General features: G+C 39.4%; 5 protein-coding genes and 1 long non-coding RNA gene across 9 annotated transcripts in view; 2 read left to right on the forward strand and 4 right to left on the reverse strand.

The window, feature by feature from the left end:
- LOC309384118 (uncharacterized protein) overlaps positions 1-13030 on the reverse strand; it is a gene marked incomplete at its 5' end in the record, with an annotated part of 15031 nt that extends 2001 nt beyond the window's left edge. The window contains 8 exons of the mRNA XM_081937305.1: positions 236-317; positions 895-959; positions 2172-2231; positions 3515-3571; positions 7661-7738; positions 11531-11581; positions 12700-12817; positions 12954-13030. Of these exons, the coding sequence (XP_081793431.1) occupies positions 236-317; positions 895-959; positions 2172-2231; positions 3515-3571; positions 7661-7738; positions 11531-11581; positions 12700-12817; positions 12954-13030 (588 nt within the window). The remainder of the gene's footprint in view (positions 1-235; positions 318-894; positions 960-2171; positions 2232-3514; positions 3572-7660; positions 7739-11530; positions 11582-12699; positions 12818-12953) is intronic.
- Positions 13031-19082: 6052 nt separating this feature from the next.
- Positions 19083-24768, reverse strand: KLF1 (KLF transcription factor 1). Its single transcript, XM_081951974.1, has 4 exons — positions 24656-24768; positions 24394-24502; positions 21033-21903; positions 19083-20710 (listed from the first exon to the last, which is right to left on the reverse strand). The coding sequence occupies exons 2-4, from the start codon at positions 24478-24480 to the stop codon at positions 20535-20537; spliced, it is 1134 nt and encodes a 377-aa protein (XP_081808100.1). The 5' UTR covers positions 24481-24502; positions 24656-24768; the 3' UTR covers positions 19083-20534.
- A 6635-nt stretch (positions 24769-31403) lies between these two features.
- On the forward strand, positions 31404-43483 carry GCDH (glutaryl-CoA dehydrogenase). 4 transcript variants are annotated; one of them, XM_081947248.1, is made up of 12 exons: positions 31404-31565; positions 32117-32231; positions 32386-32421; positions 33470-33613; positions 35103-35165; positions 35716-35886; positions 39434-39563; positions 39890-40106; positions 40679-40782; positions 41463-41588; positions 42515-42675; positions 42802-43483. In XM_081947248.1, exons 2-12 carry the CDS (start codon positions 32129-32131, stop codon positions 42873-42875), a joined length of 1329 nt encoding a protein of 442 aa, XP_081803374.1. In that variant the 5' UTR covers positions 31404-31565; positions 32117-32128; the 3' UTR covers positions 42876-43483. The 4 variants fall into 4 exon arrangements, with proteins under 4 accessions (XP_081803374.1, XP_081803376.1, XP_081803377.1 ...); XM_081947249.1 differs by lacking the exon at positions 31404-31565 and adding an exon at positions 31588-31634; XM_081947250.1 differs by lacking the exon at positions 32386-32421.
- Positions 43484-47744: 4261 nt separating this feature from the next.
- SYCE2 (synaptonemal complex central element protein 2) lies at positions 47745-53681 on the reverse strand (the record flags this gene model as incomplete). The annotated part of the gene is made up of 3 exons (XM_081957866.1): positions 47745-49417; positions 52574-52778; positions 53572-53681. 3 exons carry the CDS (start codon positions 53679-53681, stop codon positions 49223-49225), a joined length of 510 nt encoding a protein of 169 aa, XP_081813992.1. The 3' UTR covers positions 47745-49222.
- A 12062-nt stretch (positions 53682-65743) lies between these two features.
- On the forward strand, positions 65744-70767 carry LOC309385469. The gene is made up of 3 exons (XR_014174230.1): positions 65744-65905; positions 69110-69420; positions 70139-70767. It is a non-coding gene; the product is annotated as an uncharacterized lncRNA (long non-coding RNA).
- A 365-nt stretch (positions 70768-71132) lies between these two features.
- The window catches only part of FARSA (phenylalanyl-tRNA synthetase subunit alpha), a 12158-nt gene continuing 11716 nt past the window's right edge, over positions 71133-71574 (reverse strand). The window contains exon 13 of the mRNA XM_081939831.1: positions 71133-71574. This exon is cut by the window's right edge and continues 1680 nt beyond it. The gene's annotated coding sequence lies outside the window, so the exon portion shown is untranslated.

Here is a 71574-nt window from a genome sequence, read left to right on the forward strand (position 1 = left end):
GCTCTTCACTTTTGAAATCATGATCCTGTGCCATCATTTTAAAAAAAAGCACACACACACAAGGAAGATGACAGTGTTACAGCGCCTTTCATACTGATTGGTCAGAGGAAAATACCGAAGTATCTCAAGGCAGGGGACTATTTGGAGAGGGCACTGGCCAACTCATCCAGAGTTTTGTTTTTGGAAGAAGGTGGCATTTAGAACAATTGCAACCACCCAATCACATACTTCATACCATCTGGTCACACACTTGTTCCTCCCAAAGAAAGCCCCCTGCTGAAGTCACCATTTCTCCAGACAATGCATCTTTCTGCAAACTAAAACAGAACACAGTAGTAAAAAGGCAGGCTATGTTTTCCCTATGCATAACAAGCCTAGCAGAACTGTAGAGAATGTAACTTTGGACATAATATTTTGTGATTTGCAATTCTGTAACCTATTCTTGCTTTACCCAATAGGAAAATATGAACTTGATGTCTAAGATGCTGATTAAACTAAGTTTGAAGTCTCCAAAAATATCTCCTCTCTTATGCCCGTGCGCATGCACGCACATGTTTCTTGCAAATAAATGCAATTACATTGTCAAATATAGCAAACTCCAATACTAATTCCATCACAGGATGTTTTCAATGAGAACATGTGCCAAATCTAAAAAAAAATATGGGGATGTCTCTCTGTTTTTGTTTATTTCCAGCCTACATTCCCAAAGCCTATTTGTTGAGATACCCTCAAATGGATATTACTGCTATTCCTGTTTTACAGATGAGGAACTGAGTCCAAGAAATTGTGACCATACTATTTTTGGCCAAGATTTGGTCTAAGTCTTTTCTTTGATCCTCAGCTTATTAATTGATCATCATAGCCAACTAAGAGGATTGATTGGGTCATCCTTACAGTGCTATTTCCTGTTGAACTTCTACCACATTGTCTTCCAAGAAAGTGATGTGTCGGTGCAGCTCCTTCATTGATTTAGAAAGAAAACAACATTGCTTTAGGCTTTCATATATATATATATATATATATAATATAATATATAATTTTTACACTAGTTCAGCTGGACTTTATAATCTCTTGAAAGGCCTGAGATAGCAGGATATGGGGGGAGAGATTAATTTGAAGATCTCTAATCCTTGATCTTTTATCATGGATTTCATTATATGCCATCTAATTCTAATTGAAGATAATTAAACCTGAAATAGTGTAGGAGAGGATTTTTCTAGGAATTTGGCAGACACAATTTTCATCATAATCTTCAACTTTTATCTACAGTTTCAGCACTTAGATTGGTGTGGCAGCTACAGATAGTCCGAAACCTATGGTCTCACTTGGGACCACGATTGCTGCATTAATCACTGTGGTCATAAAGCAAGATGTCACGTGACCACACCAACATATGATGGCGATCCCAGCACTCCCCATTGCAGTCATTAAACAGGAATTGTGGGTATTTACGTGACTACCCACTCCAACTCAAACCACTCCAGGCTTGGTCCTACCCAGCCCCGAGCCTCAATAAGGCAAGGGACAGGCTCTAACTCCGAACACCACCCGTCGTCCTCCCCAACTTCTGTATTTTGGACATACTACACCTTGCCTTGGGGGATGGCAAGGTGACCCAAAACTGTGTGACTCTGGAGCTGCTAGCCATATCCTGAGAAGCCTCGGTCACCAGAGTCTGCCTTCTCTCCCAGTTCCTTGCACCAACCTTCTACCTTGCACCCAGCCATCACAGCTGAAGCAGAAGCATTTCACTTCCTTTGCTGTTTCCTTTTCATAACTTTGGCCACCATGTTACCCTGTGTGTCCCAGCTTCCCTGATTTCCTGCACATGGCTCCCAAGTCTGCCCCAGCAGCCCCAAGCCACAGTCTCTATGAAGCCCCAGCAAGCTTTTGTTCACCCAGTTGCCTTCTCTCCCTGTTCCCTGCACCAACCTTCTACCTTTTGCACCCAGCCAAAGCAGAAGCCTATCTTTGCTGTCTTTTTTTTTGGACCAAACGTCTCCAGGGTACATTTTCCATGTCTATATCTTTTAGAAGACGGTGCAGTGCCTCGTTTGTTTCAGTGCTGATTCCCTTTTACTTCATGTTTTCCTTTGATCCTGCACAGATTCTGTTAGCTTCATATATGTGACACCTCTGTTGCATCAAGTTTGGCCTAAAGGGAGCCTTACCTGGCTTTTCAGAGACAGCCCTTGGATTACCGTGCTCAGTTTCTCAATATGCTGCTGTTTCTGAAATGGCAAAAATCAGAAGACTTTTATTTCTACGTAGAAGAAAATGAGCCTTGCATACTTTGAGGGCATGGACTTGAAGGTGCTTCCATGCAAAAAACATAGTATTAATATATAATTACTCTTCTGGAAGCTGCAGGGAGAATTGCAATTGCTTTGTGAAGAGGCTTGTTGTATTATACTTCCTTAATGTTAATATACGGTATTATACAAAACACTAAAATATTTAGCTAACTGCTAAGCAGTTTGCTAAAATATGTAACTGAAAAGTGTAGGTTTTGAAATTATATTAACATGTATTTTTGTTCTATTATGCTTTCATCAAAGTGGCATTTTGCTTTGGGAATCGTAGAATCTTTGAGTTGGAAGAGACTTCATTATATTATATAGTCCACCCCTCTGCCCAGTCCAAGTTACCCTAGAAATGTCAGAGACACTGACTATCCAGGCTCTGCTTATCAACTTCTGGTAAAAAAGAACTCAACATCATGACAGCTTGTTTCATACAGTGAGGAGGTTGATCAGATATTAGGCAGACAAAGGCTCTTCGGCCAGTCTTTCTTGAGTTTGAAGGAGAGTGCATAATGAACAGTGAACAGCGGGGAGGAAGATACATATTGCTTATTTCATAATTCTAGAATTCAGAATGATCTAGTAAGCCAGAATGTTGAAGATGAAGAGGAAATAAGACAATAAGGCAGTGAGAGTAACAAACGTGGACCTCTTTGAATGAATTTGAGACAACTTCATAGGGGTTGGGCTGATACTAGCAATTAGTTGTAATGGCTGTATAGTGTATAAGTATGGGATGCAGTAGACCACCCACCTATTTCTGGAAAAAAGCAGTGGAAGAAACAATTATATTAATATTTAGGGACTTGCCAGAAGCATCCGGCTTAGCTTTGTGGGAAATTAATATTATGTACTATTAGAGCCTTTGTCTTTAATTCTTATATTTAATATTTCCACAGCACTAACTTTTATTATGAATAAATGGACCTTTTAGTCTTAGAAGCTGCTTCTAAGCAATGACATATCTCTCAAATTGAAGTATAACTTCCTGGAAGGATCCAGGAAGTAGCAGCTGAGATGACTATTGAACAATAACCCTGTCTGCTGAATAACATATATAGGTTGCGAACTTTGACAAAAGTCACTATTATAGAGACCTGGAAAAAAAATAGCCCTGCCTTGACTCACTTTTCTCAGCCAAAGACCCATGAGTACTTTAGTTTCCCATCAAAAGCAAAGGAGCTTTGAAACCAGAAATATAATTGATTTACCTGCCTGATCCTGTCATACTTTGTCTGCCACTGAGCTTCCCATTCAAACAAGTGCCTCTATGTTGGTGGAGAAAAATTATAATAATATAGTTGCAGCAACTTCCAGTCTTCAAATGCAAAGACACAGTCACAACTATGAGCTGTCTCTTAATATCTTGAGCATCCGAGATTATTTCTGTCCCAAACCTGGGACACAATTGTGGAGCTCTAGTTTCAATAAAGTAGTTCTCTTTTGTCTTCCACAAGTGAGTAAGCTGGTGAGAAATTATATTCTTAGAACAGAAAGAATGCATTCAATTTCTTCACACATCAACATTTGGACAGATTTTTTTTTCTTAGTAGCTCTAATTGCCCTACTAAACACTACTTTGCAAAGCAAAAATGTTCCACCTCAACAACACATTTTAAGCCATGCTGTAATGTATTCTGCTTCACCCTACTTCTCAAAGCACTGAGGTGCACATCTCTTCTTGATTGACAGCCCATACCAACAGAAATGCCCAGGGACTACATTCTTGGAGAGCAGCAAAACGGGGCAGCCTCTCCAATGCATAGAAGCAGAGGCTATGCAGTTTTGCTTCAAAGCTTAATCAGAAAGAGGTGTCCTTTGAACTATATATATTCCTAGTAGGGACATTTTTCATTATTATACTTTGGGTAACAGAAGGGAACCAACTATGGGCACAATATTGCTGCTCAGAGGACTCTTCAATGCTCAAGAAAGCTCATTCCTTTTTCCCTTCTCATGAGGAGGCATACAGAGATCTTCTGTCTCCGTTCAGATTTTTCCCACTTCCTGGAAAAGGACAGAAGAGGAATTAGCAGACTTCTTATTTCCCACGCTGTTCATTGCCCAACAGCTACAGCATCTAGTTGTAGGGAATGGGGCAGCAGTAGGGCACTATTAATTTAATAACCTGCTGCATATGAAATCTTAATAAATCTGATAGCTGTAGAGAGTGGCATAATAAATAAACACATAAGCACCCTGCTGCCTGTGCAAAGTGGATCTTCTCTTGTGAAACAGAAAGGAGAGTTACACAAAGAAGCAGAACTATGGGAGTCGACAAGAAGTTCTTCAGCTGGAAAGACAGGGGTGGGGGCTCTTAAGAGCCTCACATGAACCCTGACAAACCATCTCCGAGATCCTTTTTGGATCAGAATCCCTCCCCCTGGAGGGGGGGCAAAGAAGGGGCAGCGTCTCATCAGACCCAGGGGGAGGCAACAGATCTGTTTGTTTGTTTGTTTTATTGGATTTATATGCCCCCCCTTCTCCCAAAGGACTCAGGGCGGCGTACAACATTAAAAAACACACATCCCGAAAGTTAAAAAGAAATTAAATACATATCCCAAAAAACAAACCCAATTTATAGGACAATGCATTTAAAAAATAAGATAAAATTAACAGATCAGAGATTTGCCCTCTGAATCACAGTCGGGGCAGCAGTCCGCAAAATGGCTGACAAGATGCTGGCTTCTTGTCAAAGCAAATGAAGAGGAGGGTGACGAAGAGATGAAAGACGAGTAAGAAAATTGATCTAACCCACAACCATAAATCAAACCTGGAAAAAGCAAAGAAATCCTGAGAGCATAAATAATATTGATGGTCAGAGCAGGAGTTTTTCAACAAGAGAGAAAGAAAGAAAAGAAAAATGGAGGGTTGAAACACTACCCCCCCTCCCCAAGCCATTTTTTTAAACAATTCGGACAGAAAGGGAGAAAGCAGAGAAGTGACAAACCCACTCAAATATAAACTCTAAACTTGGATTTGAAATAGAAACCAAACATTCCAAAGGATTTACTTTGTTTGAATTTCTTCCAACTATTATATCTTAAGCAACTCCAAAAAAAAGCACTTCTTCTCACTGATAACTGATAACCTAACCTTGACTGTGCAGGAAGGTTTAATTAACCAACTGCCATAAATCAGAATTTGGAAAAGTAGGAGGCAAAGAGAAATATCCAAACTTGTTTGCAATTTGTTCCAAGTGATATATTTTGAGCCGCTATAATCGACCGGACCTGGAAGGTGGCAAGGGAAAGAATAATAACAGAATAAAAACAGAGTCAAGGGAAATACGAAGGTTTTTTTTTCTTTCTTCTTCCTCTAATCTCTCTGCAAAAGATTAAGATGGCCCCAGCTTCTCTTCCAGTTTCACAGTAGCTGAATTAAATTTAAGGTGGACCAGAATCTCAAAATAAGACTTGTATAACTAACTTCAATTTTGGAAATGGACATTAAGGAAGAACAAAAACCAAGATGGCTCCCATCGTTCTTCCCCACAGCAACTGAAGTAGATAAATTTAAGGTGGAACAGAAATCTGAAATAAGAATTGTATAACTAACTGTAACTTTGGAACTGGACATCATGGAGAACTGGGAATTTGAAGAACTATGTGAAATTATTTAAAAATATGCATAAATCATTAATATCAAGCCTAAATAGAATTTTGAATCCAGAGAAGCAGATATCTAAAGAAGAATTCAAAGAAGAAGGGTGGCAAGACAATGAAGGGATAGAAATGGAGGGAAATAAAAAGCAGACAAAAAAAACTCCATTGGTCCTGGCAGTAGTGTAGGGAAAATTGTAAAAAGGGGAGGTGTCCCAACAAAAGGGAATAAAAAGGAGACAAAAGTGGTTTTGGAGGTTTTTAGTGGCATAAGAAGCTTGTGCCCCAACAAAGAGAAATATAAAATATCCTTTTGATGGTGACTTGGAAGTTGAAGAGAGTGGATGTGTCAAAATAAAGAAAAGGGAGAAGACAGGAACAGAGAAGTGGGACAAAAGACTTACTAGGAAAAAAATCAGACAACTAGAAACTATTATATAGGAAAATATAAAGTTAAGATAAGGGCTTTATTCCTAAATATGACAATAAAATGGAGTTGCTAGCTGGTTGAGTATGATAATGGAAGGATAGCTAAATAAAGGTTAAAATGTATGGAATATGGATAAATATGAAACTGATATGGGGAGGTCGTAAAGCAGAGGTTTGTGATCCACTTTTATACATGATAATTAAATTGAGTTGCGAATTGATTGAATATGACAATAGGAGGACAACTAAGCATGGGTCAAAATATATGAAACATGAACATATATAGAACTTTTAAGATGATGAATAAAGTGAGATGTTTACCACTTGTTATTTTATATAATAGATTAAGGGAAGTGAACATTGAACAGCGAGGATTGCCATCTAGAGACAATTAAGGGTAATCTAATCCAAGATATGGAAAAATGGAGAGGGAACATGAAATATACCTACAATGGGAAACTATTGAGATTAAAACACATAATCACAAATTGGGGGCATGTAAGGATGTATAATTATATAAAGATAATGATGAAGATAGTGGGGAATTGTAACCAGGTCTACATCTCGGCCAAAATTAGGCGGGGGGAGGGGGGCGGTTAAAAGCACAATGACTATATATGTATACTTTTTTGTTATATATTTTTTAATTAAAAAGGAGGAGAATACAGGTTAAAATTAACTATGTATCTTGAAAAGGAATTATAAATACCATCAACATAAAATGGAGCTTGCTCAGAAGCTAAAATACACCAAGTAAATAAGATGAAGAGTGGGAAGTAGAGGAGAGAGTAAGGGAAGAAGAGAGGGATAGGAGAAAGGGCTAGGGGCGGGGGGAAGAGGAGGAGAGAAATGAGGAGTGGTAAGGGGAGGGAGGAGAAGGAGAGAGGAAGGAGAAGTAGAGAAGGGAAGGAGGACAGAGGGAAGAAAAGAGGTGGGGGAGGAGAGAGGGAGAAGAAAGTGATGGATAAGATACAAATATGGTGTATGGAGAGCAAAAGAGCCAATAATCGTTTTTGGGGGTTGATGGTAAAACGAATTGATATAAATATTTACTAATACAATATGATGTTGGTTATGTAATAGTATACATGTGGTTATATGTTATGAAAATGAAAAAAGCTTTATAAAAAAGAAGCAGAACTGCATTTACTACGTAAGCATGTGTGTATCTGTGTGTGCCTAAAATAAGTACACATGAGAGCAAATCAACTTAGAATTTCTACATTACCACCAAATTCTGTGATCATTTTTACATTAATTGTACTGATTTCCTAGTCTAGTAGGTCCTTATAACAAATATATAATTATAAAGTATGTGAAAGTTACCTTCAGTTCATTGCCTTCTGATCTTAGTTCTTTCAGAATATCTTTGTTGGACTGCTCATCCAGCTGTTGCTTGAAGACCTGTATGTAATTATTGCAAAAAATTATCCAAAGTTTTCATAGCTGGGAAGAAGGCAGTGCTGTTATGTGGGCTCACAGATAGATGGTTACTATTAGATGTTCATATGCCTGTTCCGCCATTTGTTTCAGAAAAGGATCCCTATGAACCAGAGGTGGCCAACCTGTGTCCAACTTAACATGGTTTGGAAGAATAAGAACAGCAGTGGGTGAAAAGAGATTTTCCAGATTTTTTTTGATATTTTCTTTTAGTATAATAATCCCATCTTCTATTAAATAGTGTGTCGTCTGGGTACAAATATCTTTGTGCAGTAATAATCAAAATTTACAACAGTATTCATTACATTAATATTAATTCTCTGTTTTTACACTACTAATATTGAACATCACAAAACATATTCACTTCTCCCTCTTAACTTATCTTTTAATAAGAATATAAAAGTAGTATTAAACATAATAATCATAATGGAAATAATAATAATAACAATAACAATAATATAGTTTATGCCTCTCTCTTAACATATTTTCGTTGATCTTCTTTTATTCCCCTATTTCTAACTTCTATGTTTATTCTATAACCATCAATAAAATAATTCCCACGTCATGTAATATTCAGTATGTATATATGTATATGTGTGTGTGTGTGTGTGTGTGTGTGCGTGTGTGTGTGTGTGCGCACACACACACACATATATATTGGTCTTGTTGTATACAGGTCTTTTCCCGTGTAAGATTGAGATTGTCTTGGCAACGTTTCGGCAAGGTCTCACTCGCCATCTTCAGGCTGGTGTTTTCGGCTTACAGCGTGGTCGGAGCTGCCGTCTTTCTATAAATCTTGGTAGGGTGTGTGGAGTGCTGGCTTGGTTTCAGTAAATGGATTGATTGGTTGTGTGGTTGTATTATGATTGGTAGATTGGTGCTGATTGGTGCTGGCTGTGTGTCCATTGTTGTTTTGTGTTGTAACGGCCTGGGTGGTGGGTGGGGCTAGTTTGTTGTCACATCTTGATTGGTTGATGGAATTGATGTTTGGTGAGAGTGATTGGTGATAGCATCCTGTGCTGTTCTGGTCCTGTGTCGGTTTTTGTGGCTGGGACTCGTTTATTGACTAGGGCTAGTTTCCAGATGTCTGGTAGGCGGGCGGTATCATCACGTTTATTCATGTTGTGGGGGGTGTTTCTCTATTTCAATGGCTTCCATAATTATTCTCTTGTTGAAGTGTTCAGTTTTGGAGAGTAATTTGGTTCCTTCAAAATCAATTTCATGTCCTATTGCTTTAAGGTGCTAGAAAAGGAAGGAAGATTTTTCTTCTTTTTTGACTGCGTTCTTGTGTTCTGGAGATGAGGGTCTTGGCTACGGAGTTGATCTGTGCAGGGTGGCAATAGGATTGTGCATTTAAGTAGTGATTGGTGTGGTTTTTTTTCCGGGAGATGGTGTGTCCTAGGGAGCCATTGGGATTTTTGTAGATTAACTCCACAGACTAGAAAAACACCAGGAGCACAAACCCCCTCCACAGCAACTCATGAAACAAACAGTACATAACATATCAGACACGACCCTCACCATAGCAGAAACCAATGTCCTTTCCAAAGGATTCAACTTTGCAGTCACCCCCAAATGCATGCCCACTGAAAACATCATATGCGAAGTTGAAGCTACCATAACCAATATCAACCCAGATGAAGCCAATAAAATCAGACTTGAAGTCACCAACGTCCTCTGCTCCAACAATCCACCCCGAAGCAACTTACATAAAGAAGAACAAAAAGCACTCACCAACTTGAGGAAAAACAACAACATAATCATTCTCCCAGCAGACAAAGGTAATGCCACTGTGGTGATGAACACATCTGACTTCCAAGCCAAACTATCCAACCTACTCCAAGACCCCGCTTACAAACCTCTAAACACAGACCCCACCACCTACCTGGAAAAAACCACCAAATCCAAAATAAAAGCCTCTCCTATCAGTGAAGAGATCCAGCAAAGAATCATCCCCAGAGAAAAATCATCCAGACGCCCCAAGCTCTATGGCCTCCCGAAGATACACAAAGAAGGAACAGCACTCAGGCCCATAGTCAGCTCCATAGGCTCACCTCTACAGAATCTTGCCAAATTCCATGCCAAACAACTTCAGCCCTACACAGAATCCATCACCTCACCCGTACAAAACTCACTCCACTTCATAGAAACAATAAACAAAACCTACAACCCAGCGACCTACTCGTGAGCTTCAATGTCATATCCCTCTTCACCCAAGTGCCTATTAAAGAAGCCTTGATAGCTATCCAAAACAAATACAATCCCCCCCAAGCACATCCTAGATCTGACCGACCTACTCGTGAGCTTCAATGTCATATCCCTCTTCACCCAAGTGCCTATTAAAGAAGCCTTGACAGCTATCCAAAACAAATACAATCCCCCCCAAGCACATCCTAGATCTGACCAACCACTGCCTATCCAACACATACTTCATCCACAATGGACAAAGATACAAACAGATAGGAGTACCTATGGGATCACCCCTCTCACCCATCATCACAAACCTATACACGGAACACTTTGAAACCAACATCTTAGATGAATCTGAACCAAACCCAAACTCTGGCTTAAATATGTAGATGACACTTTCGTAATTTGGCCACATGGGGAAGAAAAACTGGACAACTTCCTCACACATTTCAACAGCCTACACCCCAAAATACAATTTACTATGGAAATAGAAGCTAATAACCAACTTCCCTTCCTGGATGTCCTAATCTACAAAAACCCCAATGGCTCCCTAGGACACACCATCTACCAGAAAAAAACATACACCAACCGCTACTTAAACACACAATCCCATCACCACCCTGCACAGATCAACTCCATAGCCAAGACCCTCATCTCCAGAGCCAAACGCCTAGCCGACAAAGACCACCTGAAAACTGAATAACACACCCTCACAAACTTATTAATTTCCAACGGATTCAAAAAAACACAATTACCAACCTAATCCAAAGGGAGACACCCCCCCTAAGAACCAAGACACAGAACAGGACAACGGCATCACCCTCCTCCCTTACATCAAAGGCATCACAGATCAAATCAGCAAAATTCTCCACAAACACAATATCAAGACAGCCTTCGGCACTGACCAAAAAATAGCCAACATCTTAAGAAACCCCAAAGACAAGATCCAGCTAGAAAACCAAGGAGTCTGTGAAATACCATGCAAAATCTGCCCAGCCACATACATTGGACAAACTAATAGGAGAATAAATGCACGCATCGCAGAACACAAGAATGCAGTCAGAAAAGAAGAAAAAACTTCCTCCCTTTTCCAGCACCTTAAAGCAACAGGACATGAAATTGTTTTTGAAGGAACCAAATTACTCTCCAAAACTGAACACTTCAACAAGAGAATAATTATGGAAGCCATCGAAATAGAGAAACACCCCCCACAACATGAATAAACGTGATGATACCTCCTGCCTACCAGACATCTGGAAACTAGCCTAGTCAATAAACGAGTCCCAGCCACAAAAACTGACACAGGACCCAGAACAACACAGGACACTATCACCAATCACTCTCATCAAACATCAATTCCATCAACCAATCAAGATGTGACAACACAGCCAACCAATCTATTTAAAACAACGAAGTGAACATGTCACCCCCCACACCTATATTTACAGAAAAGCGGCAGCTCCGATCACACTCTGCTTGCACAAGCACGAAGCCAAAGGCACCAGCCTGAAGATGACAAGTGTAACCTCGTTGAAACGTCACCAAGATACTGTCTTAAGTACTCACCTTTTTTTCCAGTTCTTTAACTATCTCAGCCATTTTCTGATTTTCCCTTTCCTGCAATTTAGCAAAGAAATGCAATAATCTAAAACCCTGCTGCTCAGTTTTTTTTTTGTTGAAGAATTTTAGTTTTGCATTTTTTTTTATTATCAGCACTTCTCCATGGTGGCTCCCTCTCTCTGCAACATCATTCCCCCATAGATTAGACTGGCCCTGACTCTAACACTCTTCTGGAAGCCGCCTGCAGACCTGGTTTTGCTAGTTGGCCTGAGGAACCCAGAGTGGGATGGAGCCCATTAAATGACTTGGGTGATGTGTTATCGCCGGGTTGGGAGTGTGTGGGGACTATTATTTTATTAATTTATTATTTGATTATTTTCTTCTATTAGTTTTATTTTTTATATTTGATGTTTTTATATTCGTGTAAGCCACCTTGAGTCACCATGTGTGAATAGGCAGCAATATAAATTTTCTAAAATAAAAAATAAAATAAAATTAATAAATTCAAACTTTTAGTAAATTTAGCACTATTTTCTTGATCTGAATGGCCTTACTCTAAAATTCTCAAAAAGGGTAGAGTTTTTAAAAGAATCCAATTTCTATTGCATTCGCCATAACAAACATATACAAAAGGCAGGTTTGGGATTCTCATCAGGAAGATGGCACGGCCAATGAGAAAAGAATATCAAAACTCTTGTCCAAAACATTTAGAGAGCACCAGAATGCCTATCTTTAAAGACACTGTTTTTATTTCTTCAAAATGTTACATATCAGATAGAATAATGAGAAACCGCATACTAGCATGAATACTTCTCTAGATGTGATCAATTCACGCAAGGGTATTTTTAAAAAGTTGCTTTAGAATGCCTAAAAGGAGAAGGTCTTTGGCCATCAGAAATGAAGACTAAAAACAGAAAACTGAAATAGCAATTACAAAAATTACAAAAAAAACCCCACCCTTTCTAACTTTAACTTTAAGAGCCATTCTAACTTAACCAACTTCATTCTCCCAGAATACAAATTGGCCAAGGTTTCTAGAAAACCATGTCATATAACCAATCCTCTTATCTCCACCCTGAGGGGTAAACACAATAGGATAAAGGAGGAAGGAGGGAAAGCTGAGGACAGTGAGGAGAGAATGCAGAGCTCTTAAATTAGTCCCCTGAGGGGCTCACTTGCTTATGGATGTGCAGTTGGCGTTGACGGCTTCGGTTCTGATACTCCTGCAGAACTTCCTGGATTTCTTCCAGCTCCTCTTGCAATGCTCGGGTTTTCTTCTCCAGGGGCTTAAGACTGCAAAGGTCAAAAGGGAAGGTATCCTCACCATCTCCTATGCCAAAAATTTAATCCCAGAAGCAGTTTACCTTGCTTCAAATTTCTGTCCCCTCCATTTACACTTGTCAACATTGAGCTGAGCCTATCAGCTAACCTTTCCAAATCCTTGCTGTATTTTTTGGTTAGAAAATAAAGAAAAACCTCTACAAAAACTGCTTTAAATTTAGCCATAACAGATCTTCTAGTCCAACCGCTCTCAAGCTGGAGACTCTAGTCTATACTCTTCCAGATACATAAGTGGCTGTCTAGTGTCTTTTAGAAAGCCTCCAGTGATGGAGCACCCACAACCTCTGAAGGCAAACCATTCCATTGGTTAATTGTTCTGTTAGGAAATTTCTCCTTAGTTCTAGATTGTTCTCTCCTTGATTAATTTCCATCCTTGTTTTGACTTCTGGTGCTTTGGAAAATGGATTGACCCTCTTTTTTATGTTGCAGCCCTCACATATTGGAACACTGCAATTATGTCACTCCTAGTTTTTCTTTTCACAAGACTAGACATATCCAATTCCTGCAACCATTCTTCATATGTTTTAGCCTCTAACCCCCTAATCATCTTCTCTATTCTTTCCAGAGTTTTTATATCTTTTTTATAATACGGTGACCAAAATTTGATGCAGTACTCTAAGGCTTTATAAAGCAGAACTAATACCGTATTTATCGGCGTATAACACGCACTTTTCCCCCCGAAAAATAGGGGGCAAATGATGTATGCGTGTTATACGCCGATATAATGTTAAGAAGCCATGTTTTTACAGTTTAATACGGCCCTTTAACAGCCCTCCCTGCTCTATGTAAATGCGGCCCGCCCAGCAGAAGACCTTTCAAATTTCTCTCCCACCACCTCCTTTTCGCGCTTTTCCTTTCCCTTTTCCTCCTTCAAGCTCCGTGCTCGCTGGAGGAAAAAGGGGGGGGGGTATTTCCGAGTTCCAAAAGCAGAAGACCTTTCAAATTTCTCTCCCACCACCTCCTTTTCGCGCTTTTCCTTTCCCTTTTCCTCCTTCAAGCTCCGTGCTTGCTGGAGGAAAAGGGGAGTGGGGGGGGGGTATTTCCGAGTTCCAAAAGCAGAAGACCTTTCAAATTTCTCTCCTACCACCTCCTTTTCGCGCGCGCGCACACACAGGAAAAGCAGACAAGCAAGAGAGAGAAGAAAGAAGGCAGGAAGGCAGAAGGAAGGGAAGGATGGAACTGGAAGGGAGGCAGGAAGGAAGGGAAGGAGGGGAGGAGGGAGTAAGGATAGACAAGCAAGAGGGAAAGAGGAAAGAAAGCAGGAGGGCAGAAGGGAGGTGGAAGGAAGGAAAGAAAAGCAGACATGCTGGAGGGAAAGAGGAAAGAAGGCAAACAGGCAGGAAGGAGGCAGAAGGAAGGAGGGAAGGATGGAACTGGAAGGGAGGCAGGGAAGGAGGGAGGGAGAAAGGAAGGATAGGAGGATGGGGAAAGAGGAAAGAAGGCAGGCAGGCAGAAGGGAGGGAGGTGCAAGGAAGGAAGGAAGCATAGATAAGCAGGAGGGAAAGAAGGCAGGCAGGCAGGAGGAAAGAGGAAGGAGGGAACTGGAAGGGAGGCAGGCAGGAAGAAAGAGGAAGGAGGGAACTGGAAGGGAGGCAGGAAGGAAGGGAAGGAGGAAGGGAGGGTGGAAGGAAGGATAGACAAGTAAGAGGGAAAGAGGAAAGAAAGCATCTGAATGTACTAAACACGATTCTTCAGGGAAAAGATGCTTCAAAGTTCTTTATTTGAAATTTAAATTTTTTTCCTGAAATTTCCCTCTTAAAATGAAGGTGCGTGTTATATGCCTGTGCGTGTTATACGCCGATAAATACGGTACTTCATATGATCTTGACTCCTGTTAATACAATTTAGGATTGCATTGGTTTTTTGACTGCTGCTACACACTGTTGGCTCATATTTAAGTGATTGTCCACTAGGGCTCCAAGGTCCCTCTCACAGTTACTGCTATTGAGCCATGTTTCACCTAATCTATTTTTCTTGCCTAAATGTAAAACCTTACTTTTCTCTTTATTGAGCAAAGGTTTCCTGATCTTTGACTAAACAGAAAAATGGCAAGCTGAATTATGAATAATTTTCAAGGGTGCCCATTTTTTCTCCAGTTTTTTGAGAGATCAGCAATTGCCAGGAAAAATTGGGGGAAATCCCCATGACAGCCTCTCGCCTCTTGGTCTGTAGCAAGGTATAGAGCTGGGTCTGATGTCTTAACAGTGCCTCATAGTCCTTCTGCCAGACTTCACCGTGAGCAAGTTCTTCATGGATCCATTCCTGTAGCCAAGCATTCTCATCTTCAAAGTTCCTGAGTTTGCAGGGGAGAAAGTTGATGAGGAGTGAATGTGGGGCATTCTTGTAAATCTGAAAGGTTGCAGAAGTGATACTTCCTGTGCAACTGCTAAGTGTGAAAAGCGAGAACTATATTTCCAACAAAATTAATAAAAAACAGAAGAAAACAAGAATTTCTGCCAAGAGGCCTCCAGCAATATTAAAGGAGCTGTAAGAATGTTTGGCAAGTACTGGCTACATGCTACATGGGACAACAATCTCCCATATTTTTCATATGTCTGAGCTATGGAGTAGGTGACAAGATAAAAAACCTTTTCTTACAAAAAAAAAAAAAAAACCAAATATCCAAGCCTGGCTACATTTTGCAAAATCTACATCAGGTCTGACAAAAGCATGTGGGAAAATGTGTTATGGTCTGATGAGACCAAGGCTGAACTTTCTGACCATAATCCCAATAAGTATGTTTGGTGCAACAGGGAGCATCACCAAAAGTACACCGTACTCACAGGGAAGCATGGTGGCAGCCATTATGCTTTGGGGCTACTTTTCTTCAGTGGGAACTTGGGGGTTTAGTCAACGTAAAAGGAATTGAAGAGCTCCAAATATCAGCCAATTTTGGCACAAAACATTCAGACCTCTGTGAAAATTTTGAAAATGAAATATTTCTTCTTTCAAGATGACCATGAACCAAAGCATGCCTCCAAATCAACAAAAGAATGGCTTCACCAGAAGATCAAATTTTTGGAATGGCCCAGCTAAAGCCCAGACCTGAATCCAATTGAAAATCTATGGGGTGACCTGAAGAGGGCTGTGCACAGAAGATGCCCTCCCAAACTGACATATTTGGAGCACTTTTGCAACATGTCCCAAGGCAAGATGAGCCATGCCTTTAGGCTCCTACTGCAAAAGACTGGATGCTTTCATAAAGTACTACTTTTAAGTTTGCATTATTGTAATTTTTTTTTCATTCCCCACCCCTCACCCCAAATGCCCTGGAAATTCTGTGTACCTTTCTCCTGACTGATGCCTTCCAGCAATTAGATCCCTTTGATGCTTTGTAAGCTCTCAGCAGACCATGGCTTTTGCTGTAAGAGGCAACTGAGCAACTATCAGAAAAATTCTACAACAGCTGAACTTTATACAGCTTGATCAGTCATTTTAATTGATGGCAGGTGTGCATTACTATTTAACATCAGTTTGAATGTGATTAATTCACATTCCTATTTATAACAGGATGTGCACACTTATGCAACATTATTGTAAGATTTTTATTTTCCTCCTTTGCACAGTTTACAGTATATGTTAAAGGAGGAAAAAATCTGAAGTGATTTATCTTAGTTTGATTTTTACATCTCAAAAACCTTGCATTTTAATAGAGGTATGTTCTTTTTATATCCACTGTACTTCCTTAAAGCTGAATTTGTCTCTTCCTTTCTTATACACTAGGAGAATGTTCCTTCTCATACTCACTTAAACTTAGCGCCAATCTTTGCTGTTGGCTAAAAATTTCTAGATTCTGTTTATCTAAGCATTTGTCTGTAAGTTGTTAAATACATACTGTCTGCTCATTCAGGGAAACAGCTGATTATAATTAAAACTGACCATATTCACTCAATTACAGAGGTTTTAAAAATTGTGTGAAGATGAAGCCAACATATTTTGCCCATGCGTATTTAACATTTTCTTCAAGAGCCCTGGTGGTGCAGAGTTTAGAAGGCATTATTGCAAACTAACTCTGCCCACAGCCAGGAGTTTGATACTGACTGGCTCAAGGTTGACTCAGCCTTCCATCCTTCTGAGTAAAATGTAAAATGAGGCCCAGATTGTTGGGGCAATATGCTGACTTTGTAAAGGGCTTAAATGACCTCACTATGAGGTGATATCTAAATGCTATTGCTATTCTTTATAAAAGCAAAAGACAAGAGAGGGTGGGGTGATCCAAATCAAAAGTGAATAATGTGAACCAAGTCTCCTTCCCCATATTTCTAATATGATGTGTAGCGGGAGAAAAGCATCTTTGGCTAAACAGGGAGTATATGTGGAAACAAAGAGATTGTTTTAGTGTAATTTGTCCAGGAGTTGTAGGCAGTATACATGGAACATCTCCCATTTTGTCCTCAGTAAAGTGAGTTGAAAGGTAATGTTGGCTCATTTGGTCAGCAACTTCATGGTTGAACGGGAACCCGAGCCTGAACCTGGATCTCTCTGATCCCATTCTAAAATGGTAACCGTTATACAAAACCTGGACCCTTCTACCTGGGACCCTTCTACCTTCTACTAGCCCCATATAGTTCCATTGTACTGCTTGCAGTATGTTAAAGAGGAAAAAATTCTGAAGTGATTTATCTTGACTTTTACAGCTCAAAAGACTTGCGTTTTAATAGAGGTATGTTCTTTTTATAACCATTGTACTTTCTAAAAGCTGAATTTGTTTCTTCAACCTGTATGAAAAGCCCCAAATGGTTCCATTGTTGGCAATGGTATTGCTATTCCTGTACAGGGAAGAGACAAGTGTAAATAGTTTCAGCCGCACTGCTCCCTGTTCAGTATGCTAAAGATATCTGTTTTCTGTAACGCCTTTCCCATGGCCTGACCAGATCCCATATTCACAACTAGCTCTTTCTCACAATCAGGCTGCAAAGAAGAATTGTTAAAACACACCCAGGACTTCTTTGCTTGAGTTTGCTGCTTCGACTCAGTGCCATATTCATGTTTCACAATGCCTTAGTTGGGCAATTTCTTTCTTAAGAGAAAATCAATACATTTGCAAGTATGGATTGGAGACCCTGGAAAAGAAAAGAACAAGCTATTCAAGCATTTAGAAATATTGAACCACTCCATTAGGGGATACCCCAAAATTGCTGTGCATGTGATCCAATGCACACAAACACATTACAAAAATAACAAAAGCAGTCTGGAAGAATTGGCCAGATAGATGTCATATTTTTGTATGGCCGACTTTCATGTTTGTGTGTGTGTCGTGAAACTGAGGCCTTTACCTGGTACCTGCCATTCAGGGACAGATTCATCAGGACATCCGTTAGTGACCATCAAGCCAGCCAATCAAATATACCTTCTACCTAGGCCAGTTGCCATCACATAGGAATATGTTGCTTGGCAACCAACTGCCAACCATTATCATTCTACCCTCCAATGCATATCAAACGTAGGGCTAGTTTCTCACATGTCCTAATCCCAGAACCAATCCATCCTGGCCATAGAATTTTCATTGGCCCCCGGGGACATTTCCTCCATTTCACATCCAGCAGACCACAAGTTTTAAATCATTTTCATTGCTTCAGTGAACATTCCCCTTTTAGCCCAGCACTCTTAAGGCAGGCAAAATCCATTAGGCTTTTTCACCTATTATCTTGGAGGGACATCTGGAACGGCGGCAGCAGCAACAACAACTTTGTGGCATTTCTTCCTGAACTGTGGGATAAGCAATTTCACATTGAAGTGAACCCCAATGACATGCCAAGGAACTCCGGGAATTTATCCTCACCCCACCTCAAAACCCGGGCCCCCATTTGTGTTGACACCACCAGATCTCTCTTTAGGAGGGAAGATATAGATTAGTTGAGCCCCCTTATAGTATCCTGCATTCTCCCATTGCAAAAACAAATCCAGAGTGAAAAGAAGTCGCAGTGTGTTTGTTAAAATGTCTGCGCTCCTATCTCACTGACCAGGGGCATCATCCCTTCTTGGTCTTCCCAGGAGTAAGAATATTAATGCTCATAACCATTGTGGAGGGTAAGAGAGGCAAGAGGAGCCAGTATTTGGAAGTGTCCAAAAGTAATCTTTGATGATGATTGTTATTGAGGAAACCAGTGACTCTGAAGTATTGCCTCAGCTGCTTCTTCAAACTCATAGGAAAACCTGTTCCTTCTATTAAAAAAAAGACCACAGTTTTTCTTTTGATACGAAGAATAAGACTTCATACGAAAAATAAGAGTTTATTGATGTAGACCTGTGGCAGTTCAGAACAGCTAGTAAGTTTTGTTCCTTCTCAAAATGTCAGGTTTACAAATGACTATCAGTCATCTTGGAGCTTACACCTAAGCATTCAGATAACAGCTGAGACATTTTGCATAATAATTTCCCAAATGTCTCTTGATTCTCACACCATATCAGCTGAACAGGAGGAGCAATTATACATTGGCTGGATTCATGTAACACAACAGGCAATAGCAATAGCACTTAGATTTATATACCGCTTCACAGTACTTTACAATCCTTTTCAAGCGGTTTAGAGTGGCAGCATATTACCCCCAACAATCCAGGTCCTCATTTTACCAACCTCAAAAGGATGGAAGTCTGAATCAACCTTGAACCAATGAGAATGGTTTATTATGCATGGTTTATTGAATAAACTATACATCATATACTAAGCCATGGAAGTTACACCTATTGGGTAGCATGAATTATGCCAGAAATATGCAACTCATATTTTGACTTAGCATTGTGAACCCACAATTAAAGTAACAGGATAAACGCTCATTTGACATTGAGTGGTGGCAGGTGCGGGCCTTTCAGCTGGTCTAATTTGCATTATACTCTTCAGCACACAACTTTAAAAATTAGTTGTGTTCTCCTTTGCATCATAGTTGTTCACTTTGATAAGATACAAATACATAATAAAAAAGGAATAACAATTTGATACATGCAGATGTGCCCATTTTTCACCTATGAAACTATGCCAGATACAACAAAGGAACTCCTTTGTACCCTTATTTTTTTAGCCCAATGGAAATCAGCTCCTCCAACATTTGATCCTAATAGAAGACAAAGATAAAACTCATTTCCAGGATCTGACGATGATGGAAACTTCAATGCATTCATTGTAATACTGCTAGCTCTAGACCATAGCCCTTATCCCAATTTCATTTATTCAGAAAATATATCCAAGAACGCACCAGACTAGACCAATTGCTTTGGCTCCACTGCTGCCTTAGATTCCTTCCTCATATCTCTGGCATTAAACCGAAGTAGATCATGCCTACAGGAATGTTTTAGACTATGGATTTCTTTTTACTGCAAGGACAATGAAATACAAAATGTTCTTCTATATCATAGATGACAATAGCTTTGTGGTCTGGAATGCTATTTAGTAGGAAGAAAAAAAAAACATGTAAGTGCCCAATTTAGGTTTCAAACTATGGTTATCATATAAATGAGTTTTTAGTAGCAACAGAATAACTCAACTGAAATTCCAAAATCCTTCAGTCTGGGAGTCCAACCAGGTAGCTAGTCTCCATTATATTCTCTTGGCTAATACTACCAGGGGCAAAGGCAAGTGTGCCTTCTTTGTAGACAATGGATAATCACTATCCCACGATGAGGTTCCCTTGTGAGTAAGAACATCCATTGCAGTCCAAAATGTTTATATTTGTCACACGTGTCTCTTCAAATGCAGAGAGAGGTGATCCGAACGGGAGAAAGCACGCTGACAGAGGTGACACTTGAATGGACGCTGTCCAGTGTGTTTACGATAATGGCGAGTCAGCTCATCTGAACGGGCAAATTTCCAAGCACATCCTTCCCATGTGCAGTGATATGGTTTCTCTCCTGTAAAACAGATAGTACCACTATGTCCTTGTGCTACTACTTGACCCAAGGAGGGCCATTATTTTAAGTTACACAGTTAACATTTATGCACAGATTTTTGAGGAAATAAGCAGCCCAAAATTACAGGATTTCCCTCCCTCCCCAAGCTTCAGGGTAAAGGGGGGGGCATCACATAGTGCAACATCCAAACCTTAGATATTCAGCAGACACAGCAGAAGGTAGATTCAACAGATGAGCAATTTCTAAGGCCCCAGAGCAGAGGATAAAATGCCCCAAGATCCAACACTCAGCTGCACCCAGCCTCTATATCATTCTTTCTTACCTGTATGTGTGCGAAGATGAGCCTTGAGATGGGAGCTCTTGGTATATGTCTTCCCACAACCGGGATGACTGCAGATGTGACTAGCAGGTCGCTTGTGGGGCCATTGTTTGTGTCCCTTCCTTGGCTTGGCTATGGCTTCTCTAATAGGTGAAGGTGGTTTCCTCAAACCAAGGAGTGGCAGAGCATAGAGAACAGAATCTGCCTGGCACATTTGAGCTTGGGCTTGATATGGACTATGGGAGAAAGGATGGTAACCATTCAGCAGACTGCAGTGTGGCAGCTGGGAAGCCACTGCAGCTGGTGGAAGCTGATTGTAGGAAGCGTGTTTGCCAAGCAAGTCAGGACTTGGCTGTACATGGGCTTCACAGGCTAAATGATAATAGTGCCCAAGAGATCTTTGCCTGGGTTCCCTGGGCTGTTGCCCTGCTACAGCAAGACCCATAGAATCTCCCTGGGCAAAGTGTGGCAACTGATTGTTGGAAAATACTAGATCCTTATTGGGCTCTATTATATCCTGGAAATTACTAGATAGAACCGGGGTACAGTTCACAGAGTGCTCTTTTAGCAAGAACTGGGCTTCCGAGCTTGAGGGACCAGGAACTTCTGGAACCTTCAGGATTCCTGGGAGCTTTTCTCTGACTTCCTCCTCAATTGACACTGTCTGACAGACAGCAGACGTCGAGATCTGGTCCACTTGGTCAACTTGAGAAAGACTGGCATTTTGCCCAGAGGTAGAAAAATTTCTTAGGAGAAATTCAAGATCCCAATAGGCTTCCTCATGCTCCTGCTTGATGTGCTGGGTCCCCTCAGGTTGGTTCGCCTCCAAGAACTCCAGAGAGGGAGTTTCAGGGCAGTCTTCTGTCTTCCACCACTAGAAAGCAAGTAAATAGCTCATGAAATAAATTGTGTCCCAGGTATGAAATGCAGGTAGAAGCTGGGGGGAGAAACAAGCAGACACTTGTAATAAGTGCTTTTCACTAATTGAAAGAAAGAAGGAGATCACAAAAGTTGTGTTGGATGAGCTTCAGAAGCCAGGGCAGGCACAGGCTGGAGCCTGCCATTAAGGTGGAGATAAGAAGCCCACTATCACAAGGCTGCATACGTTTCTGCCTTACAGTTGGGAAGAGGCTGTAAGCTAGTTATCTCACTGGCCCTTAGAAACAGGCAACAGAAACATTCACTACTCAAAAGGCTTTTTCAGGCTTGGACAGCATCCTATGGTTATTCTACTCTAGACTTTCAAGAACTACAGATTAGAAGAGTAGAATACTTAACATTAGTTCTTTGAAGAGCATCACATGATTGTAAGAAGGATTGAGTAAATACTGTACAATAAAACTGTTTACCATCTGTGTATTATTATAGCAGGGTAATCAACACAGAAGCAGCAATTTATTTTATTTCTTCCCAAAATTGGATGTGATACCATAAATGCAGTATCTCCACTGCTTGTATTCAGATCTGACCTGCAACTACAATATGTATGGTAAATTATCACTTTAAATTTATGACCGCTGATCACCATTTTATGAAATTATGAGATGCTACAATGGAGAAATTAAAAGCATTAGACACTATGCTATAAATGCAGATAACATTAGGAAAACTTAGTATTAAAAACTAATCAACAAGATTATAAAACTATTTTGCAGACAAAAACTCTTTACATACTACATATAATGAAGTAATATGTACATGCATGTATATAACCTATAGGTTTAAGATTTAAACCTATAGGTTTAAACTTAAGAGTACGGTATATTATATATACATACATACATAATTAGTATTTAATATTAATAAATATTTAGTATTAATATTAATAGTATTAATATTAGTTTGCTGCCAAAAGAAAATTTGCAACTCCTCTAGGGATATTAGAATTCCTTTACAGTAAGAAGCAAATCAAATTCTTCAGAGACCCACCGATACTATTAATAAGTAGAATTACAGGAGTAGGGTGCAAGATGCTATAGGGGAAAAAAATCCAAGAAATGTGTTTAGGTTTATCCAGGTCAGAGGGACAGACTCCAATCCTATTTTTTGAATTCCTTGTTTTCCTATTTTTTTAAAAAATAAGATCTGCCTGAAGATGAATTCTGCACACCACATGCCACATTTTACTGTGCCTAAAATATATTTATCACTCAACTATTATTTTGTAACTGTGTAATATTTTTCTTTATGGATAAACTACATTTTAAAAAATAGGTTACTATACAAAAACATACAAAAATATACAAAAACATAATCATATGCGTGCACTTTACAATGTAGCATTTCAATTAAGGTATAACAACTGTAATACAATGGCTTCCGCTTGGAATTTGGCAGTTTTAAGCTGTTTTTTTCTTCTAACTTCTGCTTTCCTAGTGCAACAAGGTCCCTTTTCCTCCCTATTAGAACCTTAATCCCACCATAAGCATCAAAGGACAAGTCATAATTCCTTGCAGTTTAGGCAGTTTCCTTTTCTAAGCAAAAAACTTGGAGAAACTGACTTTAAAAATAAACTGATGCATAATCAATGTAAGACCAATAAAACTACATGAATTGCAAGCTAGCATGAAGTGTGAATTCAGCTCCTACAATTAGTTTGTGGTTCAGCTAGTGTGAGGCCACAGTATTTAATTTAGTTAAAACATAGCTTAATCATGAATAAATTTGTCTTACAAACAATAAATACGGGCAATGGGAGTAGGTCATTTTGTTCCTTTCACATTGATTACAGGATTATATCAAGAGTTCCAGAAGACTTCAGGAAAGTTCCTTCTGAGAAGCATTATATTCACTGATTCAACCCACTGATTAGACTTTAGCTCTACCTAGTTGTATGGGTCTTATCTACCAGGTCTGCACACAAAAACACACACACACACATCTCTTAATTTAAAGTGGAAAAACACCCTAAAACTAATGACATTATCTCTCCCAGACAGATTTACTATCAACATGAAATATGTCCCAAATAATGCAAACATTCTACACATTTTTGCACTTAAACAAGCACTCCAAAATCACCAACTTCTGCTTATCTATTTAATATAGACATTATACCCTGTCTTCCCTTCAGAAGGAAAACTTGGTGCCCCAAACTTTCTGTTCTACTACTTTCTTTATAACGGAGTAAAACCAATAATGCCTCCTATTCTTTCCACCATCTGGCTAGAGGAATTCCTAAACTGCAAAAGTTTACAATACCTTGTCACATCTGTTCTGGAAAGAAATCTTGATTTTGTAAGAAACAGACTGGGTCCAGCTGGGAGCCTATACTTATTAGCACCTTCAATCCCTTCAGACATTTTTAATTCTTACCAAAGGACACCAGCCAGCCAGCCAGCTAGTATCTCCTACTACTTCTCACCTGGAAACTTTCAGATTGTATATCCTGGAAATTGTTAAATGACCCCAGGATACCAGCTGGGGGTAACACAGCCTCCACAAAAGCCATGGCTTATTAAAAAGCTATATCCCTGAAAGAAAAGAAAAAAAAATGAATAAGGTAGCATCATACCTCTCAAATCTTTGCTTACTCCTAGCTACACACTTCTTAGGTGTAAAAGTTTACTGTTACTCTCTCACATAAACATCATCCCCACCCAAACATCACACCTTCCTTTCCAAACCTTTCTACTTAGGTGTCACCATCAATATTTTTCTTGCTTTAATTCTTTCCTTCCTTTGTCAGTTTGAACAAGACAGAAAACTAAATGAAGCTACCTAAACCAATCAAAAGAAGGGGGTGTGGCTAGTGAAGGAACAAGCTGCAGATGGATTAGGATTAATCATAATCAACTTGTTTGCAGCAGTAGTTACTTTCTTTAAATAACAGAGATAAGGATGAATTCTGTGCAGTCAGTGATCATCTTTTGTTTATTTATTTATTTATGTGTGTGTGTGTGTGCATTTATATGTGTGTTATTTATATGTATTTAGTTTATTTAGAAAATAGAATTATTACAAATAAATTACTCCCTGAAAGGAATAATGTGGACCAAGCAGTTCTAATTTGGACTGTTGAAGTAAGAAAAAGATCAAACAATATGTTATATTGTTATGCATGTTACAAATATAAGAACTAAAGGAAGGCATATAATTTGCAGTTTTCTAGATGCTTTCAGCATTTAAGATTATTAGTAAAAAAAAAATCATAGCCATTTTATTGGGGGGAGGGGGACATTGTTTAGTACCCAAAATCTGCAATTTAAAACCCATGGGGATTAGCTTGCAATCATATGCGTCTACTCAGAAGTAAATTGCACTAAATTTAGTTGGATTATAGTTCAATAAAGATTATATGATCGCCTCTGAAAGCCCTTTAAAACTTTGTGCAATACATAATGCAATTTTTAAAATATACACCTAGAATGCCTCACTAACTTCCAAGGGCTCTAGTTACAAAAAGGTCTTGGTAAATAAAGCGAGACCTTTGGAATGTCTCTAAGAAAACTATCTGCAGATCTTACAGGGAATGAGTGAATCACTAGTTTTACATATGCAAATTTGTAGTAGTCTGTCTTACTGAGCTTTGAAAGAATTTTTCTATACCCTCTAGCTCAAAATACCATCAGGCTAAGGTCATGAGTGAAAGGGAACCTTGGAGCAACATTCACAATATAGAAGGCAATACAGTAATGGTCAGTCCCAGAGAAGATAATTGTGTGACTGCTCTTGAGAAAGCCAGACCCTGAAGATGAAATTCAAATACTTTGGCCACCTAATGAGAAGAAAGGACTCACTGGAGAAGAGCCCAATGCTGGGAAAGACTGGGGGCAAAAAAAAGAAGGGGAGGACAGAGAATGAGGTGGCTGGATGGAGTCACCAAAGCAGTAGGCGTGAACTTAAATGGACTCCAGAGGATGGTAGAGGACAGGAATGCCTGGAAGAGCATTGTGATGAGTAGGACATGACTAACTAACAACAACAGTAATGTATAAGAAATAAAAATACATACTCCATTGATTATAAGGGAAATGAATCTTAATGGCTCATATTGTCCATGCTGTCAGAAAAAGACTACAGGCATGGGGGAAGGGTGTGGAGTTTTATTTGCAAAATCTCTACAATGGTATATATCATAATCACAAAACATCAATTTCCCTGAAGCTGACTAATGAGTTATTTTCCACTATTTATCTCTGAAGCCCCAAAGTTTAGTCATTTTTCTAGATAAATTGCAAGTCTCCTGCCATATTAAGTTTTCAAGAAAGCCCAGCATTTAGATAGTTAATAAAACTAGCTTTTGGATAAAAAGCCTACCCCCTCTCCCCAGCAATGAGGGTCATTGAATGTACCTGTGTGCTTTACTACTTTTCATATGTTAAAATCTTTTTAAAGGGTTTATTTCTTTTCACTTGTACATGGAGAGCAATTCTCAGGATAAGATATATGATCCTAATCCATGCTTGCATATGGGGAATGGAAACAGAGATAATGGCTTCATGACTAAGCATGCACTTGAAAGAAGCCCTCAGTTCTTCTGACAAGGCTGACTCTAATGATGCCAGAAGCAAATTGAGGAGTCCTCCAGAAGTGTGTGGAGGAGTTAGACTGTGGACTCGACCTTCATCTTGCCTCCCTCAGCCACACCAGCCTCCAGCTGATATTTTGGACTGCAATTCTGCTGTGCAAGGATAGGACAACCGAAAGAGTGGACAACTTTCATCTGGGGAAAAGCATAAATATAGATTAACAGCTTGCCTTGGGTTTGTATCAGGAGGTCTCAGAGGGGTCTGGCAGCAGGCTCGGTTCTGATACAGTACTGAGGGCTAACACTGTCTTGCCATTGAGAGGAGAGATACTTCGAAAAGAGGGTTGCATTGGCCCTTGCTAATGGGATTGAAAAGAAAATCAATCATGGACAGGAATAAAAGTCTTAAGGCAGGGCTGGCTTAGACTAGCAAACTAATGTGATTCATTTATGATTTAGTATGAATGCTGAAACATGCAGGAATTGAGTAAACTATGGTTAAGCAAGGGTAAGTAAACTCTGAACACAGCAATTATATGAGGATGGAGAAAAGTTCCTAACTTCAAACATGCACACTTGGGTTGGATTCTGTGACTTAAATTATTTTCAAGGGGTAAAATAAGTGAACAGGTGACATGCAGAATCCAACTGCTGTTCTTTAATAAAGAGAGCTGCAGCTGCTAAAATGTGGTCTGCCATGATATTAAAAGCTCAAATTGGGGATGAAGAGAAGAAGCATTTATTTTATACAAGGTGAACGTATAACCTGATACTTTTGCAGGGTCCAATCTGGATCAGTCACCGGAACCAGAAGGTTAGTCTTCCGAGCTTTCATGCTGGAGCCCATCCTCAGGAAACGTCTCTCTAGCAGAGTGTACTATTATCCTGGAACACATATATTTGCCTTCATTCATTGATACTTTCCCTCTTTGGATATGTTGACTTGCCAGACTGTGAGAAAGAAATTTAGATTTTAAAGATCATTACCTGAAAAATATGTCATTAAAAGGATGGATCAAATATAAGTCTGGATTTGGCCCAAAATGATCATTGCACAAAAAGCTTTCTACCCAAGAGAAAAATAAAGAATGAAATGTGCTTATAATCTTTAGCATAACCAGAGTTGGAATAGTGCATCCAATTTCAGTTACCATAGTAAAAAAAGATATTGAGACTCTAGAGCTGGGGGCGGTCAAACTGGCAGCCCTTGGGTAGGATGTGTCACGCGCAGGCCACACCCATCCCAGCTCCGCAAAGACAAAAAAGTCACAATTAATTGTGATACATGTGACACAATCGAGTCTGACACCTGTGCTCTAGAGATTAAAACGAAGAATGGTTCTGCAAACTGGGTGTGTCTACTCTAACTAAAAGAAGAACTAGGGGTGACATGATCGCAGTTTTCCAATATTTAAGGGGCTGCCACAAAGAAGAGGGTGGAAACCTATTCTCCAAAGCACCTGAAAGCAATACAAGAAGTAACATATGGAAACTTACCAAAGACAGATTTGACCTACAACTAAGAAGAAATTTCCTGACAGTGACAACAATTAATCAGCGGAACAGTTTTTTTCAGGTGTTGGTGGTGCACCAACACCAACATTTTTAAAGAAGAATTTGGACAGCCATTTGCCCAGAATGATATAAAGGCTCCTGCTTGACTAGGTGGTTGGACCAGAAGACCTCCAACTCTATTATTCTGAAGTGTTAGCAATGGTTAACATTTGAAGATATATTAATATCCAATAAAGAAGAAATTAAGATGAAGACAAAGGAACAATTAGCAACAGATGGACACTCTTTTCAATGATTTTCTAATAATCAAACAAAAAAGTCTTAACATGGATAGAAAATTTGGGAAAAATAAATTTGAAATAGAAAGATGTAGAAATTATGATCTTAGCTAAAATGTACAAATTGTGACTAAGATTTGAAATGGGAAGAACAGGTTAAAGATTGGTAAAATGCGTTACACATTTTGGTTAGAATATAAATACGGATGCAGGAAAAAAATGTGGGGCACTGGTGTTAAATTTACAATGTGTTATGGTTTAAGAGAAAGCTTAAATAAAATAACGTATTGATGTTATATGAAACCAGCTGTCTAAAACGTATAAAACAATATAAAATCAGTGTTAGAAGTGTGTAAAGGAGGAGGGGACTTTTTATCATGCATGGTGAATTTATGAAAAAGCAAAAAAAAAGGTGCAAATTCATACTTTGATGCAAAAAAATTACAGATATTAATTCTGGAAATTAGAATGATTATTTGAATTTCATGACAAGGAATTAGAAAAAAATACAAGTAATTAACATTGTATACAATAACAGCAAGATTATTATATGTAGAAAGTTGGAAAAGCAATGAAATGCCTACAGTGGAATACTGAATCACAGAATTAACTGAACTGGCAAAGCTGGCCACTCTAACCAGTAAGGAAAAATGGGCAGAGGTACAATTGTAATTTTTTCTTTTCTTCAATTTCTTTCTTCTTTCTCTATTTCTATTTCAGTTAGAATTAGAATTTACCTAATACAGGTAGTCCTCAAATTACAATACAACAGTTAATTTAGTGAGCATTTGAAGTTACAATGGCACTAAAAAAAAGTTACTTATCCTGTGAAGTGTCTCAGAATCAATCATGGATAAGAAAGATTCAAGCATTCTGGAGCCAGACTCTCCAAGGCTGCTGCATGTTTTAATTAGTTTCTTTTTATACAGAAGAAATTGAGTAAAATAATATTTTGACAGATCAATTTTTCTGTCTCCCCTCTGTCCTTCCTGCTTTGGCCACAGAGTGTTTCAGAACTGACTTAATTTCATGGTAATTGTGATAGCTTGTGCCCTGCTCTGCATTGACTTTCTAAAAAACTATTATGGCAAATACTTTGGATCAAAGCCATGGTCATATTGCACTAATTACCTTGTTTGGGAGTCATGAAAATTGATGCATAGATAACCTTTATAATGAAAATAAGTGACAGCTCAACAGAGGCTATCCTGCATTGTTTGCTATAATTCACTGGGTGGATTTTCATGTCCCTTATCACAGCCTTTAAAAAGTTATATGCATTTTAAACTAAAGCACATTTGTTCCTTTAATTGAGTGCTGATGTACTGTCCTAAATCAAAAGAAGTCACAAAATAGATGTATGCAACATTAGGTGAGATCAGGATTTTTCAAATTTGGCAACTTTTAAGATTTGTGGAGTCTCCCAGAAAGAAAAGAAAACACATAATGAACTCAGAGTCCTCATCTCCACATATCTGCATAATCCCCTTTTTAAACAATCACAACTAGGGCCATTATCAGTACTTGAGGTTGCAAATTCCATATGCTTAACTATATGGTAAAAGAAGCTAATGTTTTGTTGTCCTCAACAAATGTGATCAATTATATTCTAGCACTATAATCAAGTCTGAGCCCTGACTGAATGGGGTCCAAATGTATCCTTTCTTCCATGGCCTTCAGAATCTGCATCCCAACCAGTTTCTCATCAATCCTCCCTAAGAAGAAGAAATTGGAAGCAGGAAAAAAGATGTCTAATACTGTAAGGTCCAAAGATGATTTCTTGAGGAGCCACCTTAAATACAGGCAAACTACCACCTATGTATATGCAGGTGATACTACCTCTGAATTCACTACTGCTTAAGACCCAACTACGTGTTGTCTCCCACAATGTCCTAACCAGCCCAAAAGGACATAGATCCAAACAAGTCACTAAAGTAACAGCCCTAAGGATCCTGTCCTTTTCCTCAAGACCGAGAGGCTTAAACACATCGCAGATTACCAGGCGTCAATCAATTCCACTAAAAGTGCACAATCAGAGAAGTTCAAAGGAGACTTTAGTGATTTTAATAAATAGATGCATGAGAGTATTCTTCATACTGTGCCTGCTCCCCTTCTTTCCAAGAGGGACTAGGTCACCTTGAAGAACAACTAATCTTCAGACATGATAAGTGTAGAGAAGTAATTACATTTTGTTGCTCTTATTGTCATGAGTGAATATTTAAGGAAACTTCATGCTACTTAAAGGCCCTGTTTACAGTACACTGCCTGGCTGATAGAGTCTCATCTAACTTGTGATTTAAAAAAAGCACTGTAGAGTCAAAAAACATGGGAAAAGAAGGAATGTGGACTGAGTACAAAAAAGTATTATAACAGCACAAAAGGAATATGGTAGAGTAAATATATGAAGAGTAAATAAATTGAGAAATGATGGGAACCTTGAGAAAGTCATGGCTGGGTGAAGCTAGTGAAATCCTCCAAATTTAACAAATAGTGTTGGTGTAAACTAGTCTCTCATTAAAGGATAAAGCAGCCCAGTTTGGTGTAATAGTTAAGGCACCAGGCTAGAATCCGAGAGACCCAGAGTTGTAGTTCTGTTTGAGGCACAAAGCCAACCTGATTTTTGGGCGTTCTTTTCTTTATGACCTAGAAAGCAGGAAAGGGCAAACAACGTCCAAGGTTTTGGCAAGAAAACTGCAGTGACTAGTCCAGGCAGACGCCAAGGTCAATAATGACTCGAAGGCACACACATAAACCCTTAGTTTGGAGGTCTCTGAACCTCCAAACTACGCAAAGAAACACTCCTTTAAGCTGCGTAGCTCTTACCAGGATTGATGCTCAGCGAGAAAAGGTGCTATTTTTGAAACTTTTGAAAAGTGTTACGTGTGTGTTAAATAAGGCAAACAAGCAAAATATACAACAGTAATACACAAGACTGGGGAGGGGGATGAGGGAAACTGTCAAGGAGCAGATCCACATCAGTAGAATCCGAGCACTTCCCCACTTCGGAACTCCCTCCCCTCCTCCCTCCCTCCCCTCCTTTTCCTAGCCGCTCCGTCTGCGTCGTGGCCACACGCCTCCTCTGCCTGGCCAATGGGAGAGGAGCGCGCCGCCTCGCGCTGCTAGGAAGCAAGGGCAGGCGAAGTCCATTGGCCTAAGGAGGGGCTGTGGTGAACCCGGGAGGAGACGTCACTTCACCTGCCGGCCTGTCAATCTTCCGCGAAAAAGCTGGGAGCAAACCGTGAAGAAGCAAAGCCTCGGTCAGTCCCAATCTCGGTCAGTATTCTTTTAAACTACGGGTTGAAGTGCTGACCTTGAAATCAGTGGCTCTCCCAGCACTTGTTGGTAGGAAAAGGGAAATTCCCGACTGAGTCCCTTCTCTTTCCCCCTCGAATGGAGAATAGGCGCGTGTAATAGCCGCCTCCCCCAGAACCCCCCCCCCCGAGTTGTGTTTTCTGCTCTGCGGAGCGCTAGGCCCCATTGCTGCTGCTTGCAATTTTGGATAGGATTCTCGGAAGTGGGCCTCGCATATTGATTCTCTGTTTTCCTAATTTACAGGTCCCTGGTGTACTGCTTGAATACCTTTTCCCATTTCTTTCCCCTCATTTTATTTGGCCGTTTCTTTAACCCTAGGAATATTCCCTGTTTGTTTAGTATGTGGTACTTTAGTTTAATTCTGACTTCTGCATTATAAACAGGACTGAACCGAGTTATGGGTATCATCATTCTTCTATTCCAGCATTTTGCTGGAAGACAATTTAGTTGGAACACTCCAGTAATTTTCACAACTTAGGATCTTACAGTTTTCTCCATTTGATCTTTTCCAGAATTTACCCTCCATGGCGCTAAGGTTACCTAGCAGGCTATTTCTGCAATGCAGAGGCAGTGTAACAAACTTCTGTGATACTCGAGTACAGAGCACTAGTGCACCTGTGCCAAAAGGTCAGTGACTGCTTTTCGCTATCAGGTGAGTGTAGAGATAGGACCACGGCTAAGAGATAGATAAATCTATTTAGAATTCTTGGATTTTATGGGGAAGGAACACAAAAGACAGTTGGATTGAGAAATGGGCTTATTTTTGTCACTTGTGTTACAGAAAAAGAAGGGAAGCCTTTGGTGAACGGATGGAAAGGTAAAAAGATTCTTTCTTGCCAATTGTGATTTAGAGCTGCATATCTGAGCTCATATCACCAATCGCTCTTGAAACAGTGTTCCTCCTAGTTCATAGATCCTTCCACTGGGAAAAATTGAAAATCTGTTTGATCTCTTGTATAAGATACACAATCACTGTTAATTCCTTGTCATTAATTTGGTTGGTCTGAGGAAGTATATGAGTTTCCAATGATCTATTCATCTATAGACATAGATTAGATTTTGATTAGATATTTTATTCCCTCAAAAATTGGTTCCAGATATTCTATAAGATACAAACCATTACTGACACTATCACAATTGATTATTTTATAAAACTGTTGTATAGGTGTGTTCCCAGAAATAAGACCCACCAAGCTGGCAACTTCAGTGTATAAATAACAAATTATATAGAATATAACTTTGACATGTATATTTCAGAGCCATATAGTATAATGGTTAAGGTGTGGACTTGGACTAGAAACACAGGGATTTGCACCTTGCCAGGGAAATTGACTGGATAACTTTAGGCAAGCAGCTGTCTCTCAGCCCAGCACACTTTTCAAATATTCCAAAATGAAACCAGATAGGTGAAATAGAATAGTTAAGGCCACAAGTCAACACTTGAAAAACCTATGAATATTTATAAAAATAGCCTGTCCCTTATAAGGGCTTTTCTCAGTACATTTTTCTCTTTGAATCATGCATACTATTCTTTAAGAAAAACAAAGCAAAGACTCCAAATACAAAACATAGTTTCAAGAAAAATGAATTGTATCATTGCAGTTCTGCAGTTTGCCTGTACACCCCGAAGTGGACAATAATCTTATGGTGTTTGTGTGAGAATAATCTAATGTGAGGCAGAGATTTATACAGGTTCGCACTTGCCAACTACACAACTTTTCAGTGGCATTCATGTTACTGTCTATAGGGAGAACTATTGGACTGTGTACTCCCATTATTTCAACAGGCCTTATATGTGACCTGGTGAGGGAATTTCTTTATCAGTCCTTTTGTTCTTTAGGCTAGCTTTAGCTTTCTTCTTCCAGTTCCGAAAGCTCAGTTTGACTGGCGTGATGCCCTACAATTGGAAAGGCTCCTGACTCCGGAGGAAATAATGATGCGGGACTCATTTCGGGCCTATTGCCAAGAAAAGTTGATGCCCAGGATCCTCATGGCCAATCGAAATGAAGGTAACTTTGTATTAACAATGTGGTGTCCTTCATACTTTGAGGCTACAGCTTCTACAAACCTTGGAACTGCTGGTTGGGCTGAGGCTGATGGGAATTGAAATTGAAAACATTTGTAGGGCTATATATTTCCTTTTATTGCTTTATGTACTATAATACATTCTCCCTTTAGAAATAGGGAATCTCCTGTTTGGCATTTGCTGAATGTGCCAATACATTAAATAGCTGTTACTTATTCAGCAGCCCTATGGGAGCAGCATGGGAGGCAGTGGAAGAATTAGTAAATTGCTTTGGATCAGTTTTAAAAAAGGAGTGGTAGTATCTCTAAGTTAAGCAAACTTTAATTTTCTTTCAGATACTCAAGTTCTCAGAAGTGATGATAATCACTCAGGTGATAATGACACCTATCTAGGTGTCAGAAATGAAAATATGTGTGTGTATACATCAATGAGAGTGTCAGACCTGGAAGCCATCTTTTCAGTGTAGTGATGTAGGACACCATGAGATCTTGCCTTATTTTTATCCTGCCTTAGACATAAAGCAAGCTTAGTGATTTCGGGCTATTCTCTCGCACTCAGTCCTAGAAAGACAGTGAAGGCAAACCATTTCTGAATTGTTGCCAAGAAAGCTGCATGAACGAATCCAGAATTAGGGGTCAAGACTCATTTGAAATAATATACATTGTGTGTGTGTTGTTAAATATTCATTATTTCATATGTAATCTTACCTGCCCTTACCTGTGGTGATGCAGTAATTAGAATGCAGTAAAGGTAGGGGTTCATGTGGATTTTATTCCAGTAGTCATTGCCAACTATAGGGCTGGTGCTTATATCAGTTTCTTGGCCATTGAGCCAGCGCTGTCCAAAGACATCTCCATGGCTATGTGGTTAGCATGATGTCGTGGAGCATTGAAGTGGTACCTATTTATCTACTTGCATTTGCATGCTTTCAAATTGCTAGGTTAGCAAGAGCTGGGGCAAGGACGGGAGCTCTCATCACATGGTGCTCAGATCTTGAACTTGGGCTACCAGTTTTCAGCTGACCAGCTCAGTGTCTTAACCTCTGAGCCATCATGGTGCCCTATAATGCAGGATTGTAGGCTAACTCTGTCCACAGCCTGGAGTTCATTTCTCATTGGCTCAAGATTGACTCCGCCTTCCATCCTTCCCAGGTTGGTAAAATGAGGATCCAGATTGTTGGTGGCAATTGCTAACTCCATAAAATGCTTAGAGAGTGCTGTAAAGCACTATGAAGTAGTACATAAGTCCTGCCATTGCTATTAAAATGGAATACTGATTTCCATGTAAATTCAGTAATTGTGACTTTAGGGCTCTAGTAATTATCAAAGTTACTTATCAGTATTATAACATCCTCTATGTTGCATATCAGGCTTCTGGGAAATAGAGCATATTTTTATGCATATTTCTTCCAATACGTTTTGCTTACAATGTTGTAAATTACATTCTTTTATTCTCTGCTATTTTCATTGTAGTCTTTCACCGGGAAATTGTGTCAGAGATGGGGACCCTTGGTGTCTTGGGCCCAACCATCAAAGGTATTGTTAAACATTTTCATGACAGTGAGTGAGCCCATTATAGCAGAAAGGGAGGATTTTTTAGAACTTTTTCATGTTTCTTGGGAGAAGTTCAGAATATATCATGTCTCCATTTCAGCTATAGTTAAAGTATTTGATAAATCATTGCCATCACCTTTCTACCAAAAGTATTTGTATACTTCTTTTATTTGACTGATCAGTTAAATTACTGATCTGTTTTCCGTCAGTGTCTTCAGAGTTTTATCTGCAGTTTAATTTATTACTTAATATTTAATTATTTGTCCTATAAGAGAAAATATTTGAAATACTAGGGTTACTAGTTTTAGAGACTTGGTAAAACTTGATTTTAGTTCGTATTATGGACTGTAGAAGATGTAATAATTACTTTGTATCTGTAATACATATATGTGTGTGTGTATTAGGTCACTATTAATAAATTATTAATAAATTATTCCTTTTTTTGTTTCTAAATATTTGGCAAGTAGGATCTTTCAGGAAAGTTATCTAATTTCTTGACACAGATATTTAATTCTCCATTCTTTTGCCTTAGGCTATGGCTGTGCAGGGACTACTTATGTTGCATATGGACTCCTGGCCAGGGAGATTGAGAGGGTGGACAGTGGCTATCGGTCAGTCATGAGTGTTCAGTCATCTTTGGTGATGCATCCTATATATGCATACGGGACAGAAAAGCAGAAGCAGAAATATCTGCCAGGTCTGGGTGAGTTAATAGTTTAGAAGACTGAATGCAGAAGATTACTCTGTAATTATACCAACACTAGTATGTTTTTATATCTTATTATTTTTGCACATATATGCATATGTATGTTAACATGCATTCACATCATATTTAAACTTGCCTTAATCATCTTATTATTTTTATTTTCTATAATATTTATTGTTTTATCAATGTATAAAATAAAAATAAAAATAGGAAATTAAGGGAAGTAAACAGAAAGGAGGAAAGAAAATATGAGGTACAAGGGAAGAAAAAAAAGGTTTGACTTCTGTCTCTTTTTAGCACAGTACAAGCTAACAACATTACAATCTCAACTTTTAACCTAGCCATTTCTATAATGACAAATCTATCTAATTGGCAAAACCAAAGTCAAAGTTTCATTTGTTTTTCATCACAAACACAAAATCCAGGAGTGATATCCAAATAAAAAACATACATATATTCTCCTCTTTCAATAGATACATTTAACCATTACTATTTTATTTTCTTGTTGAAATAATATGTATTTCTATTTGCACTTAATAATGTTTATAAACTATTACCATTTATATTAATAAAATTCACTGTATTCTTTCAAATTCTTTACCCTTACAGGGAAAAATATTTTTTCATCCATTTTAAAAGACTAAGCTTTTAAAAAAAACTTTTCTAAAATTAAAAGATTCTAATACATCTTTTTAAAACTTCCTCTTAGCATACATACTTTAAAGTTCACATTCAGACCAACAAAATTCCAACTAATTCCAATTAACGCATTAAATTTAGATTATTCCCTCCAAGTTACCATCATAGAATAATGTTTTCTCGTATACATTATTTTAAAACTCTAGATTCTTATTTAAGCTAATATATAGATTTCTTTTTCTCTTAACATATTTTCAAATACACTTTCAATAATATTTTACTAACTTTAAAAATTACTTAAGTATTATATATAAAGGAAAAATACATTTTCAAACTTTAGACTAAGATTTTCTTTCAATTACAAATGTCAAACCAATGAAAATCTATCCTAATTCCAAATGACTCATTACGTTTAAGTCACTCCTTCCAGCTTGTCTTCATGGAATATTTCCTTCCCTCTGGAATGTTTGTCAAATAGTTATAAGCTTCTCTTTTTCTCAAGGATTTTTCAACTTCGTTAATATCCATGAGAAAAAAGTCCCAAACGTGTTCTTTAAAAGTTTGAATTATGTTGGGATGCTTCTATTTAAAGCATCATAATAAAAATTGGTGACAGGTTTATATTCCAAAATTACAGTTGACTCCTCTGCATTGTCAGCTACTTGTGAAATTGCCTCAGTGGTTTCCATCTTTGAAGTAGTTTGAGTAGTCTTTTTAACATCCTTGGAGCACAGCTGTTCTATAATTTACTCCTCCAGCTTCTTCTTTAGTTAAAGAGTATCTTTTTTGTAAGTCACTTAAGAATTGCTGACCAATCAGGAATCATAAAAATTAGTTTTAGCCACCCACAGCAAAGCAGACCAAGCTGCAAATTACTAAAAATAATAAACTAGAACCACAACTATCTGCCCTTATAGTTCTCCATCATTTTTTTAAAAAAAGATAGTCCACACTTTCTTATTTCTTTCTTGTTTAACAAGACAAAATCCCCAAAATGGTGCAGATCTTCAAAAAGACCTAACCCTCAACACTCTCAAACTATTTACTAAGTCTGCATTACTATTATTATTAATCTTCTCATTGTTGCTATCACCCATCTCTTCCCACTTATGACTGTATGACTGTAACTTTGTTGCTTGTATTCTTATGTGTTATATTGATTGTTTCCTAGTATGATTTGATTGCTTATTTCTACCCTACGGCTATCATTTAATGTTGTATCTTATGATTCATGACAAATGTATCTTTTCTTTTATGTACACTGAGAGCATATGCACCAAAGCCAAATTCCTTGTGTGTTCAATCACTCTTGGCCAATAAAGAATTCTATTCTATTCTAAAAGGAATATAGGCTTTAGCTTAATAAAGATTAATAGACCTTAAAATGATTAAGAAATGAAAGGCACAACTTACTATCCATTTGAAAAACAAATTCCAAAATGGCTACTTCTTCAACAACGAACTGATTGCAGCCCCACCCCCCAGCTTTTGGCACACAAGCTGCTTTGCTTCCAAGCGCAACACCTGAAGCTGTTTGCAGACCTTTGTTGTATTGGAGGATCTTGAGGGACTTTCCTTGACCCAGGAGAGTCATATAAATTAAAGGGAATGCCAGTTCCTTCTGTTGATAGTTGAAGCAGCTACATTCCAGGGAAAACTCCCTCAGGGATCCTTCCCTGGGCATGTAGTCAGTTGGCCACCTTTTCACCCGAACTAAACTTGCCCTAATCCTGAAGGGAACCAAATTTATCTTCTCCTATCCAGCCAGCTGACATCTCAGCATTCTGTATGTCCTAAAAATGTGTGCTTCGCAGATCATATTGATGGTCTTACATTTGATTTTTTAAAGTATTTTAAAGAAGTTCTTGTATGTACTAGAAATTCCCTCTTATCTATTTTTATTTTATCTTTTGTATTTTAGAATATACTCTATTAACATTGTTTGGATTTGCAAACTTTGGAAATAACAGTTAAAACTTGCACAAGACAAAATTATAATTATCTCCTTTATTCACATAAAAGACAGTGATGTTACTGTTTTGTTTCCTTGAGTAGCTCAAATCTCTTCCTTTTTTTTACTTTTAGCATTTACAGTATCTCATTCACTGTTCTGAAAAACAGTGAAGTAATTCTTTTCCAAAATCTCCTCATCCTTCAATTTAAATTTGGTTGAGTTTTTTTAAAAAAAACTTTTTGTTTAACCCTAATAATTTTATTTTTACACTTTACCCATCCTATTTTAAAATTATTTTTAAGTCCATGTTTTAGTTACTTTGTTCTTTTCACCATTTCCCAGTACTTTCCTTCCATCTTCTGGTTTGGCTCTGTAGTTCAGACCAGCTTCAATTTTTTCTTTTTGCTTCTGCTGATTTTTTTATCACATTGTTTATTAAGATAGCTTCAGTTTATTTGTTTTAATAATACGTCTCTCTTTTTAAAAGTAAATTATATAATATATATAATTGGGTTGATAGAATTTGTGAATTTTTTTGCCTACCAGAGTCCATAGTACATTGGTAGCTTGGTTCTCATTGTTAATTGGTTCTGGCAGGCACAATGAGTACCAAAAACGATTAGTATCAAACATTTTTTCCCATAATGACTAATACGGTGAACAACAAGCAGCCGACACTGACAAGTTTGACTCTTCCAGCTCTATTTTGAATGGAAATCGAAATTAAGTTCTAGTTTGTGCATCAATTACCAAACAAAAGATGATATCAGGACAAAATTTTAACATCAAAATGTGTTGTGTACCAAATTTGATGAATTTCAAAGCGGTTGAATATCAAGGTACCACTGTAGATTTATCCCTGTGAGAAGTTGTTTGAATAATAACAGGACTTGAGAGAAGGATAATTTAGGAGTTGCTATAGTCATCTTTTGATTTTCCCCCCCATCTTAGCTAAAGGAGAGTTGCTGGGCTGTTTTGGGCTTACAGAGCCTAACCATGGAAGTGACCCTGGTAGCATGGAGACTCGGGCCCAGTATAACCCTTCCAGGAAGACCTACACACTCAATGGTTCCAAGACTTGGTGAGGTTTGCACTTGTCCTTACGTATGCAGATCAGGACAGGGAAGTAACGTAGGCCACTTTACTTATTTTATTTTAAAAATAGATTTAAAAAGATTATTTTTAAATAATGGTAAAACTTTAAGCCCTTGATAATTATAGTGAAAGATTTGAGGGAAGAGGACTGAATTAAAATTTGTTTCTAGAGGATTAGATACCAACTAAGCTTTGCTCTGTTCAGAGATCATTTTTCACACTGTATTTCCCCCTGTAGAGTATGCCTTTTTCTTATAAGAATTGTGTTGAATGTCATACCAAACATTGACAATATACTTGCTGTTCTTTTAGGATCACTAATTCTCCAATGGCTGACCTTTGTGTAGTGTGGGCTGTATGTGATGATGGCAAAATACGGGGTTTCCTATTGGAACGAGGAATGAAAGGTCTTTCTACCCCAAAAATTGAGGGCAAATTTTCACTACGCGCCTCTCTTACTGGGATGATTATTATGGAAGATGTAGAAGTGCCTGAAGAGAATCTACTACCCAAAGTGTCTGGACTCGCAGTAAGATCTCTCTACAATCCATGTGATACTCATTGGCATGTGCAGTGAAACTACTGTGTGTGAATGGTACAGTGACCAGGAATGCTACAAGAGGTGCTAGCCCAAGTTTATTACCAGGGGATGTTGAGAAAGATTGAAAATACATTTTAGTTCAAGCTTAAAAGTATTTCTAGATTATTTAGCTATAAGGTTTGGGTTTATTTCATTATGAATATGTAAATTGCATTGCAACAACAAGTAGTAACTGTACAACTAAGGAACAAATATAAATCTAGTATTCCACTTTTGTTTATATTATGTCTTTGAACAACTTCCTTCAAAAGAACTTGGCCATATCAAATGCTAATTTCACAGGCAGAGTGATTTATGACGTTATTTTAAAAAGGGATTTAATATTTAAAATAAACTTTGGGGCTCACTCAGCTTACTCAGTTGTAAGCTTGCAGAACAGCTAGTAGGCAAATGGTAGATAGCAATCATGTGGATGATGCTTGGAAGTCCATATCTTTTTGGAATAGAAGGAATATTAATAAATTCCTTCTCTGAATCGTAATGTCTTTCTCTTCCCACAGGGACCTTTTGGCTGCTTGAATAATGCACGTTATGGCATCTCCTGGGGAGCACTGGGTGCTGCTGAGTTCTGTATGCATACAGCCAGGCAATATACTTTGGATAGGTAAAGTTTTGAGATTTCTGGAGAGATGTTACATGCTTTTTTCGCCCTCACCAGGCTCCAGAGGCTTTATAGGAGCCTGGGGAGGGCGAAAAGAGCCTCTCCCGCCGGAGGCCCTCCGGAGGCTTCAGGGATTGTCCGGAGGCTTCCCTGAAGCCTTCGGAATGCTTAAAACGACCCTCCGAGCAAACCGGAGGGTCGTTTTAAGCGCTCCGAAGGCATCAGGAAAGCCTCCGGACGGTCCCTGAAGCCTTCGGAATGCTTAAAATGACCCTCCGAGCAAACCGGAAGTGACTTCCGGTTTGCTCGGAGGGTCGTTTTAAGCGTTCCGAAGGCTTCAGGGAAGCCTCCGGACGGTCCCTGAAGCCTCCGGAGGGCCTCGGGGGGGGGGGGGCTCTTTTCGCCCTCCCTAGGCTCCTATAAAGCCTCTGGAACCTGGGGAGGGCGAAAAATGGCTTTTAAAAACGGTGAACTCAGCTGGCCAGCGCACGCATGCGCGCTGGCCAGCTGACAGGGCAGCACCTCGCGTGCCCTGACAAATGGCTCCACATGCCACCCATGGCACTTGTGCCATAGGTTCGCCATCACTGTTCTAGAATGTTTCCAGTATTTTATCAACTCTTTTTCCCCCTACCATACCTGTGCAATGGTTTTAGCTGAATTATCTCATCCATTCATTTTAGAATCCAGTTCAGAGCCCCCTTGGCAAGAAACCAATTGATCCAGAAGAAATTGGCTGACATGCTCACAGAAATCACTATTGGCTTACAGGCTTGTCTGCAACTCGGGCGCTTGAAAGATGAAGACAAGTAAGCATATATTTGTATATGTCACTAATGGCAGAATTGTGAATACTGACCTTTTTTTCTCAAAGATAGAGCTAGTCAAATGAAAGATAAAATGTACCGCACTACTACATTTTGTATCTGGGGAAACATTTTAAAAGATCAGTACCTCTGCTGGAGAGAGACAGAGATAAAAGGGAGGATCAAATTGTTCTCCTTTTCTTAACCCACAAATTGCATTTTTTTCAGTTTCTCCCAGCATTGCAATGTGCATCAATAATAATAAAAAAAATTATACTGCAGCTAGCACACATCTGGGATTATTGCAGTGCAGAGAGTAGAAATTAGAAATTATACTCTAAATATAGTAACCCCTTACCATTTTATACTAGGCATGAGAAAAAGAAAGATCTTTATTAAGCTACAGGAAAACAGGGAGAAAAGGGAGCTACATTTAAGCTTAAGAGAATATAGGAGCTGCAATTTCATTTCTCAGAAGACAATCATCTATTAAATATGCTGTGTTAAGTTCCTGGGAAGCTGCAATCAAGCTTGAGCCAACAGAGAAAGCCTGAGCTATAGTGCTCAAGCCTGTGCTTTTAAAAGCAATTAATAGCAAGAAGAAGAAAAATTGTATGACCACAAGATGTGGTTAGTTATTGCCATTCTTTTCTTTTTCATCATAATCCCAATGAAAGTGCTATTGTTATTCATTAGTGCCACTGAGCTTCCTTTCCATATTTAATAGAGGGGAGAGAGGGAGATTCATGATTATTAAGGAGGGGAATTCTCACCAAGGACCTTGGTCTTCCCATCCATTTTTTTAAAAAAGGTGCTATGCTAACTGTGATTTCTGTTACATCTGATTTGTTATGTATTTTGTATGAAAGCCTAGGGACCTAAGCCCTTTCAATCCTTGCTTGATTTCAGCATTTGTCCTATGTTCCCAGGGCAACTCCTGAGATGATCTCTATGCTGAAACGGAATTCCTGTGGGAAAGCCCTGGAGATTGCCCGGCAAGCTCGTGACATGCTTGGGGGCAATGGAATTGCAGATGAATATCATGTTATCAGGCATGTTATGAATTTGGAGGCAGTTAACACATATGAAGGTAAAAAAGGATTGTAATTGTATCCAGCAAACATGTTATTTAGAAACATGTTCCATTATTTTGCTTCATTTATATATTAATTTTTTAAAGACAATTCTAACAACATTTTTCCCTTTTTGCCTTCAGGGACTCATGATATCCATGCTCTCATCCTTGGTAGAGCTATCACTGGACTTCAAGCATTCACAGTTGGGAAATAAACACATTTCCCTAGACTTTAGCTTTCCTCTACATGATTCCAGTTGTGAACATCACTTGAGATGGTTTATGATGCTGGAATATCTTTATAAGATGAGCATGAGTGCTTCTGCTGACCAGATTGTGATCCAGTTCAACTTAATTTTTGTAAGCTGAAAGAAATCAGGCATTTAAAAATTCTCTGTTGTTCACCAAAAATACAGAAAGAAGTTAAAAGTGCTGCATTATGCTAAAAGAAAAACTTTTTTCTAATTGGTGGAAGGATAACACTGTGGTCTAGGAAATGTTTTGGAATTGTCTAATGGTTTTTGAGAAAAACTATTTTGGTATGTAACTGTAGGTATTTGATCCTTTAAAGCTGACTGCTGTTCCAGGGTCCAGTCAGAGCCTTGAGGTTTATACCAGAGTCGGTAATCTACAATTTATAGTTTTAAAAAATCCAGGTAATATTCTTCTCTTTTGTGTAAGAGGAAATTGTAATACTTGCAAACAAAGAAGGTGAAAATCAGAATGTACTAGCTACTCTGTGCTGTTCCTGCCATGTGACATAACTAGCTGCTGTTTTTAGTGCCTTCATCGACAGTGTTAAATAAAGATTGATTTTTTAAAATATTAGAACACATTTTTGATGGTGTGTTAAGCTATTTCAGCTCAGATCCTTGCCCCTTTGAATAAGGTCCCCTTTGTGCTTTCAAAAATAAATTTAATGTGATGAATTTCCAACAGTAGTTTGTGTAGGATAATTAGTTGAAACCTGATATTAGTGACCAAAGAAAATTGGCCTTTCCTGTGAGCATTTCTTTCACATCTTTACTAGCACTTATTAAACATCTTTACTAGCAATTATTAAACTCTTTGGATAGAGATTAAATAGAGAAAACAATCCATTTCTACCCAAGGAGACTGTGAGTGGCACTCTTTGTCATAAGTATAGTAACAAAACTACACTTGTAAGAAAATACTTGAAGTTGTCTTTATTTAAAGCAGTAAAGTACTATTTGTACCTTTTGGCTGTTACACTTCTGCTTTGGTAAAGAATTCAGAAAACAGTGAGTGGGGTATGACAATTCTGAGTTCTGTTAGAGTTTGATAAAATGTAGTGAGTGTGGCTTGAAGGCTGATGCATGGTATTCCAAAATCAGTGATATTGGGCTATATTTTGCAAATGGCTAGGAATTTTATGATTTCATATGCTTCTTAACATATATATAATTCAGCAAATTTTCCCTATCATCAAGATTCATATATAATGTATATTTGGGTTCTTAATTCTCTATATTCTTTAATATGCAGTATGACTTTTAAGTGTTCCTCAGTATGTCAAGGGTTTTGTTTGTTTAATCTATGTACAGTAATTAATAATTTTCTAAGACAGAAGTTACATTATGGATCAGTTAAGACTGTAAGACATGAGGTCCAATCTCTGAGCCTTGAATGTAGCCCCCAGAGACCACCAAATATTGTCACATTATGAAAAGGAGAAAAAATGATTCTATTTAAAGACAACTTAAATCGATTTTTTTCCTGGTTCCACCACCTCCTTATCCCTGATTTTTAGAATAGAACTCACAACATACCACCAAAGTTGAAGTAAAGCTGTTAGATCAAGAAAAGTTGTGTAATCATGAGCCAAGAAGTTGATTTCTAATACTTAAGTAGCACTAAATAGGATGCAAATGCAGAGAAAAATGTGATGATGTTTCTAATTAAAAGGACAGACATGAAAAGTTTTTTTGTGGTTTACCATAGCGCACTGTACTATCAAGCACTGAAATTTAACTAAAAAAAACATTCTGGAAAATAACAGCACAGAAAATAATGACCTGGTTAACTACTGCAAGAAGACCTTACAGACTGACTACAAACAATGGCATGACAAAGTAGCAACAATGGTGCATTGGAAGATCTGCAAAAAATACCACTGGCCTACAAGCAAGAACTGATGGGATTATAAAATAGATAAAGTAAAAAGGATAATGAAAAAGCTAAAATGTTATAGGACTTTAGAAGTCAAACAGACAGGCATCTGCCACATTACATGCCAGACTTAACAATTGTCGATAAGAATGACAAAAAAAGTCTGGATAGTAGATGTGGTAGTACCTGGAGATAGCAGAATATAAGAGAATGACATGGAGAAGGTAACAAAATACCAAGATCTGCAAATAGAAATAGAACAACTGGCAAATGAAAGCAAAGATAGTACCAGTAGTAATAGGCGCCTCGGGTGCAATCCCAAAAGCACCAGAGCACCATTTGAACACCATTGGTATCAACAAGTTCACCATCAGTCACCTGTAAAAGGCAGCTTTACTCAAACAGCTTACAATTTGTGACAATGCCTCAACATCACCTGCCTATGTCAGGTCCCTGAAAGGACTTGATAGGTGGATAAAAGTGCCAAATCCAGTCTAAACAACTGGCTGACTGTGACAGACAATAATAAAATAAATACCAACAAATTATTTTTATTTCTGAAGTTTATGCTACGTTTGTGAACATTTGTTTTTTTCTTTTTTAAGACAAAATTTTTATTGGTTTTAGAAAAAATAATTAGGAAAAGGGATGGTGGATAAAATTACAAATTTTGACAGTTACATTATGCAGAAAATGCCCCCCCCCCCCATTCTCATAACTTTCATTTATTAATACATTAGATTGTTGCTACTTAATAGTATTTTGTCAGCATATAACCCTTTATCTTCAAATAATTTCAATCATTCTATATTAAACAGATTCTCTAGTTCATTTCTGTGATCTGAGTTTTCTCGATGTTGCCTCCTCTCCCCCCTCCAGCAGGGCTCTGGCACCTCCCGTGTCCTGTATGTCCCGTGTAGTGTCATCAGGTCTATCTAGGAGGACTTTGTTTTTTTTCCATGAAGGCCTCAGCCTCCATAGTTGTGTTGATTCTAACTCTCGTGTCCTCCCAGAATATTAGCATACCTCCTGGCAAAAGCCATCTGAACCACACCCCTTTCTGGTATAATTTCTTCGCTAGAAGCGAATAGTTTTTTCTTTTATCTCTAACTTTCTTTGGGATTTGTTTCAGAATGGCTATTTCTCTATCTTTGTATTTTAATACCTGCCCCCTTTGTGCACTCAGAATCTCATCTCTTGTAGTCTTTCTGAGAAATTTAATGTGGACCTCCCTTGGAACGTTATGTGTTCTGGCGTATGTTGAGTTTACTCTATAGACCAGGTCAATGTCCCACCCCAACTGTTTTGATATATTCAGCCAGTAAGTTTGTCATAATATCCCTCAGGTCTTCATCATCAGCCTCAATTACATTTTGAAATCTAAGGAAAAAAAACACCCTTTCAAATTCCATTTTTATCTGATGGTTCTCAAGTTCTTGGTTTCCTCTCTGGACCCCTTTCACCTCCCCCCTCATCTCAGCCGTCCCCTCCTCCAAAAGTTCCAGTCTCTGTGAATTTTGAACCGTTCGGTTTTGGTTCTCTCTGAGCTGTTCGTTCATTTCTTTCAATTGGCTTTTCAAGTCCTCCTGCCCCTTTAAGAGTTGTTGAAACATCTGTTGAAAGTCCACCTCCGCGGGCTTAGGCTGGAATAGAGATGTTAGTGTCTGTTGTCCACTGGGGCTGGACATTGAAGATGCTGGGGCAGAGCCAGCGAAACCCGGTTTCCCAGCTGGTGGTCTTTTGGGTGGCATTGTAGTAAGAAAAGCTCAGGAGTGACTATGTCAATACAGAGAAGAAACAGTTGTAAAGGTGGATAGACGAGAGAGATCGCGAGGCAGGCAGTCCAGACAAATAAAGACCTTTTCTAAATTCTAAGTCCAAGCAATAAAATCCATTGTTCCAAGTCCAGGATAAAGTGTAACAAGAGATATCTCTGAGTGTCACAGAGACAAAGACAAAATGCCAGCGGTTTCTGTGGGTGGAGTCAAGTTTCAAAGTACATGAAGACAATGGAAGTGTGCCATCTTGTCCTGCCAGCTCCGGGATCAGAAGGCAACAAACCAAAAGTTTTCAAAGTTTCAAAAAACAGATTGTCACCTCATTTTCACAATCGCAGTAAAATAAATCTGTTGTTTACTATGAGCGTGACTTCATTCCAGAGCTCACCCCCCTCCTCCTCCTCCTCTGGGGGCAGGGAGCAGTTTAGAGCCGCTTGTCCAAGGGGGGGGAATCCCCCTCCCTCCAGTCACACTTCCCAGGAACAGGTTGAAAGTTTTTTCTAAAGAGCTGACAGTCTTTTTGTTTTTCCTTCAGTCACAAGAGGGAACGGGGGAGGGGGGGATTTCCATCTCACCGCATTGTAGCTGTGTCCTTCACATCATCAGTCTCGCCCAGCTGCCTCAACGCGAAGACGCAGAAGCGCCTCCCCTTTTGCCTCCCGGTGCCTAGGGCGATGCAGGGAGCCCCCCCCCCGGTCGCTGCCGACACAGGGGGTCCCCCGCTAAGCCGCCCCCTCGGCAGGAGCCTCTCCGGGGCTTCCTGTGCCCCCCGATCAAGGGGGAGCCCACCAGGAGCACGCGGGGCTAGCAGAACATGCCCGTCGCGAACCGCAGCCGGAACCGGAAGTCATGAACATTTATGTTTAAAGTGTGAGTGTTTACCAAGTTTTAAATAACTTGTTCATTTCTTAGAACACTGGATATCATCTTTGTCCTAAGCAATTATCCTTTACAGATACCATATTTTTGGAGTGTAAGAAGCACCTTTCCCCCCCCTAAAAGAGGATGAAAATGTGGGCGCATCTTATACATCGAATGTAGCCCCACTCACCCACCAGCCCCCACCCTTTGGCCTCTGCTCCCAGCAATTTACCTCTTTGCAGCAAACAGAGCTTGCAGAGGCTTCAATAAGCTATAGCAATCCCTGCAGCCTCTAACACAGTGGTTCTCAACCTTTCCAAAATCTGAAGAGATTTGATCTGAAGAGGCCCAGTGCTATTGTTTTAAAAAGTGCTATTCTTTTAAATAGCAGAGAATAACTATACTTCCAGAAAGCACATTTTAACAGCACCTGTATAAGTATAGTCTGAAATATAACACTACAAACAGTGTATATTGTTTGTACTGTTTGTTGCAAGGAGACAAATTGCTGAGAGGCAGAGGTAGATATTTTTCCCTTGTTTTCCTCCCCAAAATCTAGGTGTGTCTTATACCCCGGAGTGTCTTATACTCTGAAAAATACGGTAATTAGTATTTTTTTGTACTTTCATACTATAAATCTGAGACTTTCAGCTAAATACCTATATATGTTTATCTAGTCAGCAATGACAGACTTATACTGCCCTTATAGCACTTCATGTTCTTGATATGATGACTTTCAAGAGATTGCACAATAGCAACATTCTGATTCAGCTGAATTACAATCAGCAGACTAAAGGGACTCAACTAAACAAGGATTTGCTTTGCTGAAAATGCCCTTATGGAATGAGAAAGGGAAAAGAGAACAAATGAGTATCATGTTTGTACCGTATTTCCCTGAAAATAAGACCCATGCACGATTTTTCAGGATGCTCGTAATATAAGCCCTACCTCAAAAGTAAGCCCCAGTTAAGTTCATCAGCCCTTGGGGGAGGACGTGGACAGCAGAGAAGGCGGCAAACACACAGGGTTCGACGGTATCTAGCAGCTAAAGTCCGCTGGCCCCTTGGCGCACTCTGGCTGCACAGGTGTGTCCCAAGTGTTGCGACTGCCAGGCCAGCCCTCCAAGCAGCAGGTATAGGCATGGGTGGGAGCTGCACAGTCTGGCCCACTGGATGTGTCACGTGGCTGCCCACCCACTCCGTACTGTGAGCCCCAAAGTGCGCTGGCCAAGGGGCCAGCGAGCTGTAGCTGCTGCCTGACACCGTTGGCCCCCACGCTCTTGTCTTGTGCATGTGCTGGGGAGGTGGGACCCTGGGTTGGGGCAGGGCAGCAGGGGCTGGTCCCTCGCCATCACCCATGTTTCCCGGAAAATAAGCCCTGATGCTTTTTGGCTCCCCTTTTTAGCAAAAAAATAAATAAATAAACCAGGTCTTATTTTTGGGGAAACTGTAGGTACTGACTACATTTACTAGGACATTTATTGATTGTATACCTCTGTAAGTAGTGATAATAGTTCAAATGTTTTGAAAAGAAAGTAAATTACTGTATATTAATGTAACTAATTTTATTGAGATTATGAACTAGAAAGTGATTCATTTACAAATAAGTAATGAAAAATCAAAAGAGTGCTTGAAAATAAACCTACCTATGAACACAATAGATTTGGATGCCATTTTGCAATTCAAAGAAGCCAAATTACTACTTACTGGCACACATCTATTTATTTATGTACTTATTTATTCTTTCTTTCTTACTGTATTCTTTCCCCCTCCTTTATTTTTTTACCCACGAAATTACAATTCAGGTTGAGCACACAGGTCTTTATACATCATCTCCACAGTATGACAAACTTGCTTGAGTTCATTTTCAATTTGTCTGATCTTCTCCATGATCTCAGAAAGCTCTTGCAGTTTATCCTGAATAAGCTTGTTATTATGGTCATAAACAGGAAATACACTTTCCTCCAATTTTTCTGCCAAGCTTGAAACCTTTGAAAGAAAAAGAAACAGTTAAATTGAACTTGGCACACTTCTTTGCCTACTTTTGATTTTAAATAGTAATAAATACGTCCACTTACAATAAATGATAATGTAACTTTTCATAGAGTAATCAAAAATCTGGTGAAGTAATAGAGTATAACAAACAGGAACAACTGGGTTGTGCAAGCTTCAAATATTCAGAAAGCTGATAGATTTCTTTACTTGGAAGCTGTGGGCTATAGTATAATATGACAATCATGTATTTGTACTAAGTTCAGCATCAATGTGATCACTGGGAAGCCAGGCTGCCCAAGGAGAGGAGAACTTGCTCAAGTCAAAGATAAAGTGTCATTTTCTGATTCCTTTGTGATATGTGTACAGCCCTAACAATTATTAGAATCCAGATTGAAATAGTAGTGAGCATATAATTATCCTTGCAGCGCTCCTGCTTTTACCACGATTGTGATCTATTTTTGCTGCTTACATGGAATGTTCATCTATACTTTAATAGAGAATAATATAAGATAAAATAACAGGGCTAGAAGGATTGTTGGAGGTCTTCTAGTCCAACCCCCTATTCTATTCATGAAAACCTTCAGTGATGGAGAACCCAGAACTTCTGGAGACAAGCCAGTTCACCATTTAATTGTCCTTACCAGGAGGCAATTCTAGATTGGATCTCTCTTTAACAATCTTCCACTTCTTATTCCTTGTCCTGTCCTCAGATGCTTTGGAAAATAGGTTGACCCCCTTTTCTCTGACAGCCCCTCAAGTATTGGAAGACTGCTATTCTGTCACCCCTAAGTCCTCTTCATTAAACTAGACATACCTAGTTCTGTCAACTGTTCATATGGTTTAGCCTCCAAATCCCCCCCTTTTTTTTGCTCTTTTTGCATTCTTTCAAAGGTCTCGACATTTTTTTATATTATGGTGACTAGAACTGTACACAATATTCTAAATGTGGTCTCACTAATGCAGTATAAAGCAGGTCTATCATTTCATATTATCTTGATACTATCCCTCTATTGATGCAGCTGGGCCGTACTTAAGTGATGGTCCACAAGGACATCTAGATCTCTCTCACATGTATTACTATTGAGCCAGTTACCACGTATTCTATACTTGTGCATTTGGTTTTTCGTGCCTAAGTATAGAACCTTTCTTTTTTCACCACTGAAATTCATTTTGTTGGAAAGGGCCCAGTGTTCAAATCTGCCAAGATCCTTCTGAATCTTGAGTCCGAAGTGCTAGCTATTCTACTCAACTTATGTCATCTGCAAATTTGATGGGTTCCCCTTCTATTTCCGTATCTAGTTCATTTATGAAGATGTTAAAGGGTACCGGGACTAACTTTGAGGTATGCTTCCATCCATGCAGATGTAGTTCCATTGAAGACTACATGCTGAGTGTGGTAGGACTGCAAATGCTTCTGCTGGTGGTTCTTTCTATCCCATATTATTCTAATTTATTAAGAAATAAGCTGGGGTCTACGTTCAGTTAAAGTCTAATGAAATCTAAGTAAACTATATCTACAGAATTTCGCTGATCCATTAATTTAGTCACTGTCAACGAAGTACTGTAAGATTTGTCTGGCATGATCTGTTTTTAACAAATCCATGCTGGCTTCTGGAAATTACCTTGCTCATTTCTAGATGCTCACAAATCTGCTGCTTGATTATATTTTCCAGGATATTCCAGGAGAGCACTGCTATTTATTATTTACATATTTTTATTTTTGATTATTGCATTTTAAATATATTTTACTACATTGCTGCATGTAGTAATACAGTAATTCAGTTATTATGTTCAGTGGAAAGGTGAGATATAGAATCCATATATGAAATTACTTAAACTGAGGAACTATTGCTTAGCAAAGGCCAATTTTATTAAACCATAAAATTGAATTGTAAGAATTTAGAATGTTAACAAAGAAGCAACAGGGTTTATTTAATACTACAATCTTAAAGGGAAACCAGATTTAAAATACTTTCTGAAGTAATTCAAACTGATTATATAATATAAACAATTCACATCCTATTGAAGTGTATAACTATGGAAATGGAGGGGGCAATTATATAAAAGTAGTATCTGAATCTTTTCTCAGGCTGTAAAAAGTTAAAAATAATAAATATATTAGAAAAATAGATTTCCTGTGATTAAGATTCTTTTGACAGGAAATATAACATCTAAAGAAAAAAGCAAGCTCCTTTAATATATATTTGGTAATCAAGCTAAATACTATTGATTTAATATTCTGTCTTTGAATACTTGAAGAGCCTATATTTTAATATGTATTATATGCATTTTTGCTCCAGTTTGCCTCTAAGATAATACACATTTATTAAAGCAAAATATCAAAATATATAACTCATATGTGAAGAAAAGGATGAAAACTAGAAGAAATGCACCAAAGGGAACAAGTAGAAGAAGAGGGAATAATGGCTAGAAGTATTCCAGGAACAGGTAATAAAACGTAAAATAGGTAATATTTCTAGCTATCTAAAATACACTCAAATTTAGTTTGATTCTTAGGTGAGGAGTTCAAGTTGCTTTCTTGGCAAAAATATAGAAGTAATTATTAATTACTTTTTAAAATAGCATCAAATGTTTTGAATTCAATTGTTTCAACTGGAAATAATAGTTATGACCTTGCCAATAGTTCAAGAATGTTACAAATTCAAAAGAGTTGCTTCAAGCTTGGGAATACCAGAACAACTTCAGAAATGTCTTAATTAGATTGGAACAGTTTATCCAAAGTCAAAACAGCTATTCTGAATATGAAAATGTTTATGACTTTTTAAAAAAGATTTGCAAGTCTAATCTACAGCCAGAGAATTTCCTAATGATTTCCTCTCCATGTTCTAACCAGATTAGACCATGCTTAATTTTTTTCAAGTTGAGCCATGTTGTCAATGTGCTGCCATCATTTTGATTAAAAGCAAAAAGATAATGAAGAAAATGAATTACAAACACATTAGGAAAGGAGGGAAAATACAGCAAACATTCATGATGAATTTAGTTATCTTTTTCAGAGTATTTGAAAAATGAGGCTCTCACTTTTAGGAGTTAATTCTTTGGAATAATTTGGAAAATTAAATTTAATAATTATTTTCTATTTCTCAAAACTTTTGAATGTTTTTACCACCAGATTTGTTCCTGTTTTACCTTCATCAGAAGACTTTCCCTGAAGTTGTTCATGAGTACATGGTCTTTCTTCCTATTGTCATTAATCTTATCAATTAGTTGCTGTGTTCTTTCCTGAAGACTTTCAATAGTTGAATCTAGGGCTATAAAGTAATTTGAGGCTTTGCTATCTGGCCTTCCTCCACTTACATTTGCATTGGGAAGAAGTGTTTTAGGAGAATCTTTCCTATATTTTCAGAAAAATAAAAATTGAAATGTCTTACAGTATAAAATTAATAGTTTCTATGCATAGGCAGAGCTGATTATATTACAAATAAAATTATTTTCATAATGAAGTGTGCACATTACAATAATTATGGAGTTTCTTGAATCTATACACAACTCACATGCCAGATGTAGTCCAAGAAAATTTGACTACCACCTCACTTCACCATATTCAAAACAATGGAAGCCAATGGATTGCAGAGAATAGTATTTCATATAATTTTCATGTTACTTCTTCAGTTTTTTTATTAACAAAATGTCTATACTGTCTCAATACAACAATTAAATCAATTTTTAAATGTCATAAATGATTTATTTCCATTATCAAATTTGTTTTCCAACTGCATTCATATATCATACTAATCCCTAATAAAGTCTGTTTGTAGCATAAATTGGTTATGTGAAACTAACCATTGCAAATTGTAAACTAAACTATAATTTAGATTGTTATTCAAATAATACATTAACACATATGAACAAGATCAATGTAAGACAGCAAGCAAATCATCTCTAAAATATCATTTTAGTTGCATTGGGCACAAACCTGCACCATCAATAATATTTTATGTGGTTCTAGCTACTATTACTGTTACATATTTCCTCATAGGTGCAAGATTGTAGTTTTTTGTAAATGTTATGCTAAAAATCAACCTTTTGTGGGGGGAAATATGTTCATAGATAGTATCCAACTCATTTTGGATTTACATTTGACTGTTGAAGAGTTTAAAGTTTCACAATACTTTTTAAAATCATACCTTAATGGATTATCATTTAATTCATTTCTTTCTGAATTAGTGAAGAATACACTGTTTGATTTATCTTGTTCTTGCTCTGTCTCTTGGAATTGAAATTCTTGAGTAGTCATAATAGCTTTTAAGGATGAGGAAAAGAGATGTCATCAGAAGGCAGTTAATCTACATTTTTGTTGATCGTGCTATTGTACCAGTTTTCTGCAAAAGCTAAAAGTTGATAAAATTCTATATCCTTTTAATGTAGTTTAATTATAACCTGATTTCAAATATGTTGAACACAATTCAATAGTTTCTGGGCACATGTTGAGCTTTACATGATAGAAAATCCATTTCAATTATAGAAAAATTATAGAAAATCCAAAAGGATTTTCTATAATTGTGATTATTTCCATTACTCTGTGAGAAACTGCTTAGATATTTTGACAGCAGTTATCTTTATTTCTATGATAATGTGCACTTGGCAAAACCCATTCACCCAACCATAGACATAAAAGGCTGCTCTTAGAATTGCTGAAATTGACAAAATGGGCAGTTAAGATTATGAATTCTCAAATTGATTTCCAATGAGCAATTTGTAACAGTCACTCTCCATCATTTTTCTAAAGACATCAGATCCTCCATATTCCAGTGTTGTAATAAGAAACAAAACAGAAGTATGTGAATGGATGCCAACATAAGGGAATGTTATGCTGAGATAGGCAAGTGGTATCCCCAGATTTTCTTCTTCAAAATTTGAAAATAACAACACAAAGTATCCTGGTGAATAGCTAGTGGGATGGATTTGATAGATCTTAAACCGTAAAGGCATGGGAAATATCTGTTTAAACACTTCCTCAGTCATCAAACTGGGCAACCACTAACTTTCATGCTACCATTAAACAGCATTAAATACTGCTCTCCATTTTATTAAAGATATCATGTTTTTTTTAAAAAAAACACTATTTTCTACTTAGCGTACTGATAATGCAGATAGTCCTCATTTAGTGACTGCCTTGTTTAATAACTATTCATAATTATGGCAGTGATGAAAAAATAGCTTTACAACCAATCCTTGCATTTATGAACTTTATAGGTCTGTAAAGCAAAGGAAAACTGAAGTAAGATTGTAAGCACAATGATAGTTTCACTTGGCAACTGCTTTGCTTAATTACTGTATTGCCAGCTATAACTGTAGTCACTAAATGAGAAGTACCTGTACATTCAGAAGAATATGTTACAAATTCATATTGTATAAACAGCTGTGTGTATGTGTCTGCATGTGCTTGCGTGCACTTTCTGAGACTAACAATTCCTGGCGATTGCCTGGACTGGTCGCTGCAGTTTTCTTGGCAAAGTTTTTCACAAGAGCAAACTGTTGCCTCTTTTCTAGGGCTGAGAGAGAGTGACTGGCCCAAGGTCGGCCATTTTATGACTCAAGCAGGACTAGAACTCAAGGCCTCCTGATTCTAGCCTGATGCCTTCAACCACCACACCAAACTGGCTCTAATTAACAGCTTTACTATAAAATTAAAACAAATAAATAAAAAAGTAACATAACATTCAGCTAGACTCTGAAGAGGAAGAATTCCACAGAAAAATGATCTTGTACAGCTTCTCTCTCTCTCTCTCTCTCTCTCTCTCTCTCTCTCTCTCTCTGTGTGTGTGTGTGTGTGTGTGTGTGTGTGTGTAGATACATACAAACACATCCATAGCTTTATGTGGAAGGAAAAGTTATGATCTACCTGCTTTGATTTTTTGCCCGATTTTGAGTAAGGTCAAACAGATTCTGCCCTGAGGAGAAATTATTCCCTTCCCCGCCTCTCCTCACAATAGTTGCAAATGTGGGAGGAGCCTGTGAGTTTAAAGAAATCAAACATCTGATGCATCCTCTAAGAAGGATGCCTCCATTAGCCTTCTTCAAGCTTAGTGCCTCAAGCTAAGTCTGTTGTGTCCATCAGTCTCCCTCAATCTCATGTCTCCCAGACATCTTAGACTCCAACTCCTATGTTCCCCAGCCAGCACGTCTGTGTGAAGATAGGTGTTTGAATCCAACACCTCTTGAGGGGAGCTCCTTGGAAAGGCTGGTACATGTTTTCTTTTGAGAAACAGACTCGGGCCTGCCTCAAACAAGCAGGTTATTCAAGCTCAGAGAAAGCTGATAGCTCTTTTTCCAGCTATGATGATATGTCTTAATCACAGGCATACACTTTTGTAAGCTAAATTCACTTTGTCAGATCAAATGGAATTGTAAAAGTATATGCCTTTTAATAAAACATGTTACAGTAGCTGGAAAAGGGGCTACCAGACTGCTGATTACTTGCTGCCAGCAAGACCCCAGGCTAGAAACCAGGAGACAGAATTCTAGTTCTGCTTGAAGCACGAAACTAGGTGGGTGACCCTGGGGCAGTTTCTATTAGCTCTGGAAAGAAGAAGACAAGAGCAAACCATTTTTGGAAAACCTTGCAAAAATGCATATAATACATATTAAAATATAGGCTCGTCTATACCCTTCAGGGACTAGCCCAGGCAATTGTCTTTTTTCAAAGCACAGGATTAAATGCTGACTAGAGGACCTCTAGAACAGAATATTGTAGTTTAGGATGAACTGTAGGGGCTTTGGTGCTCTCTATGCACTGCTGATATTACCTAGTTTGGTAATGAAACATCTGCAAGAAAACAACCTGTCAGGGAGCACCAAGAACCCCGGAGATACCCCCTAGATGGCAGCAAAGAGAGACAGAAAACAAAGTCTGTGCTATCATCTGGTTGTTCTTTGAAATTTTGTAATTCAGATCTGATGCTGAGGCAAAAATAGAATATTGTGCAAACGTTCATTTATTTCAGTAATGCAACTTAAAAGGTTAAGCTAACATATGAGATAAGCTCATAACATGCAAAGCAAGATAGTTCAAGCCATGATTTGTCATAATTGTGATGATTATGGCTTACAGCTCATGAAAACCCCAAATCCACAATCTCAGAAAATTAGAATATTACATGCAATCAATAAAACAAGGATTGTACATAGAACAATATCGGACCTCTGAAAAGTATAAGCATACATACGTACTTAGTACTTGGTTTGGGCCCCTTTTGCAGCAATTATTTGCCTCAATGTGGCGTGGCATGGAAGCTATCAGCCTGTGGCATTGCTGAGGTGTTATGGAAGACCAGGATGCTTCAATAACGACCTTCAGCTCTTGCATTGTTCGGTCTCATGTCTCTCATCTTTCTCTTGGCAATGCCCCACAGATTCTCTATGGGGTTCAGGTCAGGCGAGTTTGCTGGCCAATCAAGCACAATAATCCCACGGTCATTGAACCAGGTTTTGGTGCTTTTGGCAGTGTGGGCAGGTGCCAGGTCCTGCTGGAAAATGAAGTCAGCATCCCCATAAAGCTCGTCTGCGGAAGGAAGCATGAAATGCTCCAAAATCTCCTGGTAGGCGGCTGTGTTGATTCTGGACTTAATGAAGCACAGTGGACCAACACCAGCAGATGACATGGCTCCCCAAATCAACACAGACTGTGGAAACTTCACACTGGATTTCAAGTATCTTGCAGTGTGTGCCTCTCCATTCCTCCTCCATACTCTGGGTCCTTGGTTTCCAAATGAGATGCAAAATTTGCTCTCATCAGAAAAGAGGACTTTGGACCACTGAGCAACAGACCAGGTCTGTTTTTCTTTAGCCCAGGTAAGACGCTTCTGACGTTTGTTGTTCGGGAGTGGCTTGACAAGAGGAATACGACATTTGAAGCCCATGTCCAGGATCCGTCTGTGTGTGGTGGCTCTTGATGCACTGACTCCAGCCTCAGTCCACTCCATGTGAAAGTCCCCAACACTTTTGAATGGCCTTTTTCTGACAATCCTCTCCAGGCTGCGGTCATCCGTGCTGCTTGTGCACCTTTTTCTTCCACACTTTTACCTTCCACATAACTTTCTATTAATGTGCTTTGATACAGCACTTTGGGAAAATCCAACTTCTTTTGCAATTGCTTTTTGAGGCTTTCCCTCCTTATGGAGGGTGTCAATGATGGTTTTCTGCACAACTGTCAAGTCAGCAGTCTTTCCCATGATTGTGATTCCTACTGAAGCAGACTGAGAGACCATTTAAAGGCTCAGGAACCCTTTGCAGGTGTTATGGCTTAATTAGCTGATTAGAGTGGGACACTTTGAGCCTAGAATATTGCACCTTTTCACAATATTCTAATTTTCTGAGATTGTGGATTTGGGGTTTTCATGAGCTCTAAGCCGTAATCACCACAATTATGACAAATCACGGCTTGAACTATCTTGCTTTGCATGTAATGAGTCTGTCTCATATATTAGTTTCACCTTTTAAGTTGCATTACTGAAATAAATGAACTTTGCACGATATTCTAATTTTTCAAGTTTCACCTGTATGTTTTCTCATATCTAGTCACTATTTCTTCAACTGTTGAGTAACATTGGGATGGGAAGCTGCCTGCCCTGGGATCCAAACTCTGGGTTTCTTCATTTCAAAAACACCTAGCACCTTGGGCAGATTGCTAAGTGGACTGTTTGTATGGGAAGCTGGAAAGAATGTAATTTTAAGGCTCTTATGAATTTAACCTTGCTGCCGGCCTGCAGGCAGACTTTACCCCTGAGTGAGATGCAGCTGTCAGGCACATTGTTAGCTCCTTATTTTGTTGGAGAAAGTCCAGTTCTTTAAAGAAAAGGGTAGAAGTTCACATAATAGCTGATAAAGAGTAGGCTTCTATTCCTCATTAGTTCCCTGATTAATACTTGAAATTCCAAAGACTCTAAAGAAGCAGGAATTTTCGCTCTACCCAAAATGCCTATATCTCTAGAAGTAGAAAATATCTAACCAATAATTTGTGTTACATTTTTAAACTTTAGTTTGCTGTATTGAGCTATCCTGTATTCTTTATTCTCAATACATGTTAGGAAATCAGGTGTAAATCTAATCTTTATTCATATGAGGCTCAAATTGTGAAATATTAAGGTAAAATAATTTCCTGTGATCTTTAATTTGAAACTTGTAATATCTTTTTAGAGATACTGGCAGGGAGCCCTTCATTTGTAGTAAATTAGTGCTCTCTTGTGAGCTATCCAGAATGCTGTACTTTCTTTAGGTTTTTCTTTCTTTTTACTAATTGATCACCTATTGTTTCTGTGATCTGAGTCGCAAGATTATAGTATCTCCTAGAGATGGAAGGAAGGGCAGAACTATCTATATTTAAAGTTGACATATGAAGCAATTAAATGAGGCGATAATAATCTATAGTAACACATTTAATTCAGAAGGAGAAAGACTGGATTCTCTAAGATAAAACAATGAGATCATAGAATGGCAGGAGAAACAGGAAATTTAACAAAGTGATTATCTTCTTTGTCAATTCTACCATCTTTGGCTCCAAGCTTCATTGGCATCCTCCCATCAATAGCAGGTGGGGAGAGAGGAAGAGAGGGACCAAATAGGCAATAAACATGTATTAGGCTAGCACTGGGAAATTGGGAGGAGGGATCAATGACAGTGGAGGAAGACTAGGGATGCTTTGATCCAGTTCATGTCAGTCTTCAAGGACACCAAGATGCCAGAGATGCTTGGTAATGGAATGCCAATTGCTTCAAACACCAAACATTCCCAAAACACCTTGGCATCCATCCATTGACTGAAAGTGGACTGGTCAAGGAGAGAAGGTCAGATTGAGGGGGCCTGTATGCTTTCATATGGGAATTTTAGTTCTAGTCTAATTTTACTACAGCCAGCATCTTCTAATAAAAAAACCTATCACTTCACCCAAGTAGAGCCCAGGGTCTTTATTTTCTAAGGGTTCAGAGTGAGGCAAGTTTGACATTTTCAGCTCTGGAAAAATAAGCAGAGACAATGTTTTGAACTGAAGAAAGAAAGGAATCACCTTGTGTTTGTGGTTTCATCAGAGTTCTGTTTCTTGAAAGTCAGTGTTAGATGGATCTCCAACAGTCAGAAGGTAGGGAAGATAGAGGATTCCTGTCAATACTGTTCTGCTCATGCTCTTTAGAGTCTTAAAATCATGGAACTGGAGACAAGATCAAATGGTGCTTTCTTTACCTAATTCTGGATGCAGCTATTTAGATGTGTTTGGGTAGACCCAGTAAAGCTGTGTTTCTAATCTAAGAAGGCAATATACTGGAAGTCATCTGCAACACTGTAGGACCCAGCAACCTCCTAGGAGTTGTACTCCATCTAACTCAGTGAAGGATTGTGACAGGCAGCCGCCTGCATGAAGGTCACATTAGCTGGACTCAAGACTAATTTCAGAGATGAGGAAAGATTCTAGCTTCAGAAGTGTCAGAGGTTTCACTCTGAGATAATCAAAATGTTGGCAAGTAAGGATAGCTCAAATCTGGGCAGTTGTTCTGAATGATTTCAGCTATGGTAGGATTTTTAAAAAGATGAGAGCATGGGCTGGCAAAACAAGAGAGATGGCTTTTCCTTTTTATAAAATATTAATGAAACAGGTAATCCTATTTTGGAAAAAAAAATGAGTAGAAAGCAGGAAAAGGGGAAAGATTGGGCCTTTGTTCCTAGCTTGAACAAGAAGAGGTATCACAAGATTTGATGAGCCTAAAGATTTACTGGACTCTTTTATTAGGAAAGGTTTAAAGGAATAGCTCAGGGGTGGCGAACACGCGGCTCGCGAGCCGCATGCGGCTCGCGGCCAAAATAAATGAGGCTCTTTGCCTCTTACCATTATTTAGTTTACTGTGGCTCGGATCGCGCGCTAAACCCGGAAGTATGGTCGACGCGATGCTTGCCTGCACTCCACCAGCTCTCCACCAGTACTTCCGGGTGTAGCTCAACAGCGCCCTCTGCTGCGCCCAAAAAAATAATGCTTCAAAGTCTAGCACAGTTGATGCAGGATTCCGGTGAGGTTCTAATGATTGCTCAAATTAATAATAATGGTTGCATATTGAAGCTCTGGGTTCAGGAGCAGCAGAGTTTTAAATAGGAGAAAACATTTAATTGAATTTCCATGGTTAGTATATTTCCCAAAATTCTACGAGTGTTTTTCTCACAGCCTGTAATTGTAATAGATATCAAAGGTAATCCAAACTCATATATATATTATAATACATATATTAGGTTAAAGGAAGATAATATTAGGACCAGGCTTTACCCATGTATAGGTTGTACTCGATTTACAATCACAATCTCGTCACTGAGCAAAGCAGTCATTAAGCGAGATATGTGACTGCTTTGTTTAATGACTGCAAGTGTGGCATTCCTGGTTGTGGTCATCAAGTAATCTTGTAGGTTGTTAGGTGGACAGAGATTCCACTTATTTATGGATTTAAAAGTTATACAGCAGCTCTAATGGGTTTATAAAAATTTATAACAAAAAACACCTGACTGAGCATGTTATATTATGTGTTTAATATATTATTGTTAAAATTATATGCTTTTGTGTGAGTGTTTGTCTGTTTTGGCAGATCACTGCGTGGTGTGGCTCTCTGACTCTCACAGTTTAAAATTTTGGCTCTTTTTGTCGAACTTGTTCGCCACCCCTGGAATAGCTGATAAGTCTATCCTGATCATATCCTGGTCGACCCTGAAACAGGCTATTCCAAACCTCAAAAAGCGCCAGCTTCGCACGCCAGACATCATGCTGCGTGACTACCAGGGGAACAGAGTCCCCATCGTGGGCCAGGTCCAATTCAAATACATCACAGCCCAGCTTCCCGTGACCGTGGCAAGCGCACCGCTGCAAAGCCTCCTGGGGCTGGATTGGTTCGAAGCCCTGGGTCTGGAAGTCACCGGCATCAACGCCATCGCAAATGGCAGCGCCGAGGCGATATTTAAGGAGTTCGAGGACGTCTTCAGTTCCGGCCTCGGTAAGTATGTGGGGCTGGATTGGTTCGAAGCCCTGGGTCTGGAAGTCACCGGCATCAACGCCATCACAAGCGGCAGCGCCGAGGTGATATTTAAGGACTTCGAGGACGTCTTCAGCTCCGGCCTCGTTAAGTATGTGGGGACGCCAATATCATTTAATTTGGACCCCAACGTCGCGCCTATCAGGCTTAAACCCAGGAGAGTGCCTTTTGCCCTCCGCCCTAAAATTGATAGGGAAATTGACAAGCTGGTGAGCCAGGGGATCCTAGAACCAGTCGACCATGCTCGCTGGGAGACCCCAATAGTGACCCCGGTCAAGCCGGATGGGTCAGTCCGCATCTGCGCGGACTATAAATGCACAATAAACGTCGCGCTGCAACAAAGCGCCTACCCTGTGCCCATTGTACAGCACCTACTACATTCACTAGGGCCAGGAAATTTTTTTGTGAAATTAGATATGGTGCAGGCATACCAGCAGTTGCCTGTAGATGGCGCCACAGCGGAGGCCCAAACCATTGTGATGCATAGGGGTGCATTCAAATGCAACCGCCTATAATTTGGAGTTAGTATCGCCCCCGGACAGTTCCAAAGTGTCATGGAATGGTTTTTGCAGGGGATATCAGGAGTCGTCCCCTATTTCGACGACATCTTGGTATCGGCTGCAAATGGGGCGCAACTTTTAAAACGTGTTAGGGCTGTTTTGACCAGAATTCGGGAAAAGGGCCTCCGCCTCAAAAAAGAAAAATGTAAAATTAATGTGCCCAGGGTAGAATTTGTAGGGTACATGATTGATGGTTCTGGAATCCACCCGACATCCCAAAAAGTTAAAGCAATCCAGGACGCCCCTACACCTCGCAATCAGACCGAGTTGCAAGCTTTCCTCGGGCTCCTTAACTTCTACAGCGTCTTTCTCAGACAGAAAGCAACCGTCGCTGAGCCCTTGCACTGACTACTAGCCAAAAACGCTAGATGGACCTGGGGACGAGCCGAGGCCGCCGCGTTCGCTGGAGTGAAGCGCCTGCTCACAACTGACTCCCTGCTGGTCCAGTACAGCCAGACATTGCTGCTAGTTTTGACGTGCGACGCTTCACCCTTCGGCGTCGGCGCAGTCCTCAGCCACAGAATGCTCAATGGCACAGAAGCCCCCATCGCCTTCTACTTGAGAACCTTGTCTCCCGCTGAACGGAACTATAGCCAACTGGACAGAGAAGCCTTGGCTGCTGTAGCAGGAGTCAAGCGTTTCCATGAGTACCTCTACAGCTGCGATTTCGAACTTGTGATGGACCACAAGCCGCTGCTGGGGCCCGACCCACCCCTGGTATCCCTTTCCCCACGCATGACCAGGTGGACTGTTTTCCTGGCTGCCTACACATACAAACTGGTACACTGACCTGGCTCCACGCTGGGACATGCCGATGCCTTGAGCTGCTGTCCCCTACCCGAACTGTTGGCCGACCCCACTCCTGAGACTCCGGTCCTTTTGATTGACTGTTTGGACTCTGGACCAGTCTCCTCTGCTGATGTTGCCCGCTTTTCAGCGAAGGACAATGTAATTAAGCAAGTGCTTAACTGGGTGTGGAGGGGGTGGCCCAAGGGGCCTGTTGGGGCCGAATTAAAAATGTTTTTTGCAAAGCGTGATGAACTGTCAGTTTTGAAGGGATGTTTACTGTGGGGGGACCGGGTGGTTGTTCCAAACAAACTGCGACAAGCAGTATTAGAGTCATTGCATGTGGGGCATCCTGTCATCGTCAGGATGAAGGCATTGGCTAGGAGCTACGTCTGGTGGCCTAACATGGACAGGGAAATTGAAGAGTGGGTGGCCACTTGCACTCCTTGTCAGGAATCCAGACCAGCTCCCCCAGAGGCGCCCGCTAAGGAGTGGGAGAGCCCTCAGGCACCCTGGTCTAGGGTGCACATAGATTTTGCAGGCCCCATTCACGGCCAAACGTTCCTAATAGTTGTGGACGCATATTTGAAATGGTTAGAGGTAGCCCTGATGACCTCTACCACGGCAGAGGCGGTCATCAAGGTGCTAGGGAGACTTTTCTCCATGCATGGCCTGCCTGATGTCTTGGTCTACGACAACGGGCCCCAATTTACGGCCATGCAATTCGAGACCTATCTAGCTAGCCAGGGAATTCAGCATGCCCTAGTCGCGCCATTCCATCCGGCCTCGAATGGACAGGTGGAACGAATGGTGCGCTCAGCAAAAGTGGCCCTCGCCGGGATAGGCCCGGGTGATTGGCAAACACGGGTTGATCACTATTTACTAATACAACATATTACTCCTAGTGCCACCACCGGGAGAAGCCCCACCGAGCTTCTAATGGGTCGCCATCTAAGGTCCCACCTAGACCGGCTACACCCAAACTACTCTGCCACATCGCCCCCAGACTCCACTAGCAAAATTCGGAACTTTAGCATAGGGGATTCAGTATACACGCACAACTATGCAGGGGGGACTCTGTGGATTCCTGCCACGGTGATAGGCATCACCGGGCCTCGCTCTTATCTGTTAGAGCTAGAGGATGGTAGAAATTGGAGGAGGCACATTGACCAACTCCGCGGTCGCCTAACCCACTCCAATCTTAGAGCACCAGACGAAACTCTGACGCCAACCCGCCAAGGCCCTACCCAAAAGGAGCAAACAGTCACTCCTTCCACAGACTTCTCAATCCCGAACGAACCGGCAGACTTACCTGAGTTTGTTGCAAGCCCACAGCAAGCCCCGAGTGAACAAGCTGAAAGGACTCCAGCCGCGGCCTGGTATAAGTTCCAGCAGCTTCCACCGAGAGGAGCTGAGGAGCACAAAGGTCCCTCCGAGCTGCTCCAAGAACCGGTTCAAAATGAACTGCACAGGTCTGCCAGAGTTAGGCAAAGACCCGCCTACCTAAAAGACTACGTAACGAATAGGAACACTCCAACCAAGAGGGGAGGTGTGTTAGATATCCACACAAGCTGCTGTGGTTTCCACTCCAGTCCTCCATTTAGGCGGGAGCCTAGGTTTAACCTGATTGGTTGAGAGGTCTGACAGCTCCCTATAAAAGGACAGCTGTCAGACCTAACAGTTGCTGGATTGTACACACTTGTCTGTGAATAAAGAGCTGTTGTTACCTTGATCCTGAGTCTGTCCTCTCATTGCCCTGATCTAACACTATTGCTTTGACTAATAATAGGAATGACTCATGATTTCTTGGCTCTGATAACATTATCTCATGCAGATAGCATCTTGCTACTCTACTATTGTTTGACTACAACTCAGCAAACAGCAAAGTACAAGAAAATCTTAGCCTGCAAGATGATCCTTGGGTGCTTTATATTATATTTTCCTCTGTTATTACTAGATTGGGGGCAGGGTTCCTAGAAGGACTATAGTTCCTTCAAGGTAAGGGTCATTGGTCCAACTAGACATTCCTAGGAGGTTTTTTCTAGTGCATAAGAACACCAGTTTTGATTAGAAACATGAATTGTGCATTGCAGTTAGCATTTTAAACTTTTTGTCTTACTTGTAGCATTAAGTTTAGACAGTAAATAAATAAGAACATGTACCTTACCAATGCAGTCTTGAGCTTTCCTTTGCCAATTGGACCCACAATACTTGCTGATGTCATCGCTCCATCTTGTTTTAGGTCTCTCTTGTGGACGCTTTGTATTAAGTGGAATCCATTCTATGACTATGTGTGTGGGTGTGTGGGTGTGTCTATACACACACACATATATCCATATATATATGGAGATAGATAGATATATGGAGATATACATACATACATACATACATACATACATACATACATACGGAGATATATGAGATATATCCATATATCTATATCCATTTCTAGTCTATTGCCTTAACCACTACACTGAACCTGATTTTTGCACAAACATTTCCCAAACTGGAAGTGCAATTAGATGGTGGAGCAAATCATGTAACAGGATGAATGTTAGGTCCCTAGAAGACAGGTGGCAGAGCAGAAACTACTAAGTTTCCAAAAAGGTAAGGAACGTTGTAGTGGGCGGCAGATCCAGCATATGAAGATCCAGGAGCCTCTTGTAGAGGAAGTTTGGGGAAATCCTCAGAATGGTTTTTTTTTTTGGGGGGGGGGGGGATGCTGACATCCATCGGACCTTTCTTCTCTTTTAGTTTAACAGCCCGAGCGAGCCAATTGCTATGATTTCTAATCTAATGCTGTACTAGGAGTTTTCGAGAGCTAAACTAGATCCTCCGAATAGGGAACTCTTCAGTGACATCACAGGGTAGGTGGAGCCTTTCCTCCGGGTTTCCCCGGCATGTCTTCTGACAGATTTTCAGCTGGAGGAAGGCGAGCTAAGCCTACCGTTTCTTAATCTCTCGCGCTGCTTTGGCAGAGCCACAGGAGCCGCAGCGACAGAATTGTCTGACTTCTGTCGGGTGACAGCGCTTTGCCGCTTTCTAACTGCTGCAGCTGCAAACATTTGAAGAAGACCGCTCGAGCGCCTTCGAGGTGGGGAAATCCCGCCACTCTGGTGAGATTTGGGAAGGGGAGGGGGAGAGACATTTCATAACTGTGCAGCCTGAGAATACAAACTTTGCGCTATGGGTATCAACAAAGAATTATGATAGGGTGTTCAGATTTTTCCGGACCTGCCTTTACACAACTATTACTGAGATGGTATTATAATAATTGATAGTATCAAGCATAAGGGAAAAAAAGGCTTTGCATCTGTTCGCTGGCGGGAACGGGCCCCCAAGGTTAGGGGAGCCCATTGGTTGCTCTGGCTTGGTGAATGTTTTCGAAGAGCTTCTTGGATCTCTTTGAACGAAGCTTTTTTTGCCCGTGTATTGACAGAGATAAACTAAAGCTAATCACTGAGGATTATTCATTTAGAAGGGTCAGATCTGGAACACCAGTTTTGTTGGCGTGTTTAAATCATAACTGTGTAAGGACTAAAACAACCAGAGAAAAGGGCAGCTATTTTAAGGTTTGTAAATCTTAATATGCTTGGAGGCTTAAGAGAAAAGGAATGGGATTCCACAAAGTCCTTGCTCTTTGCTCAGCAACCTTACTGACATTAACTAAGACAGGCAGGATAATATTTTTGGGCAAATGAAAATCTGGCTGTTTTCAATAAAATAGGCAGCTTGTGAGCATTTTTTAAAGCCATAGAATACTGCTGAAAAGACATGAATAGCACTGAAGCACACCAAACAATGTAATATTTGTAATACAAAAAGGAGAAAAACATCATTAACAGGAGCTGCGGATATATAGATACTTTTTAGCATTAGGTTACTCACTCACTCACCAAATATTTTTATGGTAGTTTCCTTAATCTATAATCAAACCCACCACCTTGACCCCATGTTAAGGGGAAATAAACATTATTGTTTGACTATGGCAACAACCGGCAAAATATAATTGTTTTGGAATAGACTTTAATTCTTGGCAAAGCCTTCAAAATTCAACTTTACCAGAAGTGGCAGGCTCAATCACTGGCAATAAGCCAACTCTGTCTCTATATCATAAACGTTTATAAGCAGACACAGAGCATTTTCCTATTAAATTATTTTAGAGAATTCATTCATACATACATACATACATACATACATACATACATACATACATACATACATGATAGTATCAAGCATAAGGGAAAAAAGCATTATCTTATGTGTTGTTGTAACTTGCCTGGGAAAGGTAAGAATAAATAAACAAAAGTAACACAATTTTCTGAAATGGGAGCTTCAACTAGATTCCTGATAACTTGTGTGCTGATCTTTAAACTTAATTCCACATCAAAATAGCTATTCTGGTTGTGGATTATATAAACTAAAGTACTTCATTTCAGGAAGGCCAACTGGACTGAGACAGATTGCTGTAGGAAACCATGTTATTCCCTCCCCCCAAATTGAATTTTTTACTACCGTAACCCCTCTACACCAATCTACAATATGATAATTTCATATTTTTTTATGAAGTACACCTCATTGTTCAGGTCCTCTAGTTGTCCACTTTCTCCCTCTGCTTCCCCATGGCAAATAATCTGTAGAGCACACCTAGGAGGTGATGTTGAGTTGAGGCTTTGTGGAAACAGATATTTCTCACTTTAACTTCAAGCTTAGGTGGCATTTCACTGGGGGTGGACGACAGACAGTAGATAACCCCAGGTAATCCCGTAAAGATTCATTGTCATATTCCTGTAGGAGAAGAGCTGTGTTGTTCTGTGGTAGTCAAAAATCAGGCATTTGGTAGCAAAAATTGAAATAAATTTTATTTAAAAGTATTTGTTTTGGGGAGCCAACCTTATCAATAATCGCAGTACTTATATGGAGAACACTTGATTAGGAAATTCATATTACACGAGTGCATAGAACAATTTAAAGACTTGTAATGGCTGCCTTGATTAATTGTTAACCAAAGCAATTCAATCCAGTTTTCAAGTGTGCCAAACACAGCGAACCATAAATTATCCCAAATGAATTTACAAAACAGCCTGGGCGACCATGTCATTAGCAAAGCACTGACAGAACTGATGTTGAAGATTAACCAGATTAATACAACAGACTTTATTAAATTTGCATCTTCCTTTTGGTATGAACATGATAAATAACTGGTGGGTACTGTACCACTTAGTTTTCCTGCCACATACTCGAAATTGCTCTATTAAAGGGTACAGAAATGTCCCCCAAATATTAGAATATTCAAGAGAATTAGTGAGCTTGAACTTCATTAGTACAAAATGGTTGCGTTAATTCTTTAATTCTTTCGTTGTATTATTTCGTTATAACCAATTTCGTTGTATACATGATGTACAATGACAACAAAAGGATGCCAGATACTTTGCTAAATATCGATGGCATATAGAGCATCTGAGGTAGAGTACACTGTATATAGCATGAAGCAATAAATTTGCCTTCTTGTAGCAGGATTTTGCACTGCTTTATCCATCATATTGGAATATTACATCCATTTTGGTCACCATAATACAAAAAGGATATTGAGATCCTAGAAAGAGTAGAGAGAAGAGCAACAAAAATTATAAGGATTCTGGAGGCTAAACCATATGATGAATGGTCTAACAAAGAGAAGAACTAGGGATGATATCATAATGATATTCCAAAACAATCTGTCAGCCTCTGTTTTGCTGTTTGCTTTCGGCTGCCATTGAAACGGGGAAGGGGGGCCTGGTATTTGGTAGGGCAAGCTTTAGTACAGGAAAGATTGTAAAGTGGGAGTTTTGGTGTCACCGTTACTGCGCATGCTGGAGATTAGCGTTTGGTGTCGGTCAAGGCCAACCGTCCTTATATCTACCTGATGATGCTCCTTGAAGATGGAACTCACATGACACCTAAGGGATTTACAGATTGGGCAATGGGATGAGAGTTACCAGGGGGAGGGGGTTGGTCACATATTGATATGTATTATTTCGCACGCTTTTCCCTCAGATCTTGCTTTGCTTAGCTACTATCTTTTCATAACCAGTAAAAGTACTCTTAATTCTGCAAAATGGAGTTAAGTGGTTTCTTTCTTGGTTGCTGAGGGAGGCCGGCTTGACACAATCGTTTAATGAAAATATCCTGAACACATGGTTAGAAATCCAAATGAGCACATCAGCCCCAAATTCCTGATATGGAAAACGATTTGACAAATCCATGGTTTATGTCAAGCTACTAATAACCAGGCATGATCCATACTAACCAAAACATATTCCTTCTTGCTTATGTTTCAGATCCTCAGAGGCTGTGCAGTCTCCTTTCACAAGCAGCCAGACTCAACATTGCTGGAGTATGGAACTTGCCTCACAGATACAGCTAACAAACATCAGCATCTCAAATCATACAGAGACCATGGCCCTTCTATCCCAATATTCCTCTTCCTCTGATGAGCAGCCCCTTTACAGTGACTACCAGCCTCCACCTCTTGATTTCATCCCTGTGCCCAAGGCTGTGCTTTATATGCTCATGGCTGCCATGGTGATCGTGAGTGTGGCCTATGCTATTGTTGGTCATTTAATCAAGGACCTGGCTCATGACCTAGCAGGTAAGGGCAGTGCTGCTGAGGCAACCACTTTAAGATGTACAGTTTTTAAATGCAAGTTCTATGGCAAAATGCTAAGTTCATTATAACTATATAAATTATAAGTAGTCCTTGACTTACAACTAGAATTGGGACCAGAATTTACTAAGCGATGCAATTGTTAATCACAACATGATGATGTGACCACATCGCTTAGTAATGGCGATTCCAACACTTCCCATTGTTGTTGTTACCCATATTCCACAGTTGATAACCAAAGACCTCTTCCAATACAAGGCACTTTGGACTTGGTCCTCCCAACCCTAGATTCTTTCAAGAGATGTCTTCTTTTTCAACTCCCCTCCGCTCCCCTTTTGGCTACCTTGTAGTCTGCCATTTGGGGCAGCAAGCACCCCAGAATTACATGGTTTTTAGGGGTGTTTGCCATGCTATGACTACGGGGCTTCTTGGCATGCCATGGCTCTAGGGCTGCAAAAAACTGCTGAGCTGTAGGCCTGAGGCCTCAGCTGCCCCAGCTGAAAGGCCCAAAGGGCTTCTTGGTGTGCTATAGCTCTGGGGTTGCAAGAAGCTCCAGAGCCACAGCGCCATGCAAAACTGCAGCCATTCCAGCCCAGTCTGACTGAAAGTCCTCTCATCACCCTACACTTCAGATCCACCTTGTGCTGCACAGCCCATCTGACTTTTGCTGTCTTTTTGCTCCGTGTAAGGCCATCTTTCCCAGGTATTGTGAGGAAACTGCCATGCATGATCTAGGGAAGAAAGCTTTATGCAGCCAACAAAGGACCAGGCAGAGCATGTTTGATCATCAGATGGAGCAAGAAGATGGCAAGAGTGGCAGGGGCTATATAGAATGCAGGGAAAGCAGATGGGGTGGGGAAAGGTAGGTAAGGGAACTGAAGTTACCCTGTGATATTTCATAAGTGCTGGTAGACTGCGAAGGACCCAAATTTTGATCAAATGACTGCAGGGGTACTGCAACAACGGTAACTTTGGGGACTGGTAATAAGTCCCTTTGTCCAGCACCATCTTAACTTCCAACAGTTGCTGAATAAATGGCTGTAAGTTGAGGACTACCAGTCTTATTTTTGAGTGATGTACTGATTGGTCATCATGGGAAAAGGCAATATCATGCCAGGCATAGAAGACAATTACAGAATCATAATAAATCTTAATTCTCTACTTTCAGTAAATGTTACTTATTATTTCAGGAATATATAGGCCTAAAGAGCCACGTACTCTTAGAACTGAAATGGTGAGGAGCATAAATGTACTCCATAACTTTTTCTCTGCCCTTGTACCATCTCAATATTCAAAACTAAGAGTAAAAAATCCTTTTTCTCAGTATGGTCAACTGCAACTTAATATATGGAAAATAAGACCTGTTCTCCAAAAATTCTATGGATTACTGTGTTTCAACATATAGACAGAGTTATATAACTTCCCCCCATATGTAATGTATCCTGGGTGAGAATCTTTTCCCCTAATATATGCCTTCCATTATATCAGGAAAACAGGGAGTAGATCTGTACTCAGAAATACTGCAAAATTAAATGGATGCTCATACCACTTAAATCAGCTATAGTAGTGATCATAAATACTATATTTAGTGTAATTCTAGAATCATGTTTGTTCTATGCTGTTCTTCAATGCATGTCAGTTTTGACTATTATTATAAATCTGTCTACCCTATTTCTGCATCAATTTGCACTTTCAAATACAAAGGAATATATTTTAATATGCTTTACAGCAAATATACATTTAATATACATATTAGTAGTATTTAAAGCCAGACATCGCATTGCAAAACTTGAAGTCCAAAACAAGGGAATACATTTCCAAGTGTGGACCAAAGGGTGTCCCCAGCACACCTATCACTTCATACTACTGACACATACGAATTGTGGTTTCTTCTCCTCTGGCAGAAGTTGAAGTGCATGAGATATATGCAAGTTCATGTCATTTATTAAGAGATCAGCTTCAAATTCCATATTCAACTATGGAGCCCAGAAAATAAGAAAGTAACCTTTGATTACTCCTAAAAACGTATCCCAAATCTTTGAGAAGACTTGATACAGGGGTAAAAATACCAAATTCAGTGTAAACATCTAATTGATTGTGTAATGAACCATAATAATAATTACTGCAAGTTGTGTCATA

This window comes from Natrix helvetica (genome assembly GCF_964273705.1).
Source record: "Natrix helvetica genome assembly, chromosome: 1".
Taxonomy (NCBI): Eukaryota; Metazoa; Chordata; class Lepidosauria; order Squamata; family Natricidae; genus Natrix; species Natrix helvetica.

What these genes read in the sequence shown, in the direction of transcription:
- KLF1 (XM_081951974.1), bottom strand. Translation starts at nt 24,480, where the DNA reads ATGGCTTTTGTGGAGGCTGTGTTACCCCCAGCTGGTATCCTGGGGTCA. An exon ending in TACAATCTGAAAGTTTCCAG is followed by an intron (nt 21,904 to 24,393) that starts GTGAGAAGTAGT and finishes CTTGCTTTCTAG; the next exon opens with TGGTGGAAGACAGAAGACTG. An exon ending in TCATCTTCGCACACATACAG is followed by an intron (nt 20,711 to 21,032) that starts GTAAGAAAGAAT and finishes TCTGTTTTACAG; the next exon opens with GAGAGAAACCATATCACTGC.
- GCDH (XM_081947248.1), top strand. Translation starts at nt 32,129, where the DNA reads ATGGCGCTAAGGTTACCTAGCAGGCTATTTCTGCAATGCAGAGGCAGT. An exon ending in TTTGGTGAACGGATGGAAAG is followed by an intron (nt 32,422 to 33,469) that starts GTAAAAAGATTC and finishes TTCTTCTTCCAG; the next exon opens with TTCCGAAAGCTCAGTTTGAC. An exon ending in CTTGGGCCCAACCATCAAAG is followed by an intron (nt 35,166 to 35,715) that starts GTATTGTTAAAC and finishes CTTTTGCCTTAG; the next exon opens with GCTATGGCTGTGCAGGGACT.